The following is a 72089-nucleotide window of genomic DNA, read 5'->3' as shown; positions in this document are numbered from 1 at the left end:
ATACATAAGAATAGCGAAACATTCCAGAGAAACCCACCCTGAATGGTTTACCATGTCACTGTGTCCCACCTTGTCATTTACCAACTATTTCAGATTAACTATGTTCACTTCTTCTGGCTATAGCCCCACCTAGGTGGCTTGCATCTTTTATCTGTGGTCAGGAATGCCTTCCTGCCTTGGGCCTTTTCCACCCATAGGCGGGCCTACTGCCTGAGGCTTGATTCAGGGAATAATGTCCTCCACCCGGAATGTGCTCCTGGGAGGTGAAGGCCTGAAATCTTATTTTCAGTTCCTCGTTCTGGAATCTGCACTTTTCCTGCTCAGATCTAAGGCAAAAAAAAAATCTACACATATTTCATAAAATAGCCTTTATAATTTTTCACTCTACAAAGCCAGTGCTAGCTCCAAAATCAATAGATTCAAGAAACATAATTTCACATTATTTGTTCAACTAAGATGAACTCACTTTATCAAATTTTGAAAATCTTATCATTTATCTAACTCTTGATTCAAAGTACAATGAAGCTCCTCAAAGAACTAGAGCTGTGTTAAGTTCAGAAAAATCTATAATCTCATCTGGAAGTTTGTAGAAAATGTGATTGTCTATACAACAATAGCAACAAAGAGCTGAAGGGCCTCTACTTGTCTGGGCATGATGCTTTTGGGATTGGAAAGACACATGACATTTTCATATGAAATGCTCTATCCTGATGATAGACAGAAGACTGCCACAGGTCAACCACACACAAAGAAGAAAATGCAAATTTAGTGAGTCATTTTCAACTCTTCCTTGGAATGTCAAAAATATACTAGAGTGATAGCTCCCAGCTTTAGTTTAAATATGGAATAGATGCATATTTTGTAATTATGAAGTGAGACACTGGTCTCAGCTAAGGTATGCCAAGAGATTCCAGAGTAAAATAACATGGCGGTCATGAGAAAGTAAACAGTGTGAATGGAAAACTTTGAATCTAGTCTTTATTGATAGAAGAGGCAGATGGAAAGGCTAGCTTTTCAACTAAGAAGCTTGTGCACACCACTGCTGCTGAGCTGATAGTGAGGGGTATAGCGTCATAATCCCACTGGAGGCTCATACCAGTGCAGCTATTGAGCTATATGGTGGGGAGTTTTGGCCAAAATACAGAGGCTTAATCACAACACTATCCCAATCCATATCTTAAGAATCAAAAGGAGTATTATAAAATGCCTTAAAAGCATAGGAGTGGATCTCCCCATCTCTCTTCCACTCCTGTGCCTATGCACTTCCATTACAGAAAAGGTCTAGACCTGTGTGACAATTGAGTCTCTGTTCCCTTTTTGCTCACTGGCAATCAACAATGCAAGAAGCTAAGCAAATTCTCCTGGACCCATTACTTCCATGTAAGAGTCTCTTACATGGAAGGAGTTATACTTTGTCCAGACCATTCAGGGTGTATCTGAGAAAAAACAAATGACCTGGAAGAACGTTAGAAAGCATGTGAATCTTACTCCTCTGAGAGATTTGCCCAGATCAAAGAACTTGGAACTGTAACATCCAGGCTAGAATTGCTATAGAGAAGATGATGGTGCTGAGTCCTGCTTGTTCATGTGTAAGGAACAGTATGGCATGGTTTCCTGCACCAGGAATAGAGCCAGCAGGGTGTGGGCCTCCACAAATGTTGTTGATGGTTTCTATGGACATAAGGCTTGTTTCATATAATAATGTACATATTTTTATATTCCTTTTTTGAGGAATGTCCTCTTGGCCAAGATTAATGACTACAATAATCAGAGACAGCATGAGTCTAGGAGGCAAAGATATGTCTATGACTCAGCAAAATGGTAGAATGCTATGACCTTCAGAACAGCACTTAAGGCTGTGAGAAAGAATTCTGAGAACATGAGTTTGAAAATATATAATTTCTCAAATATACAAAACACAAGGATGCAAATATGAATTGTGTAAGGAGCTTCACACATCTAAAGGAACAGAGGCAGTTGTACTATGAACCAGCTTGTCAGAAAGATATTAAGAAAAAAAATAGAGAAATTTAGGGAGTGATGATTGGAAGGCAAGATCCCACCCAGCTAACTTTTTTTGTTTATGTTTACAAAGGCAGGTAGATTCCTGAGTTCAAAGTGAGCCTGGGACAGAGGGAGTTTAGGTCTAGGCCCAGGCATGGAAGGAATGTTAATTTCAGAATGGGGTCTCACCCAGCTATTTTATTGTCTGTGCTTGTGCTTGCTATCTCTTTCTAAGAATCACGGGGCTGGGGTCTGGTGAGGCTGATTCATGGGATAATCAAAAGGGAACCTGGGATAATGAATAAATTGATATGTAAATAAAAAACTGGGTTTTTGATCTGCAAGAGATAAGTTATCCAGGGAATTTTTATAATAGAAAGAGAAAGCTATCTCAAACAGAGCAGAATACAGAGAGTAGTCTGAAAAGCTGTCTGGAGCAAAACATAGACTGACAGCTTGTAGCCCATGATTTGACTTTGAGTGGTTTGTTTCACTGCTCCCAAACATTCCTTCTCTCAGAACCCTCCTCCAAGCTGAGGCTGGTCCTTGACATAATAGAAACCCTCCCTGGAGAAAAGAACATTTATACTATCAAACCTGCTAACTATGACAAGATCAGAAAGGACACATGATGAAGAAAAGACAATCCTTCCCTATTTCTCAATAAGCGAACTAAGGCTTTCAGCAAATTCAATAAATGATTCCTTATCCCCAAAAGAATGAACTCTTCCAGGTCAATATTTTCTTTTCGGTCAAGTCCAACATCTGTAGTAGTAGGTTCAGAGTTACAAATGGGACCTGAGACCTGAAAGGCTCAACAATTGGGTACTCTATTTTCAATGTTCAACAATTGAGATCTAAAGGAGGACAAATGGAACTCTCCACACAAAGGCTGAGAACAGAATCTAAACAATTGTCTTTGTAGGAACATGCAGGAAGTAGGAACATGCTGGCCCTGTGCTTGCATCCCAGGTTCAAAGGTTGTTAGCAACTGGGTATTTCTCTCTCACTACAGAAAGATCAACCATAAAGTGCTGTTGCCAAACTGAAAATGCTTTAAAAAGATAATGGACGAGGACTGTAGAGGTAACTCAGTGGTTTAGGGCACTGACTGCTCTTCCAGAGGTTCTGAGTTCAGTTCCAGCAACCACATGGTGGCTCACAACCATCTGTAATGGGATCTGATCTCCTCTTCTGGTGTGTCTGAAGAAAGTGGCAATATACTCACATATATTAAATAAATAAATAAATAAATAAATAAATAAATAAATCTTAAAAAAAATACAATGAACAGTCTTTTTTATCAGTTCCCTCCTGAATCACTTGAAGCTACTAAACATGATAGCAAGAAAGACACTCATTCTAACAGAGGAGGACAAGACACATGATGAGCTGGAGTGAGTATCAGAAACAAATGTGGTAAGGCACTCAGAAAAAAATATCTCCTATCTGTGGCCAAGGATGAGTAGAGATACTAGGGGCATAGAAAAAACCTCATCTATGGCAGTCAGAATGGGTAAACTGTGGGGTATTGGATGGCCACCCATTCAGCTGTGCCAGAACCCAGAGCTGAGGGAAGTATGAATGTTTCCCTATTGTGATGGCCCCATTGTAAGTATCAGGGCACTGGCACAGCAAAGTAGGTATTTGTGTGAAACCATGGCTAGACATCTGTATTAAGTACAAAAGATTTCAGGAAGCGGCTCACTCAGGTGATGTGTATTACCTTGTTCTAAAAAGTCAGTGAGGGGAAACAGCTATTACATTGGAGGACCAGTTTGATATGTATCACTGATGCTTAAGGAAGATTAGAAACCTGTGATTGGTACGTGGATCAACATCTCAGAGGACCATCCATTATTTGGAATGTTCTAGAATAAGATGTCATCAAACAAGCAGTGTTAAAAGTAGTGTCCTTATAAAGTATTATAAAGTATTTGCTCCCGATAGCAGTGGAAAATCATGTATGCATTGAGTAGGGATCTTATCTGGTATAGACTATGAAAACCCAAGAAGGGTGAAAATGACGATCAGGAGATTGCAGGTCCAAAGCAAAGAATCTCAGTGCAGTAGGGTGAAGAAGTGCCCATATGGTAACTGTCTAGATTGAGATTTTAAGCCCAAACAGGGTGTGGAAGGAGTCTACCTTGGAAGATAACCTGATATATGGTGGTGGTATTCAAATGGGATTTCAGGAATGTTGACAGAGCTTGTGGTACAGGCAATAGAAGTCTATCACACTAGAAAGGGTATCCTCATGAGGCCAGCTGTAGAATTCTACCCTTGTACTACTTCTGGAGCATACGGTGGAAGAGCCAAGACAGAGTAGTCAAGTTTTATTAGTGGGGCCATGCTTTGTTGTATGGTGTCAGGGACAAACCTGGATAAAGCAGCTATTCCTTAAGTGGCTCAAATCCACTTGGTTCAGAACATGAGAAAAGTGAGATGCACATCCTTTTGAATGATGAGTGTCCCATGAAAAGACATATTTGTTACAAAAAAACCAAAAAAACAAAAACAAAACAAAACAAAAAAACAACCCAGGCTCGGTTGAGTAAATAAATAGATTCAGAGAGAGGATATGGGATTAGTTGCTGTTGGCATGGTAACCGAGACACTGAGTTTAAGATTCACACTTTCAGGTTGAAGCAGAATGCAGCAACTTATATATAAGTCATAAGCATCTAGATAAGAATTGAAACAATGCAGGTTAGGGCCTGTGTTTGCAAATGTGCGATCCTGCTTTGTTCATGAAGAGAAACTTGGAAAAAGGACGATCTCAGTATCAGAGAACACAAGCAGCACCTAGATCTTAGCTTCTAATGACTACTTCCACAAAACGTAAACTGGTGATTCAGGAAAAGCATGGGGTTAGGATACAAAATCCTGATCAACTTGGTTAAGTGAGATAAAATATAGACCTGGGACTTTTGCTATACTGAGAGGGAGAATGTGTTTGAGCACCGAAAATGACTAAGAGGTCAAGTTGAATGGGTTGCCATTGAGAAACAGGGACAATTGAGCATTAAAATAAAGGCAGCAATAATGATCCAATGAATAGTCCATAAAGCTATAACTTATGTAAGTAGTAAGTGAGCAAAGAAAATAAACTGAGTGTTTATTGAGGAATGGAATACTTGCACAATTGCAAAGGAAACTTGCCCCCTAGCCCACTCCAGTCCCAAACAATTCTTATCAGTCATAAAGAGTCATTGGTGGAAAACCTGGCACGTGTCAGGTTAAGAAAGTTAACCTCACCAGTATAGACATGTACACCCAGGCCATGTGACAGGAAGAGAATACAATATCAATGTTTAGATTGTTTTGCAAACAAAACACAACTTGAATCAGGTCTTAACGAATGTACTCAAGGGACAGACTACAAAGTGACGTGCTTTACTTCTATAATCTTCAAATCTATAAAAGTTGTAGAGAACAAAGGCACGGGACAATCAAACTCTGATTCTGCATTCCACATAAAGAGGCAACTGGTCCAAATCCAGTTGGGTTGTAGTGAGGAGATAGATATAATGTGGATATCAGTTTTATCATCTTGACAGCACAGCTCCCTACACATGTAAGAAAATTAATGTTACTAGAAACAGAGCTTTCTGTAGCTTTGGGAGCGTCACTAACTTATTTTGTAGGAAATACGCACTTAAGCGGTCAGAAACTTGTTTTACGTGGTTTAGGAAAAAATTACTTTGCACGGTTTTGCAATTTTTATGTAACTTTGAGATGGTTTCAAAACAACAAAATTTAGATGGATTGAAAGTGACAAAAAGCCAGGGCAAAAACACATATTGTCATACTATATTTAACTAGAGTTCTAGAAAAGACTAGGCTATTCCATGGTAATAGAAAGCAGATTACTTGTTGCTTGGTGGGGACACTGCAGAGAGTTGCCTCAGAAGGGACAGAAGGAATCTTCCAGCCAGGCGAATATGTTCTGATGAGGTATGAATTTGAGGCCTAGCTACTTTACAGAATTGTATAGCTAAGAACAGGATAAAAACAACACATAGCATAATCATTGATTTTAATATAAATATTTTAATACTTTCGTTAGGTGCAAGCAGTTTAAACACTGATTAAATTAAGAGATTTCCAGACACACCAACTCTTTGGCACACTTGCAAAATAAAGGAAATCAGGAGCTGAGATAGGGATTAGTGGTTAGGAGTACGGGCTGCTCTTCCAGAGGACCTGTGTTCAATTCTCAGCACTGACATGGTGACTCACAGCTGCAACTCTACTTCTGGGGGATCGATGTCCTCTTCTGACCTCCACAGGCACAAGGCTCACACATGGTGAATTTTATATTGCATCCATGCAATATAAAAAGCCATAAATACTTAAAAATAAATAAATAATGAAGGCATAGGCTAAGGGAAAGATGTAAATGTGTGTCATGCATGTTACGAAGGTAGAGAGTGAAGTGGGCTGATTCTATGAGAGATAAAGAAGGACCACACAAAACAGAAAAGGAGTTAGTTCATCATGAATGCATGGCAGTTGTAAGATGTGTGCACCTGACATCATAATGTGAAAGTGTGCTGCAGGGTGAAAAACACGAGCCACGAAAGGCAACACAAACAAAGCCATAATTCTAGTTAGAAACCTTAACACCTTGTTCTCAGTAATTGACAGAAATAAAGGCAGTGACAGACTAAGAATAAGACATAAGAATACGGAAGAACTGAGCAAACAATCACCCAACTTGTCTTAGTTTCCACTTAGAGCAGCAGCCTAATGCCACTGGGGTGCAGAACACCCCAAGTTTATACACAACACTCACCAACCCTAATTCTGAGCCACAAAATAGATGTTCACAAATCTTAAAATATTCTGACATAGGTCTTAGATTATTTTAAGACTAAGTAGAAATCAGTAACAGAATGTTACAGAAGACCTTACTATGAATCACAAATAGAAGTTAGGGGAAACCTTAGCCATGTGTACTGTCCAGGGACTGGAGGCTGAGTGCTGTCACTATGTCATTTTCACCAAGTGATATCTAGTCATAAAGCCGTTCTGAACATTAGCCCAGGAGAGTTTTGGGGAAAGCAACTGATTCATTAAAAATTTTATTTGGAGTCTTGGAGGAACTACAGTTTGGCAAAGCAGAAAGCACTCCTTCCACTTTGTTTGGTGCATTCTGTTTCAAAGGTGTTGGTGCACTCCTGTGCCTTACAAACCGAAGCAACCACATTTATCTAAGGTTTCAGAGGGGAGAGACATGGATAAAAAGAACTCACAGGGAATGAACAAGAACACTGATGTTTATAGAGTGGGCAGATTTTCAGTGGAACAGGAGGGATTTCATGGAGTAAGTACATGGAAAAAATAATTGAGTCAGAAACATCTCATGCGCCGGGCGGTGGTGGCACATGCTTTTAATCCCAGCACTTGGGAGGCAGAGGCAGGTGGATTTCTGAGTTCGAGGCCAGCCTGGTCTACAGAGTGAGTTCCAGGACAGCCAGGACTACATAGAGAAACCCTGTCTTGAAAAACAAACAAACAAACAAAACAAACAAACAAACAAAACAAAAACAAAAAAGAGAAAGAAACAGCTCATGCTTATACTGGGCAACTAATCTTTAAATAGTCTGGAACAAAACACATGAGCCAATCAAAAATTCACTTCCTCTTCAAAGGGTGAGTTAGATCAAGATTTTCAGGCATGATATGGAGATAGCAGTGAGCAGGATTGAAATATGGACTTCAAAATACCTGGATTATGTGAGTGAATGCCTCACCTCCACATTCAGTCAAAGAAGAAAAAGAAAGAGGAGTATGGACATAAATGCTTTCATGACCAGACTGCAGCCGTTCTGTGGCACAGGTGTGCCAAACTAAACTAAAGACACCTAAACACTGAAACACTGAATGCTGACCAATAGAGTTCTAGAGCTTTTATCAAACAGAAAACCTCTAGATAGATTGGTCAAAGTTAAATCTTAGAAGAACCATTAAAAGGATTTTTTAAAATGCCGACAGAGGTTCTGGGCAGCTAAGGGTGAGGGACAAGCTGTGACTGCAAAGGCGCTGCAAAACACACGAGTAGTGTCAGAGCTTGAGGTGAAGAAGAGGAAATCTAGCACATGATGCCTGTCGGCTGCCATTTTGGTTCGTGATCATGCTCAGCTTAACAGATTGCTAAATTCACCTTCAGACACGATCAAGCAGTATCTTTCACTATTCATAGCTTTTAAAAAGAAAATTTCTAAATTAATATTTAATTCTAATATGCTAACATGAAGCATTTTCTTTTCCTAAAAAAAAAAAAAAAAATTTATGGTTTGGAATCTCAACACAAGGGTAGGTCTCTAAACCTACTCTTTATAGGTAAGTCTCTAGAATTACTACAACTTTTCTTATCTCAGAAAATTCTCAGATGACAAAGGACCAGGAGAGAAAAACGACACAACATTTACTGAGCCCAGTTGTCCCACATCACTCATTGGGTAAGTCCTGATGACTTTCTGTTGGATGGTTGTCAGTGTACCTGCTGCAAATAGGAATGTGCGTGCTTATGCAGTGTGGTTGGACAAATAAGAGATTGCTCTGCCCTGTGCTCAGCTTTCTTCACTGTCTTCCACAAGCACTTCCACTGCCGCCACCCAGGGGTGAGGTTTTGTTCCTTTGTATCATGGTCAGAATTCAGGGTTTCCTGTTTGCTTGTTTTTATTTGTGTTCTTCTGGTGTGGATTAGGTGGCTGTCCTTGTTTACTTTAACTTGGATTTTGCTAGTGTCCAGCTGTGGTTTGTCAACCTTTCATGTGTCACTTGCCCTCTGTGTGTTGTTTGTTTTCAACTAATATTTCTTTACCATGACAGGTATTGTGTTACACAGTTTATGTTGAAATTAACGTTCAAATGGATGTTACAATCACTTCAGATACAATAGAGCTTAATTGGGGAGAAAATAGTTTTGAATATGAGCTATAAAAAGTCTTGTTTCTATTAATAACACTTCAGTGTTTCAAATTAATGAAAAGAAGTGAAAATTTTTTTTCTAATATTTTTAAACTTTTTAAATTAATTCTTTGTGAGTTTCACATTATACACCCCAATCCCACTCATCTCCCCATCCCTTCATATTCACTCTCTGCCCTTACAATCTCCTCTTAAAACACACCACACACACACACACACACACACACACACACCACCACCACCACCACCACCACCACCACACCACACAACACAGCATAGAAAACACCTTGTTATGGAAGCTGTAGTGTGTCACAAGATGTTCCACAGTACACCCTTCTCTCCACACATCTTCACTTGCAAATACTCATTGCAGTGAGCCATTGGTCTGGTTCAAGGTCTCTGGCTTCTGTGACACCATCAATATTAGATCCTTATCTGGACTTTTCCTGGTTATCCTGTTGTTGCCCTGTGTCGTGAAGATCCTGCAGCTTTGAGTCAGTAGGACTGACCCTTTCACATATACCAATAGCTCATAGACGATGTAGATCTTGGGATGGGCCAAGTCAAAGCCCTGGATTTGGGCCTGGCTGATAACTGAACTGGTCAGCCTGCCAGCTCTCCCTTATCCCACCAGGGTGAGCCCTCCAGCACTGCTCCAACTCAGCCACCCAATGCTGCCATCAACAGGAGACAAAGTCATCTGTCTTGCTCTCATGCCCTAGGAGCTGGCTCACATGCACCCTTGTCTCCTGTGTCTCCTTGTCTACTGTGTTGCCTAGGCCGGACCAGGTGCAAGGCCCATGCTCCTAAATGCTGTCGGTGGTGAAAGACGCAGTCAGCTTTCCAGAATTTAGCAGCCAGTGAGGGGTGGGGCCAGTTCTGCACAGCCTCTGGACATCCACATGGTCCCTGCCCAGACCATGAGCATCCCTGTGGTCTCTAGTGGTAATATCAGCCACTGACATTGACCCAGACATGGCCCTCAGTGGCAGCATGGGTTGGGACTTCATCATGGTCTCAGGTGATGGGGTTCACTATTCACAACTGGCTCTTCTTCACCATTGCTTCTCCAGTTTCATCTGTCTTCAGAATCCTCAAACTGTTCCACATTTTCTACCATCCCATCTGTCTACTACATACTTTCACATCGTAGTGGCTCCTGCTATACAGGCAGGCTAAGCAGCTGGCAGGCCTCTGAGTAACTTCCTCTCTCCTGGTAGCTGGTGCCAACCAGGTCTCTAAATGTCTGTCCATGTGGCATGAGAGTGGGAAGGTCTATGAACGTCTTTCCCCTCCTGCACTGCATGGCATGGTGTCCCTAGCCACGTGGTAGCAGGCAGATCTCTGGATGTCTCTAGATGTCTTCCTCCACCAGCACTATGTTACATGGTGCCAGGTGGAGCTCTAGGTATCTACCAAACGTAATTTTTTTTTGATAACAAGCCAGTGATTTTTCTTTTGGGGGCAGTGACATAATAGGAAAAAAAAAAACTGTCTGGGCCAGGTTCTGAAATGTTTCTTTTGCTTTAGGTCTTGTCAAGATCCTGATGCCTGATCCTGATGATTGCAACCAAGTTATCAACAGGGAAAAGTGGTCAACTACAAGTGAGTCTTTCTGCTGAGGCAGGCAGCTGTAAAACCATGGCAAAGCTAGTGATGGCTATCCTCTTAAATAGTCCCCAACGCTACATTCCAGATGAGTTCACCTCTTACAGATTTTGACTTCTGAATGTACCTGGAAAGAGAAGATGACCCGATTTGCTTGTTTGGGGGTCTGCTTGTTGATCACATAGGATCTCAGACCCCTGCCTAACTGAATGATTAGCACACTGCCCCCAAAGGAGACACGATAGTCCTCTAGAGTATAAGTCTTGTCTGCAAAGTTTTCAAAGAACTCTGCCAGAGCTTCCAGTGTCTCCCCTGTGAGTCTTTCATAAGCTCTAGAGAACTTGTTGGTTTTCTTTGAGGCACGATCTTCCTAGGCAGCTCAGACTGGCCTTGGATTTATGATCCTTCTGCCTCAGTTCTCCAAGCAGCTATGATTACAGGTCTGTAATCCTTAATACTTTTGCTCCTTAATACTTTTCAGGCTGGATAGATGGTTCAGCAGTGAAGAACACCAATTATTCTTCTAAAGGACGTAGGTCTGGTTCCTAATACCATTTGTAACTCCAATTCCAGGGCATACAATTTCCCTTTCTGGCCTTACACTTGTACTGCCCAGATGGTACATACACATACTCTCATGCACATAAAAACAAATAAAACAAAATCTTTTAGAAAGAGTGTCTTTTACAGAATATATTTTAACATTTTTCGCACATTCCAACTTGTCTTGGTTTTCACAAGTCATACTTTTGCTCTCATACCCAAAATTCCCACTGTGGTCCTTGAATTTCATTCTTCAAATTTGTAAGACAAGAATTTGAAAACCACTAGAAGTTACTAGCTCAGAGGACTTGGATGTCTGTCACTTTTCCTGTATCCTAACCTCTTAAGCTAAGCTCACAAAGAAATTGAGAAAGGCTCCATTGATTTCAAAGACAACCCCACAATGGCCTATATCAAAAGGCACAGAGACTCAGTTATATAGAAAAATTTATTACTGGATATCTACTATGCACTTCGATCACTATAGGTAATAATAATAAGCTCTCTACTTGAAAATTACTCAGAGATTTCAAACACACACACACAGACACTATTCTTTGTTCAATGAAGGAGATTAGTGGATGCAGTTAAGTTAGTAGACTGTTCATCACACTTAATGAATTTAAATTGAGGTGTGTGAATTAGACCCTATAAATGTTGCTATTATAAATTATTCATCTAAAGTCAAGTACTTATAAGTTATCTTGAAATGTGATCTCTTGAAGTGCAATATCTGAAGTCCAAACCCTTGATGGATGGTCACCTTCTACCACAAAGGCCCAAGTGCTCCACAGATTTCTTTCACCTATCACAACACCTGTCACTATCACCCTGTGTTGTGAGCCTATCAGCTATAAAGTCAGGTACGTACAATTATTTAGAATACATGTTGGTACCTGACTGGAGAAGGAAGCATAAGCTTTGGAGCGAATCAGAACTGAATAGAAATTTTGGCTCCTTTGTGTTTTATCTGCATTACCCTTGACCAAGCTCATAATTTCTTCATATGTGCAAGCCCCTTCCCCTTTCTGTATCTCTCTCTGTCTAACATATATATATATATATGTACGTATACATACTCATATACATAAACACAAACTTTCCACAGACTTCATTCTCTCTCTCTCTCTCTCTCTCTCTCTCTCTCTCTCTCTCTCTCTCTCTCTCTCTGTCTGTCTTTCACACACACACACACACACACACACACACACACCTCTGTGGGTATTCTAAGAATTAAATGAAAATAAAAGAAGAAACACACACAGCCAAGAAATATTTCTACCAGCATACAATATCCTTAGCCATCAAGAAAATGCAAATGGGAAGTCCTTTAAAATCCCATCTCATGCCAGTTAGAAGGGTGATGAGACATACTGTGTAAGTCAGTGATGCCATCCATGAGCATATACCAAAAAGGCTTCATGTCTTGCCAAAAAGACACTTACACATCTGTGTTTATTTCTGCTCTATAGCAAGGAAATTGAACCAGTCTTGATGGCCGTCAACAAATGTTTGGACACATATGGCACCCATGCATGATGGAATTTATTTAGCTGTAAAGACTCATGGGATTATGATAGTAAAGGAAAGTGGGTGAATCTAGAGATTATTGTGTTAGGCAATGTGGTCCAGACTCAAAACTACAAGTCTTCCATATTCTCATTCATGTACCGATTGTAGTTGTGTGTGTGTGTGTGTGTGTGTGTGTGTGTGTGTGTGTGTGTGTGTGTGTGAATTGAGTATACAAGAGTGTATGCTATGAAACTAAAAAGTAGTCACAAGAATGGAAAAAGATGTGTTAAGCAAATATGGGAGGACAACAGGAGGCATAAGAAAATGGAAAGAAGGCTACCAGAGACAGATAGATATAAGAAAAAACAAAGGGCTGGGTCCAAAATAAAAGTATATAAAAATAAAATAACATAAAGCATGCTACTTAACGATACCTCAGGGATGCAGGGATGCCACAACGAAAATATCAGACCACATGGAAGAGGACCCACACCAGAGTCTCAGTGGGAGGTGCAGCTGTTGTCTTAGCAAGCTCACATGCCTACAGGACAGCTTCAGGCATTGGAGTAGCCTCTGACACTTGCTGGAAGAATTGGCAGAGCTATTTTTCCATGCTTTGTTTTAGCTTCCTTGTTTGAAAACCAACCAACCAAGAGACTGACATAAAAATAGTACTTTTCTGACAGAAAAGCAGAGTGTGTTGCTGAATTTGAGAACACAGGGTTGCTGAGAGTAAATGGTGCTGGGGCCCTTGGCCCCCATCTACAGGTGTGAAGAGTGCTCGGCACCATAGTGTTGGATGTACTACTGGAAGAAGGATGAGCTGGATAAAGAGGGAGAGTGATGGAGGGGAGAAAGATGGAAGGGAAGGCGCAAGTCCTCCAAGGGTGAGTAAGGAACTGTGAGGAGAAAGACAGAAAAAGAGAGGAGGTAGAGGCTGTGTAAAACAAAATAATTTATTTTACATTAAGTATATTGGTCTCCATAGACAATAGTAAAGCTTATTGTTGAATACGTGATGTGCCCAACTAAACATTTAAGGCAATTACTTCAGAATTTCAACGTGTGTGTGTGTGTGTGTGTGTGTGTGTGTGTGTGTGTGTGTGTGTGAATGCATGTATTTGTGTGTGATTTTGGTGTTGGGGAGTCCAACACAGGGCCCTGAAGATGCTAAGCCAGTGCTCACCTCCTTTACAAACTGTATTTTAGAAGAAAGTCACTTCTACACAGCCCGTCCTTAGGGAGTAGAGAGCACACTTGCCCCTGAGGCTGGAGTACTTACATGTAGCATTCATAATTCTTCTGTTTATGGTATTGGTTCTTTTATCTCCTCCCCCTTTTTTAACTTATGATGCAACCAACTTGAACAGAGGTATTTATTTAACATATCTTGTATTTTGGTTATAGCAATACCACCTTACTTTCTGGGTCAAGTGTTCCCCTGCTCAGTGGTTCCTTTCTGGCTTCTGTGTACATTTGACATGTCCATGTCACACCAGGCCATTGTATTTTGAAACACTGTCTTCGCTTCCATCCACACAGACTGCTTCTTCTTCTGGCTTTCTTTAAGACTTTCTCCCTTAGTTCTAGAGTTGGCTATTTCTCCAGGCAGCACCATTCTCTGTATTGGGGAAAATAGTACAAGATTTGCAAATCTTAACTCCTACAAACGTGCACCTACATACATTTCTCTATGCAAATGTCTTTCTTTACATTAAGTTGAGCAGTATTACTGATGATATCAACAGCCCTAACTCATTGTCCCAAGTGCACAGTAGTTTCCTTCTTTATCTGATGAGGTAAGTCCCTCTCAAGACCGGCTCCCAAAAGCTATGGTATATTTACTAGGATACATGCTCAAAGGTCTTAAAATTGCTAATTTCTGAACCCCTGAGATGGGTGTATGTTAATAACATGGCAGAGTTTATGGGGAGTATCTTTTGTCCCTAATGTTACAATCTGCCTTCATCTCCTTCATCAAGACATTTCCTCCACTTTCCTTGATCAGCAAGATTATTTCAGGCCATTCTGTTCTTAAAATTATAATCCAATTATATTAGCTTGTCATAATCTACCTACAGTTTTAGCATCTACCAAACTCTGAAACAATTCCTTAACCTGTGTGCACTGCATTGCTTTCTTTGGGGTTGTAGAGTTCTATTGATCTTGGCAAATGTATAGTGTCATGTACCCATGATGGCTATATCACAATAGACCCAAGATCTCCACATCACCAAAATATGATTGTTCTATGCATCCTTCGGACCCACGGGAACCCCTACATTGATAATGTTGCTTTAGCCTTGCATTCTGTCAATATGCTATACAACAGAGGCCACATGTCATTTAGCTTTCTGAAACTGCCATTCTTCATTTCAAAAGTAAACATTTAAACTTCATTCATGATGGTTTGTGGCTCCATACCACATTTCTCAGTATCACATGAAAGACGGTTGTATTGTTTGGACATGCTTGGGTTTCTTGATCCATTCACCCAAAGAACAACATGTTGCTTGTTTTCCCCTGTTGTAAATAATCACATGCACATGGTCTCTTTGCAGGTAAGTTCTCAGGTCAGTAGAGTTAATTCCCTGGGAGCACACAGATGAATCACATGCCTTGAATATGATCAGCTCTGTAAGACCACCAAGTTGTCTGCCAACGTGACTCCAGAGACAGCAGCTTCAGCAGAAATTACTAATGTCAGAGGTTTGAGTACTTTTTCTCATCCCAGTAAATGTTGACAAAGTTCACACCATTGTTTTAATTTGGAATTTCCTAATGACAAATGGAAAATCTGTGTTTTGCCATCTACAAGGCTTTCTTGTTGGGTTATCTGCTCTGTACTTTCCTGTGGTTTAGATCATCGTTTGTATTACTTGTGGTCTTAAGGACTCTTTTTATAGTACAAATGTCAGCCCCTTATAAGGTATGTATTTTATAAAAGTTTCTTTCTAAACCCTTTTTTTAACTCTTTCAACACTTCCTTTTATAGAATAGGTTTAATTTAGTTTGTAACAAAACCAAATTTATCCCCTCCCCTCCCTCAGTGTATATGTAGGTGCGTGTGTATGTTTCATTGATTATTCAGTGTTCAATATCCAGTATTCAATATAAAAGTCAACATAACCCACATTTTCTCCTGTATTTTCTTCTAGAATATTTTTTCTTTGTATTCTATAGTAAGGTTTATGATATATTAATGTTTTTTGGGGGGAAGGTTAGGTTTTTAGGACCTGTGTTTAGGTTTATTTTAAATTTTAATTTTTCTTGCATTCTTGCATATTATTCTTGCATATTTTTTTGTTTTTAGTATTATTTGGTTGAGGAAGTGACTTATTTTCCATTGAATTCCCTTGACTCCTTATTCAAGACAAGGTATTTTGTTTGTGTACTTCTGGGATTTCTGTTTGGTTGAAATGATCTGGGTTTTTTTTTTTTTTTTTCTCCAATACGGTGATGACTGTCATTTTACTTTTGAACATTGAACAGTGATTATTCCACTGACTTTTTCTCCATCAATTTTATATTGCTCTCTTTTCTCTTGCTTGAAATGTTATTGATTGTCACATGTTGTCAACATCTAAGGAATGCATTGATGTTCTCTGTCCAGATTTGGCAAGTATTTTGCTAGATCCATACCAAAATATTCCACCTCCTTAATCATTATGTGAATTCTACAATGTTTTTGTATCCTGGGGCCAGGGGGAGTTTTCAACAGCATGTCTGCTGATTGTTGGTTAGATCAAGCTGATTCCTAGTTAGGGCTCTTCTCAGATCCACCATGACTGATATGTTACCTACATGACTTGTGATCTCTTAAGAGGTCCTCAGTTCCTAAGGGGTCCTCAGTTCCTAAGGGGTCCTCAGTTTCTAAGGGGTCCTCAGTTCTTAAGGGGTCCTCAGTTCCTAAGGGGTCCTCAGTTACTAAGAGGTCCTCAGTTCCTATGGGGTCCTCAGTTCCTATGGGGTCCTCAGCTGCAAATGTTATATTTGTTTCAGGTGTGTTGCACCTGTTAGGTGCTTTATAATCTGTCAGGGATTTTGATTGTTTTTGCCTTCTCCTTGTGCTCTGATTCTTTGTGTTAGAGACTTACACATTTAAGAATCTTAAAAACTAGCTGTGGATTGTAATCCTTCTTCTGACCTCAAATCAATTAGAACCTTTGTATTTATGGTGAGCTTCTCTTTCCACACATGCAGTCTTCTCATCCCCTTCCTGACTCTTTTAACCTTTCATCTAGGCCATCCACACCATGATTGACATAATTGGAACAAGTGAAGGGCATCTTAAAACCCCTTGCCTTTTTTTTTTCTTTTTTTCTCTCTCTTCTACTTCGGTCTTCCATCCTTGGATCTGAGTAAGTTTATGCTTCCATCCAATCCACACACTTGCCATGGCAGTTATTCTACACCTTCCCTTGGATTCACAACATACATTTACAAATAATCTAAATTCACTTTCATAGATGGCACCAGAAGCTCCAGTGACAAAGATCGTTTTACCTGAGCATCCACAGTTCTTCACTGATGTTCACCACAAAACACTGGCTTTCAGATGAGTTGACCATGTGCCACAACACATGCTATATTCTCACTGTTAGCTTCGAGTAATAATTACTCAGATTAAGATGGAACTTGAAAATATCATCCTGAGTGAGGTAACCCAGTCACAAAAGACCACACATGCTATGTACTCACTGATAAGTGGATGTTAGTCTGAAAGTCCAGAATACCCAAGATTCAATTCACAGACCATATGAAGCTCAAGAAGAAGGAAGACCAATGTGTGGATGCTTCTGTCCTTCTTAGAAGGAGTAACAAAATACTCACAGGACGAAATGTGGAGACAAAGAGTGGAGCAGAGACTGAAGGAAAGGCCATCCAGAGACTGCCCCACCTGGGGATCCATCCCATATACAGTCACCAAACCAGGACACTATTGTGGATGCTGGGAAGTGGTTGCTGACAGGAGCCTGATATAGCTGTCTTTTAAGAGGCTCTGCCAGAGCCTGACAAATACAGAGGCAGTTGCTTGCAGCCAACCATTGGACTGAGCGCTAGGTTCACGATGGAGGAGTTGCAGAAGGAACTGAAGGAACTAAAGGGGTTTGCAGCCCCATGGGTGGAGCAAAAGAGTCAACTGGCCAGACTCTTCCAGAGCTCCTAGGGACTATATCACCAACCAACAAGTAAACATGGAGGGACCCATAGCTCCGGTAGCATATGTGGCAGAAGATGGCTTTGTTGGATGTCAGTGGGAGGAGCGGGTCTTGTGCCTGAAGGTGTTCAATGCCCAATGTAGTGGAATGCAGGGCAGGAAGACAGGAGTGGGTGGGTGGGTGCAGATGCACCTTCACAGAGGCAGGGAGAGGGAGGATGGGATAGGGTAGTTTCCGAAGGGGAGACCTGGAAAGGGGAAAATAATTGAAACGTAAATAAAGAAACTATTCAATTTTAAAAAGTTATTATTTGCTATAATAATAATAATAATAATAATAATAATAATAATAATAATATAACAGTTGTTGCTTGATAATTTTCTTATTTAATAATTTAATAACTATTATCTAATAATTAAAATTATTATTGTATTATTATGGGTTTTTTTTGACACAGGGTTTCTCTGTATAGCTCTGGCTGTCCTGGGACTCACTCTGTAGATCTGGTTGGCCTATAACACAAAGATCCACCAGTCTCTGCCCAGTGAATGCTGGAATTAAAGGCATTCACATTAAAGGTATGCCAACTATGGCAATTTCAAATTTCTTTGAATGTTGTTCCTGCTAATTTTTACCATCTTGTTAGATATTGGAAGGAGGTTCTTCACACTTCTACCCCTATTCCAGAAATAATATGTCTAAACCATGCATTCTACTTTTGCTAATTATCCTATATCTTCCCCTAGAGAAGTTACTTTATTTTAATGAAACAGTTAGTTTACTTTACCATTATATATTTAAAGTATTAAAATTTAGGACTGTCTTTTAGTATTTTTAACTGCATGGATTACCAGTTATTAACTAATTGTTCCTAACACTATATATGTTAATTACAAAAATAGAAATTTTTTCTAGTGATGTATGACTACATAATCCTTATAAATCCTTTCACTGAAAAATTGGGAAAACTATTCTTTAAATGTTTTTGTGGGTAATATACTGCTAACAAGATAATGAAGAACTATCAGGTCAAGACACAGATAAAAGCCAGATCCCAGAGAGGTGTCCATGTTCTTCATTTCCTCCAGAGATAACCACCATCCCTCAGAGGATGAGCATGCTTCTGAGGGCATCTCAGGCAGGACACCCAGTTCTGAAGTTCACAGTTGGCCATAGCAGGGTGTATGCTTTTCCTTGGTTGAAATTCTTAACCAGTGTCTTCTGTAGGAAGGAGCAAAATAATATTGTGAGGTCAATGACTTTGTACATCAGTGGCTGTCTTTGAGGATGATGTGGACACCAGTGGGTCTTCTATAGACAGATAAGCCAGTTGGAGGTACAGCAGTAGGCCAGTAGGGTCGAGGATTATTGTGAGTCCTCAGGAGTTTGTAGCCCTGACTTGCAGAAGGAAGATCAAGTCATATTTAGTGGCCAAATGATGACCAGCCATAAATAATGCAACCCTTTTTTGGTTACTTATGCTTCCTATATGTGATAAGTTATAATATATCCTGATACAAAGAGTGTATTGCCCAAGTACTTGCAGTAGTTTATCACTTTTAGAACCTTCTTGTCTTTCCAGTTGCCTAAGGTTCTTACTTACTTTCTTTTAACACAAAAAGGGATTGGTAGGCAATGGAGACGGGCACTACAAGGAAATTGAATCTTTTTGCTTGCTAGTCTTAAATATTCTTACATAGCCCATAGTAAGGATTGGGTCAGATTGAATTACTCATTAGATTTTATTCCCCTACTCACTGGTAGTAGAACTTCCAATGAAATGCCAAAGAATCCTAGTAAAAAGAAAAGAAGTTCATTGAGGAAGGATGTCTAAGGTATAGTGAAGTAAAAACTGCTGACTGTGCTACAAATTTATTCTAGATGATTTATTAACTTTCAATGACTGTCATGCATCACAGACTTGGATACTTTGTGTGATGGATCATTCCATTCTCTTCATCCAGACTGACATCATTATCTCATTCTATAAATGCAGAGTCTACATCATGATAAGAGGATTGGGATTGTCACTTCAAAGGGGCTCTACTCCCCAGCCTGAACTTGTACATTCTGAAGTCATACCTATGTCTCCTGACCTATGATGCCAATATGCCTGGTCAGCAGTGGGCCACTATATAGGCATATCTCCTAGATTTTGTCCCTCTAGCTCGTTTCTCAACACCAGGCCTTTGAGAGTCCTCAGGATCAGACACAGCATTTATTTCAGTGGACTGAGGACAGCTCTAGTTATGATTCTCTCTCTGTTCTACCCTCCTTATAGCCTGTGGCATCACCATAAACAGTCTCTGAGTGTTACCCTGTCCATGTTTTCCCCAGGAATACTTGACAACATGATGTCTTTGTGGAGGTCCTAGAAACAATGCCAGCTTCTGCTCCTGAGGTCATTGTTGTTATTTCCTTTCTTCTTCTAGTTTTAATTTCTCCCCCACGGTGCCCATTTTCCTGTGGTTATTCCCACCCCACATCCCCAATGCTCTCTAACTCAACCCAGCACACAGCTTTTCCCCAGGGTACAGCTGGCCACTCTGCAGAGCGATCTCTTGGGTTTGGTGTCTCGCTTCTTCCCAAATGCTCAACAGTGTGTCCAATTCACATTTACTCTCTACTCACAACTGCTTCATCATTTTTTCCATTTATACACCAGTAGGCTGGAGTACATATATCTTGGGGCACCTAGCATTGTAAATATTAAGGCCTTTGGCAATTCAGTATTTACACTTACTTGGAAACAGTCAGTAATCCTATTTATTCAATGGAACAGTAAGCCTGAGAATGGACAACCAACCACGCTCTTCATCCTATCATGTATATCAAAAAATACTGTGCTGACATAAAGGCCAAAGGATTACAGAATATTACTTTAGGTAGAAGTAGGTTTTTGCTTATGTTTTTGTCTAATAAATCAGAATAAGCTCTAATTTGATCATCAATAATATAATTGTTTTATTATCTACTTAGAGTAGTCCACACTTCCTATGACATTCCTATGATATATAAAACACATTTTTTCTCAAATAATTCTGTTACTATACAAAAGTTTTCATGACTTTCTTTTGTTATTTTTTAAATGAATTAATTTCTTTTATAAAAAATACATGCACATTAAAGACTCACATGTTTTTTCATATGGATTAACATAGTAAAGGAATGTGTGTGGGATGGTGAGGAACCATAATAACACCCTCAATTTCTTATCTAAGAACAGTGCTGGGAGCTATGCCTCCTTTGGTGGGGACAAGAAGGTCCAAACTAAAATACAATGTGTGTGTCGAGTACAGACTTCCTTCAATGTCTTTTTAAAATATCTACACTAGAGCTGTCATTTGTTGTTAGGAAGATATGAAGAGAATAACACTGCAGCAGATGATTAGGAGAATAGAAGTAGCAGCCACTAGATGGACAGAGGGAACCAAAGAGCAGAGTGTAAGCCAGAACATGGACCAGAAGATGGGGTTTTCATCTTCGCTATGACTTATGAAGTGAGAGGAATGCTCCCCTAGGCATCCCTGCTTCTCATCTCTGTACTCACCCTTACTGGTCTTTTTATCTTCCTCATGTCTCCTCTTCTTGCTCCTTGTCTTCTCCTCTTTCTCTCCTATCTTTCCTCCTTTCTCCATTTCCCTTTCTTTACTCTTTATATTGCTTATCCCAGGAATATATTACACAGCAGAGGCAAACTATGCAGCAGCAGGAGCTAACATTAACACCCTACCAGCCTTTCATCTTTTCCCACATTCTGTAAGCTCAGAAGCTGACCTGCTACTATGGCCAGCTGCAGGCATCTCCTGCCCTGACCAGGATTATTTTATGTTGACTAGGGGCCTTTTGGGGGCCACTGTAATGCTCCAGAGATTGCATAGAAATATCACGTTGATGCTCTGAGGAAGTACTGGTCTTATTTGATACTATAAGAGAAAGCAGAAAACCCTTTCTTCGATTGACACTGTATATAGCCTGGACTGCATGCTTTTGATGCTGTTTGTACTGCTTCTGTCCTGGACTGAGGAAGTTGTGATTGTCTCCTGTGTTCCCAGCTTACTAGTCCCTGGCTCTCAGCCTATTTGGAAAAGTAGCCTCAGACTGATGAGTAACTCACCATAAATCCACTTCACCAGGGGAGGAGTCTAAATGTCAAAACCTCATGTGATCGCTGTTGTTTGTTTTTAACTCTTTAAAACTTCAAGATAGTTATTCAACATGCATTTTTTTTTTCAAGGATTTCTGAACAATGACTTTAAAATACAGCAAATGGCCCATTCAATACCCACCAGTGGCCCAAGCCATTTCTGTCTGTCTTGTTGATCACTGAGATCACATATCCTGGGACACATGAGAACAACCTGAAGGTTTTATGTAGCTATACATGTATAAGATCAGTGAGCAGGTATTTCTTAATTTGACCTTTCAAGCAGACAAGAAATATCTGTAGGCTACTTACTGTTATTTAGTGGAAATATCTCCTCAGAAAGAGCATGAGAAAGCCAGGTTGCTCATGGTGCTTTAAAGCAAAGAAGACTTGGGCAATTGGCTGAAGCTCAGGTTTGCTAATTAATATTAAAGATGAGCCCAGTTTGGGGAAGCTGGGACTGCAGAGTGAGACCACCTATACCAATCAGAAAGGAAGGGTTTTGCTAAGCTACCCAGAGTTCCCTGATCCCCAGATTGAGCTGGAGTGTCTGGGTAACCTGTGTGCCCAGCTGTGTGCTCACTATGCAGAACTTTCCTGTCATGGATGGGGAGAAACATGGTGGGAAGGGCTATGATTAGGACTCATTTTCACCCTAATTAAAAGACAGAAAATATATTGACTTCCTGACCACACAGCATGACTTACAAACATAGTTCTTGGAGGTCAGTGCCCTATTTGCTTCATAATTGGGCACTAGGAGAGGAAAGCCATGGGGCTTGCTCTGAGAACAACTCTCTCCTGTTGGCCAAGTATCTATAGATAACTAGATACACAAGAAAAGGCTTCCAGTTTTCAGGAATGACAAGCAGAAAAGCATTTCTGTATAGCCTGAACTATTCAGTAATGAGCACATTCCAAGGTCCAGAATATGTAGACTTGTAAACCAATTCAGGCAGAATGTCACAGAAACATCACCTCTGAAAATACCTGTTAGTTTAGTCACACATATTCACACATATACAGAGTCTGGCACTGCATTAAGCATGAGGGGAAAAAAGCAGATTAGGGATATCTCTTAAATCTCTCCAAGATAAAGATGTCCTTAAAATATTTAAGTTTATACCTAGCCAAAGATAGGCAGCCCATGATGCCCTTAGGGACTGCCAGGAACTGATTTGCTCTTCATGGCCTAGACAAGAAGGATGAAAGTCCTCGTGCCCAGCTTTAACCAGATTATAAGAGAAAATCTCCATGTTGGAGAACACATTTTGCACTGGATGTCAAAGGAAAATGTACTGCCCTAGACTCCAAGCATTTAACACTATGTCAGTGGGCATGCAGGGTGTGCATGAATGCAGGTTGCCTGTGCTGCAATTACTACTACGACTAGGACTCATTCACTGCCCAGGCAAACTGATGGTACTGGTGTTTTATTTTGATTTTACATATATACATATATATATATATGTATATGTGTGTGTATATATATACATATATATATGTATATGTGTGTGTGTGTGTATGTGTGTGTGTATATATACATACATGTGTATATATGTATGAATATAACAATATGTACACATGTGAAAAATAAATATGTATATACATAATCACATGTTCATATATTAGTGTATATATTATGTAAAATATAGACATATATGTATATATTAATTCATTCATTTATGGAAATGAACCTTTAAACAGAATATTTTTTTAAAAAAGGAAAAAAGTTTTAGGACTCACACACAATAATGAGGGAGAGTGAGGGAGAGAGATCCATACATACACGGACAAACACATACATGGACAGTCACATGACCTCTCATGGGACATGGAGGGGATGTTGGATGGAAAGACAGTCAGAGAGCAGGCAGCATGCTAATACTGACACAGCAGTCAGGCAAGGTTGTCTGAATGCCAGCTGGCACTTGGGCCACTTACACAGAACTTCTCTAAAAATTGATGTAACAAGCCAGTAAGAAAGCTGCTGTGCCCACTGCTTTATTCCCATTCCTTCTGAGTTGGGGCTGTTCCTACGGGGACTAACATAGTGAGACCTGATCTTTTCTGTAAAGGACCCTAGAAGAATGAGTAATTGTCTGGGATCAGACAGCATCTGTTATATGATTCTCCACAAATGCAAAATAAACAACCCCCCAAAACATGTTGTAAATATAACAATAGTCCATACAAAGAAAGATTTCACACATGTAAATGCAACTAGATAACCATATTATGGAAGGCACATTTCTACCACTGAAGACAATATAGACATAATTTACCCTATTCTTCCTGCAGAGCAGAGCTAAAATGTCATGATCTCTCTCTCTCTCTCTCTCTCTCTCTCTCTCTCTCTCTCTCTCTCTCTCTCTCTCTCTGCCTCTGTCTCTCTGTCTCTCTCTCTACCTCCCTCCCTCTCTCCTCCCTCCCTCTCTCTGTCTCTGTTTTCATCCTGAAGATTTTAAAAAAATAATTATATGCTGCCTATAAGAAAGCCATATTAAGAATCAATAGTCAAATTAAAGATAAAAAGGGAAATTTATCCACCTAACTTCCATTTGGGAAGTGATCAAGGAAAATTAGTCGTGGGCTTCTGCAAGGGCTTCAGTTAGAAGTGGGCATCTAGGGTCATTTATCTACAGTGAACAGTGCATGGTAAACTGGAAAGAAGAACTATAAGGCAGCCACCCTTGGAGACACATCATCTAAGGGTGTCTCATAAAACTTTCCCCAAAGAATCAAAGAAGGAACATGGACAGTGTTCTATGGCTGTGAGGAAACACCATGACTATAAGGACTGTTATAACAACAAAGTATTTATTTGGGGCTTGATTACCATTTCAAAGGTCTTATCACAGCAGAAGCATGACAACATACACACAGACATGGTTCTGGAGAGGAGTAGCAAGGTTTACCTCCATATCTTCAGGCAGCAGGAAGACGGAGATGCTGGGCTTGGAATGGGCTTTCTGACACTGCGAGCTCACCACCATGACATGCTTACTACAACAGGACTATACCTCCTAGTCCTCTCAAATAGAGCAATTCCCAAGTATTCAATTCAATGAGTCTATGGAGGCCATTTTTATTAAAAGTACTACATTCACTTGCTACTGAAGGATTTGCCTTTTCAAAGTCTACATTAGTATCTTTTCACTATGACAACATATTTCTATACAAGAAAAAAATGAAGGGTTATTTTTCAGAAAGTGTTAGTGTTACCTGCAAATATTGTCTATTTAACTTTCGTTTTGGAATAAAATAAATACTTTTTCAAGGAAAAAAGAACGTAGCTTAAAGGAGCTTCTGATTACCTTTAGCTCCCATGCATGAATACTAGTTAAGAAACCTGGCAGAAACGTATACAGTCATTCAAATGAAGATGGAGGACTTTCTCTGACCTTACAAAGTCATTATACAACAGTAAAAGGTGCCATTTTCCAATAAGATGCAGGGTTCCCTAACATATACATACATGGTCTGAAAACAAAATCCTGAGAAGACCGAGAGAGAGAGAGAGAGAGAGAGAGAGAGAGAGAGAGAGAGAGAGAGAGAGCACAGTTTTGAAGCAGGGACTGCAAAGTTTCTGTCGTAAATATTAAAATAACCAGGCACCTGCATGGTAAATCAACAGACATGTCTTATCAGATTTTTTGCAAATCTGTGCATGAACATTTTAACTTCCACAAAACATTAACTCAAGCTGACCACAGTGAAGAGTGCAAAATGAAAAAGAAATCTTCTAGAATATACAGAGCTGAAAAATGAGTTTTGAATAAAATATAAAAATGCATGATCCATGAAAGAAAAAATAATAATTTAAACTTTATAAAAATCAAAAACAAAACAGCATGATGGTATGAACCTACAGTTCCAGCCCTCAGAAGGCAACGGTGAAATGATCTGGACTTCATAGTTAGCCTGGGTTGTACCCTGTGCCAGATGAATCAAAGGAGAAGTTCAAACAGGAAGTTTTAGTTGTCCTAATAAAGAGTTTAAATGTTATTTTTATAAGGCATAGACTGATAAAATTTACCAGATTTGGTTGATAAAAGATTGCATCTGAAATGCAAGAAGATTCTTTAAAACTCATAAAATAATAAAATAAGCAAGCAATTTAAACGTGAGCAAAGCTATCAAAAATAATACCACATCAGAATAAAAGATATACTGGAGGCAGGTAACCATACAGAAAGAGATGCAACAGCATTCATCATAAGAGAACTGCCAATCAAACATAAAAGCTTCTGTTACAAAATCATCAGAGCTGCTCCATGCAGACTCTGACAACACCAAATGATACCAAGATGCTAACCATGTTTTTCCTCTCAGCTGCCAGGCATGGAACCAGTCCAAGACTTTAGAACTTAGGTTGGTACGTTGTGAAAGACTTATCTAGAGTCGAAACATAGGAATTAGACACAGAGCTTCTATGTAATTGTTCAACTGCTCTAAATCATAGATTCTTTCAAAAACTTGAATTTGGGTTCACATCTCTAATAACTGGAAGCAACCAAGATTCAGTAAGTAAGAAAAACTATAAAAAATATGTATTTCACCCTCTATATGTCCAGAGGCTCATATAAACTATAAACTTTATCTATGCAATACAATATTATTGAATAACAAAAAATGAGTTGTCAAGCTATGAAATATGGGTTAATTTTAAGTGTATGCTACAAAATGAAAAAAGTTCTGAAAGGGCCCATGGTGTACAATTCCAAAGGCATGGCAGTCTAAAAAGCTGTGACTGAATCGCAGTGAGTGATCAGTGCTATCCTGAAGTTCATGGAGGTGTTGGGCGTGAGGAGTGAGACTGAGCACACGAAGTGCTGAGATGTTCAGATCATACTGTTCTGTACTGTATGCTGTAACTGCCAACATGGGAGAACTTGGCTCTCTGACACTAATCATCGGACTTTATGTTTCCTTCTAGAGAACTTGACTGGCCTTTCTTCATGGTTCTTAGAAAGCATCTTGCAATTCCTTGGAATCTACTGACTCTGTCATTCATGATTGGTTCTTCAGATGATCCCTGGGTTCCTTCTAATAAAGAGTCTCAGGGTAGGCCCCAGAGAGTTGCAGTGTGGGAGTCAGGCTACGTCCACAAGCTCAACAGGGGTAAGAAGGTTAGGGATCCTGGACACTTGGCTTCATTCCAAGTTGAGGAGATGGGAAGCTGGAGATGAGCCCAGTCTCCTGTTCAAATGTTAGAGTCAGTCATTTTTAGGAACTGATACCTTAAACCAAACCTCTACAACAAAAACACTATCCTGCCTGGCAGCTGGGAGGAAGAAGCAAGGTTAGTATTGCTGGTTGGTGACCCACGCCAATGTCCAGAGGGAGGCCAGTGCTAAGACAAGAGGCTTTACATTTAGAACCTATCGAATGCCACTCTGTCACTTCCGTTCACTGCTCCCAGTTTGATGCCTTTTTAATAAACCAGTAACTTAGCACTTTCCTAAGTTCTGAGTAATTCTAACAAGTCACTGAAGTTGTGAAGTTAGTGAACCCCATATCAGAAGTAAGATGGCCTGAATACTACAAGACCGGTGGCATTATATGGTCATTAAGATGGTCTGAATACACCAAGTTTGAAGACAGTATTTGAAGTGAGTGGAGTCGTGAAGTTTTTAAGTATATGCTACAAAATGAAACCTCCTGGTTGTGTGTTTCACTTGTGGATACTGACCTAACTACAGGTAGTTAGTAAATTACAATATAGTACTTAAAATGAAAGAGCCAAAATGATGCATTACCTACACAGTCTTCCTTCCAAAACCCACATCCTCCAGCTAACAAAAAGGCAAATAAAATAAGTTCCTACAGAAAAGATTCTATAAAATACCTGGTTCATTCTCTTCAGAATGACAAGGGCCACAAGAAACAAAGAAAGTCATAGCCACATGATCCCTGAGCCCTTCTGTTCTGTGTGTGTGTGTGTGTGTGTGTGTGTGTGTGTGTGTGTGTGTTCCAAAACTGGAGAGAGCTATTCAATGTATGTGTATCAAAAACTAGAAGCAGCAGCTTAAAGGGACCAATGTGTGCAAATTGGGATATTTTGCATAATAAAAATAAAGTGACTGTAAACAATTAAAACAATATATTTGGATAGGTAAGCATCCATGAATCTGTAATAACAAAAAATAAAGTGGGGGTCCCAGTGATTAGCCCTAAGAATCACTAGAAAACCCAACAACAGCATAAGTGGATCATGCATGTCTCTAATTTTTTTTCTGGTGTAAATTGTACTTCAGACAGCAAAGGGGTCTTTCTTATAGATGATTCCATCAAAACAGGATTTGCATCCCCAAAAAATGTAACTTGGTCAATTGATAATCTTAGTGTTAGAAATGGAACTGTCAGGCTTCAGGAAATAGAAACAAGTTATCACAACAGGCCCTGGAGGAAGACATTCTGAAAGGTCAGAATGGGGAGCCTCTCTCTGAGCCACTGATGGGAATTTCCCAACCCTTTATTACAAAGGAGAGTCAGAGGAAGTAAATCAAGTGTTCTGAAGACTCGGGAAAATATGAACTCAGTAGCACTGTGGTGATATAGTAACATTTAAGAGATATGGTCATTATTAGTTGGCTAAAGGTATTTCATAAATGTATATTCAGCTACAAGTAGGTAGAAGTGAATCCTCAGTTATAAAGTAGGTGGCCAATTTATTTAAAATATGATAAATTAATGATGTGTATTTCAAAAGTGTTGAGTATATGAAGATTCTTAATACAATGAGCACACTGACTAAAATTACCTATCATTAAGAACTTTTAAATATGTACAAACACATATGTGTATGTATACATATATGCACCAAGATGGTTAATATTGTCAACTTGATGAAATCTAGAATCATCATGGAACCAAATCTCTTGGCTTGTCTCCAAGAAATTGTTTAGCCTGGGATAATTGAGGTGTGAAGACCCGCCCTAAAAAGAGTCAGTGCAGGATGGAATGAAAAAGATCCAAGAGCCAGTACTCATCTCTCCTCTTCCTGTCTGGGAACACAATGTGAGTAGCTGTTTCCTACTTCTGCAGCCACGGCTTTACTGCTATGATGGGTGGTCCTTTTAAACTCTCAAAGCTGTTAGTAAGAAGCTCTTCTTATACAATAAGCCCTTCCTTCTACAAGTTGGTTTTGCCAAGCATTTTGTCACAGTGATTAGTAGCTAATACATGTCATAACCCCCGCTTCCCACTCTATCACTGCTCCTTCCTGCTCCTATAACTCGTTATCCTTCTAGACAGTTCCATATCCACATTCAGATCATATGTATATTCGTGATTTTATGTTTCTATTTAGAATCTTGGGCCTTGAAAGGTTATTTAGTGATAAAGAGCACTGCAGTGGTTTCCAGGTCCATTTCATGAGTTTCTTAGCAACCATTGTAATTCCAGCTCTAGGGGATTCAAAGTCCTCTTTTGGTCCCTGTGGACACTGCACACAAATATGGATACATTGACATAGATGCACATGTGCACCTAAATTAAAATAGAAACCAAAACTTAAAATATAGGAAGCATAAAGAGAGAAGAATATACATTTGTCTTTCAGATTTCTCTTAACTCACTATGATTATTCTCAGTTGTAGCCCCTTTCCTGCAAACACTATAACAGTTTTTCTCTCTATGGCTGAGAAAAATTCCATTGCATATACAACATATATAGTTCAAATACTTAGTTGTGGGATTGGCTTTAAAATAGTCAAATTTAGCTAATATTTTAACAATATGTTTTGGGTACTTGTTTGTTTCATTTGTCTGGTAAGCCATTATGTGCTCTGGCTTTGTCCTCATCTGGTGAATAGAATTGCTCTCAGAACTGAGTAGCTAGATTTGTCTTAAATATTTAAAACATAATGCTTTGTATCAGCTTTAAATATGTGCATGCGAGATAGCTAAACGTGATTGGTCCCTTCTGCCACTTTTATGGTAAAAGTACATTATAAATTACAAGATATTAATACCTAACCATCTCTATAAAAATGTTTTTGCCCATAAACAAAGCCAAAGTAAACACAGAAGAGTGTCTAGGAGTTCCGTTTCTATTGTTAAGGCTGATGTTCTTGAAAGATGCTGTCTTTGTGCTGCTATAATGAAACAACCAAGGCAGGTAACTTTGTCAAGAGAAGAGGTTTGAGCTTGGAAGATAGCCCAGTGGGTACAAGGGTTACAGAGCTAGTATGAGAACCAAGTTCATTCCTAACAACCACATTAAAAAGTTCATCGTGGTTGTGTAATTCCAGCACTGGGAAGAGAATACAAGAGGATTCAGTGGTTTCACTGGATTGTCAGTCTAGCTGATCCATTAGATCTAGGTGCAATGAGATACCCTGTTTCAAACAATGAGGGGAGAGAGTACAAATGTTCCTCAGCATCAACAACTGGCCTACACATATCTGCATACATCTGCATACAACACACACACATACACATGCACACAAATGTACATACCTCCACATGTATTTATCTCACAGTTCTGAACAGGAATCCATGGTGGATATCATCAGAGGTGGTAGGGCACAGGAAAGGGAAATCTCAAACAATGAGGCAGGGTGTGGTGGTTGACATGCTTGCCCTTCAATAATAACCTCTCATGAGAACACAGTGTCCCATTAGAATTGCCATAACCCCTTCTGAGGACACCGTTCCCCATGAAGTTTCATCTTTTAAAGCATCATCACTGTAACCCCAGAGCACTGGAAAACAAAATTCCAGTGTTGAGCATTTGTTGCACAAACCATACCTAGACCATACCAGCATCCCAGATAGGCTTCATTTGACTCACATCATGCAGTACAATAGAGCTGTGTCACTGTCATATTATCACAGCTATTCCATTTCTTCTTTGACCTTGAATCTTCAGCAGAACTAAAAGCAAACTGTCTCCAATAAGTATGTGATTGCCTGTGAAACCACACCATCCACCATCTTATGGAAGAAATAACTAGATCATGAAAAGAACCCAGGAACCCCAAATGGGTCTTTTTCAATCACAACTTCAAAATCTACAGCAGGTGCTCACTGACTAAGGGAATCTACATCTCAAGGCATCAATCCAAAATAGTGAGTCCTCTATTCATGCCTTTTCCCTCTAAATACCTTAAAACTCTACCAGGGAACAAACTCAAAAACCTGTCCAAAGAGAGATATCAGTTAAAATTACCTTACGCCATGCATTTTCATGTGACTTTTTACAACAGTGGGTGGAACAGGAGGAAAAACCCTGGAGGATATCGGGTCTTTTCAGGGCAGTGTCTATGGACTGACTGTTAGGGTACCATTTCTGTCTCAGTGTATATCAAGAATGAGCTCTTCTCAAACTAACCTTACTCCTACAACCCTATCCCCTTCATTGGATATTATTCACCTGAAAAGCATTGAATCTACGGAGTAACCTGAGCCTCAACTGAAACTAATAAAAATTGTGTGGCTATTCTAGAACCACTCTTAACTCAAGTGACCCCTCCCAATGTACATATACAAAAACATTGGGCATGGGGAACTCAGATAAGAGGAAAAAATTGCATGACAGTGGCCTTACTTGGCTCTTACACCCTGACTAGAAAGAATGCTGGGTCCTGCCAAAGGAACACCAAGTTCTAAGATGTTTCCATGTACCAGGCCTTGTTCTAAGAATTGTTGAATTAACCTATACAAGACCAAAGACAGGACAAGCTCTTCCATCATGTAAATAGTAAAAGCTGGTGCAGGTGGTGAGATTCATACTCCAATATGCAGGCCCCACATTGCTTTGAGTACAACGGAGACACTTCAGAGTAGGCCAGAAGTCTGTCTGAGATTCTTGACATAAATATCATTGGGACAAGAACTCCTTGTGGCTCAGATGTTCAGTTAAGCCTCAAGTCAGATAGTATCTGCAACTGATGATTCAATCCCTTGGCTAAACACCACTAGCTTGCCTGGGAATGGAGATGTAAAATGTGGTCAATCACATAAACAACTTAGACATGCACATTTGTATAGAGCCCTTGTGGGAAACAGTTCACACAAGAACAGTCTACTGTATAGAAATAGATTCCCTTCTCTATTAACCATCACCAACACTCAGCTCCAGGTCTCCTGTGGGCATGCTTATATGAATATCCAGTAAAGATTGACAGTGACTCGGCAATTGGAAGTTCCATTACAACCAGAGTATGCCATCTTCATGATTTGTTTATTGGAGTCTGATGTAAGTCATACTGACAATCATATCCCAAACCATCATGACCATGCAAATGTGAGTGCACTTACTCATGCATAGAGAGATAGATAGATAGATAGACAGACAGACAGATAGATAATAGATAGATAGATGGATAGATGATAGATAGACAGACAGACAGATATAGAGTGACAGAGGCAGTGGCAGAAGCACAAACAGGTTTCCAGTTGAGTTTTAGTGCCTTTACTGTCCTCCTTGTAGCCTTTGGGAGTCCGGCAAGTGGCACAGGCATTGCCCATGTTCTCCTGGTTCTTCATGTGGAATCATTCACCTGGTCTGAGCTTGGCCTTGTCTTTATCCCACCTCCACTCATAAAGTAGGATTGCCAGACAAAATACAAAACATTATACTTGAAGTCTGAATGAAGAATGAAAACATAATTATCTATTTCCCAAATATTGCATGGGACTAACCTCACCTGGAAGAGAAGGCGTATCTCTGATTTGTCCCCCACCTGTGGGCATCAAAGGAGATACAGGTGTTCACCATTGTGAACACCTAAAGCTTTTCTGGGCCCACTTGGAGCCTTCCAGATTACTAGCCACGTTGTAGAAATTAAAAACAAATGTGCCCTCAAATATGATACTGCTTGCTTGTAATTACAACGGTGCTTAAAGACTCTTTATTGAGCCTCAAATTGAATTTAGTGAACAATTGCCCCCAAAATGTGGGGTTTCCCACGCTACATGTCACAAGAAAATCTTAATTCAAGATGAGTCCCTCAGGCCCATTGCCATGACTACAACATCCTGCAATTAGATGACATAGTTGTTGCTGTATTTATCTTAAGGAACTTTGTAACCTCTTGGAAGGAAATTGTAAACTTCCTTTTTATTCAGTCTTACTTGGGACAAGCAAAAACTTCAAAGTCTGGTTATTATTAAAGAGAAAGTAGCTTTCCTAGCTGAGAGCTGCAACTCTACCTCACAGTGCTCCTGTGTAGAGAGTGTCCATTGTCACCAACCTTAACCCTTGACATTTCATGCTTTCAGGACGAGAGCACTGATGCTTGTTAATTGCATCATACTCCATAATGCCATTGATAAGAATGAGGTTAAACTGTTTTAATTTTGCCAAAATAGTTCGAGGCCAGCCTGGTCTACAGAGTGAGTTCCAGGGCAGCCAGGGATACACAGAGAAACCCTATCTCGAAAAAGCAAAAAAAAAAAAAAAAAAAATTGCCAAAAGGACTTCATTCTTTCTTACTCCTCATTTTTACTCTTGTTGTTTTCTAGTTTCTGTTCTATTTTCAATTTCATGAACTGACCAGCTGATGAAGAAACATTGGTCTTAGTGGTTTAATTAACATTGTAATTCCATCAACCAGACACTAATAATACTGTTTTTACACTAAGCGATTTTTCTGTGTTCGAACATGTGGTTAACATGTTTAGTGGCAATTATGCACTCAGTATTGTGTTCAAGTTCTTGGGTAAAGTGCATTCATATATAAACTCTCTGAGGTAGAAACTATACTTAGGCCAATTTTATAGCTGGGGAAATGAAGGCAAAGTACTTTTAGATCCTTATAGCATTGCAAGTATCTGTTTTTGTGTTGAAAATATAATTGCAAGTATCTGTTTTTGTGTTGAAAATATAAATGCCAAAATGTTAGCCAACTAGTTTTTTTCTAGACTGTTTCTTAATTACACCAATGCTAGATTCCTAACACAAATGCTTCGACTGAACTGAGTTGTATCAAACATGAAAAGCATCCAGCTGCTAACACACAGAAATGCATGAACATCTCCAACTTCTGCTCAGCGCTTCACTGCCCTGTCACACAGGCTCACACTGCATTTTTAAAATGAGTTTTAGAAACTAATGTTCTTCTGCAGTATTAAAAAAAAATCTACATTAGAAGAAGATCTTTGTTCAAAGGGTGCTTTCCATCAACAACAGATAAACCAGTTTTGATGTTTTGAGATTTTGGAGGGTTTTTTTTTTTTTTTTCTGAAGACAATAATCCTTCATGGCAAGTAATCCCAAACAGATGCATAGACAAACTCTGTCTACTCATGGTCCATGGCCTAGGAACACAAACAAACAGAGCAGGCATGATTGCCTGTCCATGCTGTATGGCCCATACTGGGGTGATAAGGAGGAGCTTGGTGAGAGGGGAACCAATGGCTATGAGCTAAATGCTATATTTAGGCTCCTGTGTGGGGTACCTGGGCTGAGAGGAGTTAAAGGCTGCATGTGTCACTGGAAGGACCTTCTGTACTCTCTAGGGGGGTTAGCTACTGAGGCATAGGTGTCTTCTGCATTACCAGGCATCTTCCACCATACCCAGGGCTTTAAGCAGAAGTTTTCAATGACACGGACACAGCTTTATCAATGTTTGGTTTGATTTCAGAACTCAAATTGCATTTTGTGCACATCCGACAGACACATGGCTAGAGATATGGCACAATCCAGAGTTGAGGCAGTAACACAAGCCATCTGTCTCCTTTACTGGGGTGAGAACGTAAATGCCTCAGAAAAACAGGGGAAGGGAAGCTGTCACTCTGCTCATCTTCAGAAGTAAAAAGTGACCCCCAAAGGACAAATGGCCATTTTCCCCATTGTTCTTCCTTTTACCATACAAACCTATGTTCCATCCAAGAAAACACAATCTTCACACTTGTGTCTTGAAGACATAGACCAGGGGCTTCTGTACATATGCAGATAATGTCAAGATCCAAGGGCATTTAGATTACCAAGGTAGATTCTGGTTTCAAAGCTAAAAACACACTACCATTGTGTCTTAGTCAAGATTACTATTGCTGTGATGAAACATCATGAACAAACGCAACTTAGGGAGGAAAGAGTTCGTTTGGTGTATACTTCCATATCGTAGATTATGATCAAAGGAAGTCAGGACAGGAACTCAAACAGGCCAGGAACCTGGAGGCAGGAGCTGATGCAGAGGCTATGGAGGAATGCTGCTTACTGGCTTGCTTCTCATGGCTTGCTCAGCCATGGGGAACCACCAGCCCAGGCATGGTACCCCTACAATGGGCTGGGCCCTCCCCCATCAGTCTCCAAATAAGAAAATACCTAACAAGCTTGTCTTCCTACAGCCAATCTTATGAAGACCTTTACTCAATTGAAGCTCCCTCCTCTCAGATGACTTTAGCTTGTGTCAAGGACACATGTGTTTTATGAGATTGCCTTTCTAAGCTAGACTGAAAGATAATTACTGGTAGTAAAATCTGGGCTGTATTTCCCCTTTCTGTCCTTCTTTTCTTCTCCTGTGCTGGCAACCTCTCACAGAGGCTATGTAATTCATGAAACTGCAGGTCCCATTGGTCCACTTCAGGTTTCGTTTAGGTTACCAGTGGACCATTTCCCTACTGTAGGAATGACCTCTACATGACTCCAGGTGATAATTCAGTTTTCAAGTAACTATCTTGGTGGGCTGTAATCTCTTCCATTTTAAGTTACTACCATTGTACAATTCAAATGCACCACTTCAACCATGTTTAAGAGCATACTGTGTCTGTGCATGCATAATGACATCACTCTCATCTCTCATGTCTTTTTCTCTCATCCAAAACTGAAACCCAGTACCCACAAAACAAGAAACCCATCATTGTGCTTACTACTTTAGTCAATATACGCAGAGTCCAGGTACTCCATGTAAGTGGAGTTACACAGTCTACACATCTGTCTGTGACTGGCTGGTTTTGCTTGGCATAATGTTTTTAAGTTCACCCACGCTGCAGCACATAGCAGCATTTGTTTCCAGTTAACTGCTGGATAATATTCTGCTGTGTGTCAGGCCCACATCTTATCTGTTCACCTTCCCATGGATAACTTGGGCTACTTTGGGATATTGCAAGTGATGTTGACAAAATTATGAGTATAATAGCTCTTTGAGACCCTTCTTTTGATTTATTGTGGTATACTCTGACATGAAGTTTCTGTGGAACTTGGTCATTCCAGTTCTACTGTTTAAGAAATAACAATACTGTTTTCCACAGTGGCTACAATTTTAGACATTCCCATAGGCAGAGTGTAAATGTTCTGGTTTCCTCCCATCTTTTTCATCACTTGCCATTCTTTTTCTGGTTTTATTTCCATAGCATTCAGCTCAGTGGGTATGAAGCCACATATTATTTCACTTTCCAGTTGCTTTTCCCTAAGACTGTGATGTGCAGTATGTCTTCTTCATATCTGGCCATGTATGTTTTTGACAAATGTGTTGTCAAGCTCAAAATTTGTGCCCCTTGGTTTATTAGTGGTGCTGAATTAGGGAAGCTGTTCGTATATTCTGGATTTTAATCCTATGTTGGGTATGTCACTTGAAAGTGTCTCCCCCATTCATTCTGTTGAAACTATAATTCAGCACATTGAAGTTTTTAGCCTGAGTGAAATCTAATTCACCTATTTCTTTTCTCTTGCTGCATGTACTTCTGGTATCAGTAGAAAAATATCTAATAGAGAACATAATTTTCAAAGAATGTCACAATGCTTTCTTTATGTTGCCTTCTAAGAGATTGGAAGTTCCAGGTGTTTTTTTTTTTTTTTTTTTTAATTTTTTGAGACAGGGTTTCTCTGTATAGCCCTGGCTGTCCTGCAACTCACTCTGTAGACCAGGCTGGCTTCAAACTCAGGCCTGTCTCTGCCTCCCAAGTGCTGGGATTAAAGGCGTGAGCCACCACTGCCCGGTGGAAGTTTAACGTCTTATGTTTAGGTATTTGATTCATTCTGAAGTGATTTCTATATATAATATAAGGATCTAGTTTCCCTTCTTTCCTCCTGGATCTCCAGTTTTCTAAGCATCAAATATAAATGTGTTTGTAAGATGTTCGCCAAAGTATTTAACTGTGACCACAGACGGTTACTTAACTCTTTGTATTTCTTTGTATTTCTTCTGCTTGTCCTCTGAAATGTATCCCACCCTTCCATTGAAATTGCCAACCCAGCTCACCAGTCTGCCTTATAGATGGTCACTGCTGTGACTAACTCAAGAGAGCAGGATTGAAGTGTGATGTGAGCTTTTAGAAGGCTGATTATAGACTGCACTCTGGTGAGAGTAAATCCTGCCATTTACTTTCCTGTTGCCTTTAGCCATGTCCATGTTGATCAGAGGAACAGGAGACCCTGTGGGTAGAAAAGCTACCTGGAGTCACAGTGAGAAATGGACCACATATCTGAGGATGATGTGACCCTGTAATATTCGTATGATGCATGTAAGCTTGAGACACACTTCTGGTTGATAGACATGAATTTCTTTGCATTTTAGCCACTCTCAGACTCCCTCTTCCTGCTGTGCAACTGACCCTACCAATTTGAAAGGTTCTATTTATTCATTCTTTATAATGCACAAGTTGAAAATATGCAGTTGTATGAACTTAGACCCAAGCATGCCTCAGTAAAACTGCCACTTGGCCAGTTCCCAGATTCACATGGCCTTGAAGATTCCTTGCTCTTATTTAATGTCCTTCCTTACTTCCATCAAGAACCACAGGCGACCACCAGTCTCCAGTTTCTCCATCACAGTAGGTTGTTTTGACCTCTACAGAATTGTGCGCAGTGAAATCACTCAGTGTGTGTGTGTGTGTGTGTGTGTGTGTGTGTGTGTGTGTGTGTTCACATCTGCCTGCCCTTCTTCACATGATTCTACTTTTGTCTCTGTCATGGGAACCAAGGTTTGTCCCTCTCCAAGGCTGAGTTGTTCATTTAGTCACTAAATTTCAGTGAATGTATGACAACTAACTCATTCATTTCTTCTTGGTTTTTCTTTTCTTTCATTTGGTTTTGTGAGACTGGAGCCCAGGCTGGCCTAGACCATGATCCCCCTTCCATTGGCTTCTGAGCACTAAGTACAGCTGGGTGTCACCACACCCAGCTCCATTTGCAGGTCACAGATTACCTAAATCCCAGAATAGCTATGGGGGGGGGTGGTCCCAACTCACTTGTAGATGAAAGCATCATACTACAGTGTCACAAAAAGTTGTTCATTTTTAAACCAATAACTAACCTATGGATAATAATACGGTTATGATCTCCCTTAGTGTGTTACAGCTGTCCTGAACAGAGCAGAGAACACAGTAAGCCATCCCCAGAAGAGAAGATGTTGAGAGAGGCTCACTATTCTTGCTATCTATTCCACAGCTTGAATATTATAAAGTAAAATTCACAGTAATTAGTATAATGAAAATAAGTCAAAGTGTATTATTTGATGAGCAGAGCAAAGATATATGTTTCCCATATAGATTATAGGATAATAACAAAAGGTGTGTTTATAATAAAATAGCGACAGATACTTATGGCAGCTATAGCTCTCATTTCTACAAGTCTGCAGCTGGTACTGGGAACTGCCTTTTTAAAACAAATATTCCTTTAGAATTCTGTGTGCCTTCAGGGAGTTCTGCCAGAAGATGACTTAGATCTTTATTCATGAAGGGTCTGGCCATCCATGGTCCTGTCTGAATGGAGTTGTAATTTTTACTTACCTTAATCTGGGAGTAAGATAATACTAAAAGCCTCTCAAAGAGATCACCTGGATGCCCAGACATGCTCTTCTTTGGCTTCATTGTGAAGTGGCAGACCCATTTCTCTTTGGTGGCCTGAATTAGTCACCCCAGCCAGGACTATAATAACTTCCTTGGGTATAAGGACTCCAAATTGGCTGAATGGCAGCTTTAACATGTGATTCAAAAGAATAAGTTGCATCTCCTGGTGAGAGAATTCTTCTTTGGGGAACTAAAATTTGTATGTTATTATAGCTTTGGGTCACAAAAACAGGCTAGCCAAAGTTTATTAAGATAAACTAGAGGTAATGATGGGCAGGGCCCTCTTATTCCCAACCTCTGATTCCTGAACTCTTGCATCTTGGCTGCAGGAGAAACAGTATCATATATTGGATGCTAAAACAGAATATATACTCTAGTAGAAAATAATAACCACCTCTACAAAGTATTGCTACCTGTTGCCTCAGAATGGTAATGAGCATGATAATATTGTGAATTCAAAAGTTAGCTATACATTGCTACATTGTTCATTGCTGTGAAGTGAGCTCCTTGTTCAGAAAGTAGTAACAAAATATCTGTAAGATCACCTGGTAGATTTGGGAAGCACATTACACTCCTAGTACATTTGTAATTTAAGAACAAAACACAGTCTCCTTCATAATGGAGTATGATCAACCTGCTATCAGTTGGCTGGCTAATCACCCTAGAGAATGAAGCTATTCTGAGGCTTAGTATTCACTTCTGCTTCTCATAGACTGGGTACCCAGTCTTGGCTGTAGTCACATTGGTCTCAATGACTGAAAGTCCACTTGCTTAGTCCATGTTTAACTCTCATTTCTGCCACTATAACTATTTTGTTCATAAGCCCATTGGATGGTGCCAAAGATGGTTGGGAAGTAAACTGACTCCTCTGGAGAATGAGCCATTTTATCAACTTGATGATTAAAAGTCTTCTTTTTCCATGAAGAAATGCAGTAATCATATAACAGGAATTGGGACAGGATTCAGCATTAGAAAAAAAATAAACCTGATGGATACAAATCTTAACCTATATTTAGAAAATAAAATTAATTAATTCCAATTTTTTTCAAGAAGTGAGAAATAAGCTTTAAGCATCTTCATGCCACAGAAGAGTTCTGAGCTGCTAGGTGGAAGCTTTGCTTCCCCTGGTCTCTGCCATTGTTTTTCTGGTCCTTCTTGGCGAGAGGTTCACCAATCCTAACTGGAGTTTCCTTCTGCCAAATGAAGAGATTGGGCTTTGGGTGCCTGATGCTTATTTCATCTCAAATACAATATACATCTACTCTCCATAAACTTGTAAATACTTTTTTAAAAATTATAACTTTCTATTATGAATATAAACTAAACAACATAAATGTTTTCCAGGAAAGCCTCATAAGTCTACAGGTTATTACACACTACAGAATATAAACCCTCTTCAAATTCCAAAACAAATAAGTGGGTTTACATTTCTCCCTTTTCCCTAGGACACGGGGAAAAGTCATAAGTATAGGAAAATATGGAAAATATTTTTAAAAAAATATGTTGTAATTTCCTTTTTACTTAAGAACAATAACAAAAAGATAAATAAAATTCCCAAATGAAACTGGTCTCCATGCTGCTCTCCAAAGCTATGGTAAAAAGCTGTGTTTTATAAACTTCACCCCACCTCCGTGTCTAGAAGCCCTAGCACCTCGCACCTCTTTGGTTCCCTCTACGGCATTTGGTATTGACATGTTCTTCTTCCTTGGATATCTCAGGAAACTCAGCCCTGTCCTGAACTACCAAAAACATGGATGCAGAGTTGAATATGAGATCTTTCCAAAGAACAATGTCAACAAATAGTTCATCTCTTCTTTAAGAAAAGCCAATTTCTATTTCTAGGACAATTGTGCTTTCTGAGAACAGTGCCTACAAGCTGTCAGGCTTACAACACACATTCCTATGAGGGCCTGGGGTTCTTACCTCCCCACCTATTCAACAAGTTCCCACTAAAGAGCTCCTGGACCTCTGGCCTTTTGACCCTCTGTGATATGCTATGAATTCAAATTCATGAAGTTCATAATTTCTTTCTTTGGAGAGGTTCTTGGCTTCTTGAATAACCCAACCTTTAAATAAATCACAATATAATCTCATAAAGATGAGTATCATTTGCTTCCCCAGTTTGTTAGCAGTTTAGGAGCTAGGGGGCCATAACTGAAATAGGGAAAAGTCTAGTTTCTGGTTTCAGCTGCTGTGACTCTAGAAGATCAAGTGTCTAGGTCCTGGGTTTACTAGCTGTCAGGAATTATGAATGGGTCTCCCAGATGTCCTGTTAACCTGTCCCTACTGCATTGTGCTGATCCTAAGTGTCCTGGACAACTCTGTGGTTTGCTCTGACATAGCCACATTCTACTACAACAGCACAAGACCATGGCATGTCAGACTGGCTTACCATAATCTCTTGTACAAATACATACAGGCATTTTGACACAAGCCAAACACTGGAAAGTCCATTATTTTTCTACTGAGATTCTCTGGGAATATATTGAATTATAATGAGGACATGACTGTTAGCAATTCCTCTAGGCTCCTCCCAACAGTTACCAATCAACAACATGCATAGCCACCTTCCAGGTACAAGGCTGGCTGCATATAAGAAGGACTGTTATTTGTCTCTCCATCTCTCCGTCTCTCCGTCTCTTCCCTCCCCCTCCCCCTCCCCCTCCTGCATGTGTCCCTGGCTGGCCTCTTCTCCTTTTACTCTCTTCCTCTCTTTTTCTGTTCTTTTCTGTCTCCCTTCTTTCTCTGATTCTACCCCTTTCCCAGATCCCTTTCCCTTCTCACCAATCAATTTTTTCACATTAGATCAATCCCTGGCTGATTTCTCAGGGAGAGTACCTTAGCAGGGCCCACTGAGGTGCTCCCTCCCACCATACTACACTACCATGCTTCATAAAACTCAAAAAAGACTGTTCCCAGGTATTGTTGAGAAAGAGGTTTTATTATAGATGTGAGGGAGAGAACATCTAGAGACATCTGGAAGGGTCCAGACTGTACATGGCCAGTGTAATAAACTTGGCCATGAGAGGAGAGGATGAAAGACTGAAAGAGAAGAGATAGAGGGCAAAGAAGACCATGAGGGCAAAGAGAACCAAGAGAAGAACTGAGAGCATGTAGCCAAAATGGCTGAATTATATTGAAATCAGAGAAGCTAGAAGAAGGGGAGTGAAGCTCCAGGATGGAAAAGTTTAGGGTAGGTAGGAACTAACTTCCTAAATCCCTGAGGAAAAGCTGGCTTTTGTCTAAATGCAGTCTTTAGGAAAAGGAATTTCTAGAACCCAACAGATCTAATCCTGGATCTAGAAGAATCATAGGTTATCCAAGATGACCTGGATCCTTGTTGCAGATGTGTCACCTAGGCCTCCACATTGAGTAGTGTCTTTTCTATTGTCATAACTTAATAACTGAGAGTAGTTATAGTATAACAATATATGATAATTATAATGAGCTATTATGCTATAACACACTAACTGAGACTATAAATACCAGAAGTTCATTTGGTTATAATTCTGAAGACTAGGAAGGCCATGCTGTTTATATCTGCTTGGCATTTCATGAGGGCTTGTCCCTATATCATAATATGTCAGAGGGCATCACAAGACAAGACTGGACAAATGTACTGACTTTGACCTCTGTTCTTTTTACACTGATACCAATAAAGGGATCTTGGTTTCACAGCCCTATCTAATTCCAATAACCTTCCAAGGACTCATCTTCAACTATTGTGAATATGTAAATTTGGGGATTCAGTCCACAACACTTTGAGGACACACATTCAAGGTACAGTAGCAGATAAGTTACTAAAGCTACTCTGACAGGCTTTTTTTCTTTAATAATAAAAACAACACATTCAGTTTCAGAGGAATTGAGAATTGGCTTAAGTGGCTAACAAAGACATTGATAACATATATACTTCAGTAGACTAAGGTCACATATTGGACACTGTCTCTGATCCTAGCAGGTCTGAAAACAGACCTCTTCTCTAGGATTACATACGCTGAGCTTTTACTTTTCATGCAAGACATTGCTTCATCCATTTGACTATATAAATAATTTGACAAAAATCTGTGCTATTCCAACTCTTTAGAACCTTTGCAATGATCTTTATTTATGCATCTTTTCAAAACCAATTCATATGAAAAATTCTCAGGTAGCTTTGGCACCTCATTGAGCCAGAATGAGTCAAAGAGTTTGGCTGTTACTCCTCTCCATCAGTCTCTGGATAGATGCTTCTCAAGTGTCCTTCATGCATGGCCTTCCTCATTTCCCTCAGTAGGTAAGTGACTGTCATGTACAGCCAGTTACTAACCTCTATATGTGTTTCTATATATATTGCTAGTAAAACAGCCTCAGTTCTATGTTAGTAAGAATATTCCAGTTTGGACTCTACACCCCAAACTTTACACCAAGGACTATTTAATCATGGCACTGACATTTAATATGAGATCTACATTGTGGATAAATTTGAAGTGTACAACATAGTGTGATAAAGTGTGAACATAATTGTGGTGTGAATAAACAGTATTCTTATCCATTTGTTCAGGGTCAGGCTTTGGGAATATCTTCATATACTCACTGTTTTTAATAATGCTGCCGTGAATACACTTATATAAATATCAAGATCCTGACTTCAAGTGTTCTGAACAAATTCCCAGAAGTGTTATTACTGGTTCACAGAACCATATGCTATGTTTTGTTCAATTTCCATGTTACTTTCTTTATCAGCTGGATCATTTCATAGCCTCAGTCATGACCAACTCTCAGAACAGAGTCTAGTTCAATTTCTTCATAATAATTTTTCCTTCATGAAAATTACACTAACAGGTCTAAGATGATATAATTTTGCCTTTGATTTGTGTTGCCTTGGAACAGATTCAGTGCAGTCCCTTGATGACATTTTTCATATAAACAGAAAAAGATAGTAAAGTATGAGACCATGAATAGTTAAAACTATTGTATATTTTTAAAAAACAAGCTTGGGGAGGGAAATTTTACTTCTTTATCACAAAATATCTTATAAAGCCACATGTTTAAAACAGTGTGATGCTAAGGTAACTATCTCCTCCCCTATCTCTCTCTCTTTTTTTTTTCTCTCTCTCCCCCATTCCTTTCTTTCTCCTCTTCTCTCTCCTCTCTTCTTCCTCTCTTATTCGCTCCTCTCTCCTCTCTATTCTTTCTCTTTATGTCATTTCTCTCCTCTCTTCTCCCTACACACTCAATAGAACAGAATAAAGAGTCCAGAAGTACAAGTTTGTACAACAGACTGGTTCATCTTTGACAAGTGCAGCAACACTATAGTAAAGTCTTTTCAATGAAAGGTTCTTAAATGCTTAATATCCCCATATAAAATAATTGAGCTAGACACATATCCAATAACAAACACAAAAAAAATCAAACCAAAATGGATTAAGTAATTAAACACAAGACCTTAGGCTATAGTACTTTTATCCAGACACATGAAGGAGGTCATTATGACTTTGATCTACAGTCAGTGGTACCCTTGTGGGTATGACAGCCAAAGTGCAGAAAGTCAATGTGAAAACAGGTGGCATCACATTGCATTCAAATGTGTGTGCTTTGGAGAAAAGATTTGGAAACCACATAGCATAGCATGTGACTTACAGCAACATCCCTCTATTATAAATCGTGTAGCTTTGTAATATATTTTGAGATTAAGAAGTGGGATCTCCCCAGCTTTGCTCTTTTCTATCAGTGGTTCTCAGGCCTTCCTAATGTCAACACCCTTTAATAGAGTTCTTCATGTTGTGGTGACCCCCAACCCTGATTTCATTGCTACTTCAAAATTATCATTTTGCTTCTATTGTAAATAAAAACTCTTTGGAAGTCCAACAATTAATACAGTAAGAACAAATGAGCAAATAAGTCAATCAAAACCAGTCAGAGGCCTTGATAATTACCTCTCCACAGAGATAATGAGATGCACAAGTCCAGGAGGAGGTACTGAATCCTGCATCCTTTACATCTGACCTGTGCAAATGGTTCCTGAGCCTCTGTTTTCTAAAACACATTTCCATCCCTATCTGGCCTCTACTTCCTTTCAGACCTGCCTCGGGCATTTTCAACTGCTGTTAGAACACAATCCTTTGGGATAATGCTGGTGAAATGCATCTGCAAAGCCACCCTACATCGACATTTCTCCAAAGTCCAATCCTGGCATCATTTGCATAAAGTTGTAATCTTCTTTGTAGTTTTGGAGGGAGGTGGAGAAAGTAAGAATATATAATCAGAACTTTCTCCTTCAGAAAAAGAGTGAGGACAACTTCTTTGTTTGGCTATTCTTCCCAAAAGAAGTATCACTGCAAAGACTAAAACATGGTAACCTGTATCTCATGATGAAGGTAAGAATTGGCCCCACCCCATACTAGCAAACATGAAGGCAATCAGGAGAGATTCACTATATGCTACAGGCACACCCCAAAGGCAGTTGATTCTTCTCCCAGAAAGTCATCCTCTGTGAAGAATGCTTTCCATGCCAGGAACCCTAATAAGCTCATTCTCCTTCCTTACCAGCCAGGCAACCATATCCTTCACATTGAGGGTGCTATCTTCCATACAGTGGGCTGACATCTGCCCCTTCTCCTAGCTCTTTATCATTGGTCCCCTCATTGACCCTCTCCTTGGAGCACTGAGCATCCCTTTTAGATGTACTACTCTCTTCTCAGACAGAAGGCACATCTTATTCTTCATAAAGATGTTTAGACCTTTTAAAGAGCCCTTGTCACTGAACCCCACACAGACTGCCTCCTCCTTTCTGTGTACAGACTCCCCTTTGTACCATCTCTCCTTGTCTTGAAATCTCACCTTTATAGTGTTCCCCTTTCTTCAACTGCCTCAGCTTTCCCTCCTGTACCTCTCCATTTCCTGTCAGCTATTTGCCTGATTTTGAGATCCCTTCCCTGTTCCCATGTTTGCCCACACACTCATCTCTTTCCAGCCCCAAAGGTCACTAACCTTCTTCATCTTTTCAATTTTCTTCTGATTTAAGTTGTCAAATGGATGTGAGGTGGTACCCTGAAGTTTGACAGAGACTATGCCTTTGAGCCCCTCATCTAAGCATCAAAACCACAAGCTGGTGACTGCTCTCAGGTTTCATTCTGAAGTGAAGGCCTTTCCCAGAACTTGTTATCCCCCATGGTAGAGGCAACCGGCCTAGTACACCACAGAAAGCCAGGACACTTCTTTCTCCAGTGTGGTTCCTCACAGCCCACTAGAGGACATGGTTGCTTTTGGGGGAGCTCTCATTCCCCACCTCTACCCTCTGGATCTTCTCATCCAAATGTCACTTCTCTTTACCTCGTCCCCTCCCTATGCACACCACCTCCTCTCTGTTTGCTGTATTTCCTTCTTTGGTTCACACATGAATGAAAATATGAGCATTTTATCCTCACTGTTCTCATTCTCAACCCCAGCACAAAGTCAGTGTTATAGGTCTTTGTGGGGACCAACCTGTGTGATATTTAACAGCATCCTGTTTTCTATTCAGTGGCTGCCTGGACCTTCCCCTTGATGATACCCACTCTTTGCAACAACCACAAAGTCTCCTTTCATGATTCTCATCCCCATGGCTTGAAACGCATTCTCCTAAAGCAACATGGGAGGCCAAAACATCTCTGAGTTTCACCAGATATGACACTAGGCTTCTCCTTACTATTTCTTTAGAACAGCTCTAAGTTTAAAGACCTGGCCTGGATCCCAGTGGTCTGAAGCCATTTTCTGCTTGTGACCAGCAGCAGGTAGAGCCTCATACAATATTGCCCAGCAGCCTTGCTCAGGTGTCAATATATACACTGTGAATTGTTTTCATCCCCTCTATTCTGATTTGCCCAAGAAGCAATCAGTAGAGCACTGTGGTATCACTGAGGGTACCACAAAGATTAGGAAAAAGGAAGGTTAATGCGGGGAGGGTTATGGGATTTCCAGGTGTATTAGTCACCTTTGAATACATGACAAAAGCAACTTCAAAGAAGAAAGGTTTACTTGGCCTTGAGCTTGGGGGTGGGGGGTGTGGAAACTTCAGTTCATCATAATTGAAAAAACTTGGCCATGTTCACAGACATGACAGAAATGTGACTGAGCTCTTCACATAGTAAAAGAACAGGAAGCAAGATCAGAGGCCAGAAACAGGGTGGTCCTATGTCAAAAGCATGCACTAGTAACCCATTTCTACCAGCCATGTCCCATATCTCGAAAGACTCTATGCCTTCAAAATGGTGCCACAAGCTGGTGACCAACTCTAAACATGCCCATGAAAAGCAATACAGATTCAAGCCATAGCAATAAGAACACGGGGTGAGTCAAGGAGCTAGGACAGGAGGCATGTAATCTCAGAACATGGCCACAGCAGGTAGAGAGCATGAAACAGGATGGGAAGAGATTGGTCTGAGGACAGACAAGTGTGATCACACTTATTTTATAGGGAAAGGGTCAAAGAAGATTTGGAGAAGGAAGATGGCTGAGGCAGACATGCAGGGAGAATTGGGTTCATGCACCCTCATGACTGTGATAGTTGGATCTGGGAAGAGTGGGTATAGAAGATGGAGGTGTGGGGAGCCAACAGAAGGCGGCTATCATACTTGCAGCCATCTTGAGCCATATACCCTGAAAAGAGACTTGTTTTCAACAGCCTACAACAGCTGAGCACACTCTGGTAACATCTTGTTTTATATACCCAGGATTTTCCCTTGGGTGTGTTGACTTAAAGGTGTGACTTAAAGGTGTGACTTAAGAAGTGAGACTTATAAAAGGCGAGAGGCAGACAGAAGAGGGGACTGGAAACTTGGAACTTGGAGGCACTAGGGACTGAGAACTAGGGACTAGGAACTCGAGACTTGGGACTTGAACTAGGAATGAGGGACTTGGAAAGAGAGAAGAAGAGAGACTTGAGAATAAACGGGACTGAATCACATTCTGTCTGGTCTCCATTCTTCGCATCCACCCTCACTCTCTCTCTTGCTGAACCCTGACCCGCGGACCAGGGCAGCAGTATGAGCCGGGACAATTTAGCCCCCAAAGCTTGAGGCAGTGCGGGCTCTAACAATTTTGGCCCCCAAGCTTTTGGCAGTGCAGGTTCCAACATTTGGCAGAGCAGTCCTCAATAGGGAGGGAGCTGGAAAGATGACTTAGCAGTAAAGAACTGTTACTGCTCTCCCAGGGGACCTAAGTACTGTTCACAGCATCCATAACACGTATTTCAAAATTACCAATGACTCTAGTTCCAGGAAATCTATTAAACCTTCTTAAAATGGGCTTCTGAATGCATGAGGTGCACATAAACTCACATAGGCACATATACATAAATAAAAATAAACAAATATTTTTAAAAAATATCTCTATTTATCTCCCCCACCCTTGTGTGGTGTGGTGGTGTGTGTGTGTGTGTGTGTGTGTGTGTGTGTGTGTGTGTGTGTTTAGGATCTAAGAGGATTGATCATCATGTCTTGATGTTGATTTTTCTATGGGTGGTCAGCTATCTTTGCTGTGATAACAGATGAAGATGGACTCAAAGCCACAGCTCACAAATGACAGTTGTGACATCTTTGGGAGAACGAGAGACCACAAGAGAGTAGGATTCTGAGGACCTTATATAAGAATTCCAAGGTGGTTCAGAAGCTGTAGTGACTGTTCCACTCCAAAAATACCCAACCTAGGGACCCTCAGATGGCTCCATCAGGCCCATTTTTTCATACTGTCTCCTGCTACAGAATCAGTTCAGAGAAAAACAAGTCATTGTATGTTCCTTCTAAATTCACAGAAGTGACAGAAAAGGTTCCGGAGCAAAGGCAGTCCATGTTTGATTCTGTTTTGTTCTTGTATCCACTGGAATTATGAAGTGTTGATTGCTGTTGGACCTATTTCAGCAGAAGGGTTTACAAAGGAAAGATAGAATTTTTTTATATACCTAATTTTATTCTTTGACACTGTGAGCAAGCATACAGCAACAGAGAAGGTAACTGGCTGGGAGATGATTATAGAGAAGCCCAAACCCATCGTTTCTCCCCAGAGCTCATCACATCTCTTTGTAAATAACCTAAGCTCTCTAAAACCTCAGGGACCCCAAATACACAGCAGCAAAAATCCTGAGTCTTATGAGTTGCATATAATACATGTGGAACAGTGGACCATGCTACCAGACAGAAGAACTGGTAAGGTAGTAGCAAAAGTTCAGAACCCCAAAATCTTAATTGAGAATGGCAGGCGTTCATTAGATCCTGACCAAATTCCTGTCCTGGATCACCTGACCACAACAGGCCACTAAGAGGACCATAACAACTGGTGACCTAGCATAGTAACCCAGAGTTTTCCATGCTAATGAAGTACTTAGTCCTTGAGGGTTTAGCCAATAAGCTTCCCTTCCTAGGTATCCCATCCTGCAAAAGGTATTTAATCTCTTGTTCACTCTGAGTAAGTCATATGCATCTTTTTCAGCCAGGAATAAAGTTTGGAAAAGCAAGGACTGTTTCTCTCATCAAGGATCACCATCGGGGAAGGCCTTCATCATACAGAACTGTGCCTAAGTCTCCCACAGAAGGCCTCTCCGCACTGCTAGCACTCACCCTGAGCTAAGTGAGTTCTCCCTGTCTGGAACTCATCTCAGCCCCTTCCCCCCTTCCACTTAGCTCTTTGCTGTTCCCAATGACTTCTGGGTGCCCAGAAGTTTGAGAGCCACAACCTCCATCCCAGCCCTGCCGTTTCTCACCCAGAGAAATATGGACTGGGGCCCCTATCTTAGGCTGTATTTCATATCTCCTGAGCAGTGTGTAGGTGTCCACAAGTCCGCCACGCCAACAGGGAGAAAGGAATGTAATCTAGTGCCCATGCATTTTGCCTCCCCAAGTAGCGACTCAGCGGTGATTGACACCCAGCAGCGAAGCAAGGGCAGAACCAAACGCTCCCTCAATTCCTTAATCACCACACAAGCATATTCATATGTGTCCAGTCACTTCTCAATACCCGCGGAAGACCTGAAACCCCAAATTCCACAACTACAAAGTCAGCAAATTCAGATTGACCCTCACTTCCTCAGCCCACATGTATTCATGGACACACACATTTACATCCATTCTTCTCTGGCAGGAGACAATATCAGGACACGGTCATCCCCAATGTCTTTCAAACACAGTCAGAAGCTCAATTCCCACCCCACCCCCTGTTGTCCTTCCCACTTCAACTTGCTATTGCCCTCCATATTTGCAGTTCTAGAGTATGGATGTAGAGTTTCACACATGCTAGGCAAGCATTTCATCCCTCAACTGCATCTTCAGCCCTTTGTAAATACTGCTTCATGTGACCTTGTACTTGACTCATGGATGTCAACTCTCCCACATCCACACTTATCCTGCAGTGCGCTTATATTCTCATTGAAGGTCGCTCTCCCTCACACACCATTATCTCCCTAGATAGCCTGCCTAGCAATAGCATAAACTCAGGCTCCCTTACCTGTTATATCTAGCTTCCATTTGAAGCCTCCTGCCTTTCACCTTGAACCCACACTGCCTATGTGTCCCACAAACCTATACTCGATCACCTCTTTTCTTTCCCATACATCTCCTTACCATATGTTCCATGCTTGGGTACCACTCATACATAGACCCTTTCCACACAGACACCTATACAGAGAGCTTCTCAGTACAACTTGTCATGTTCCCTCTCCTTAAATCCATCTCTCCCACATATGCTCCCCATCCCAGCCCATATCCAATCACATTTCTATTAAATCTCAAAGTCCAGAGTCCACATAATAAATTAAGTAAAGACAAATCTACAGTAGGTATATAAATATTGTATCTGAACCCCTGGAAACATTTTCCTATCATACCACTAATTACACTGAACATTCAGGATATCATACTCTTAAATGTAAGAATCCTGGGTACTAGGCTGTCAGGGGACATCAGGGTCTAAAAACTGGCTAGAGCTGTGTTTCCTCAGCTTCCTTTGTGTCTGGTATGTCTCAGACTTCCAGATGTATAAATAAAACTCTGACTATCCATAGGCACAGACAAGAGAAGTCTCAATGAAAACTCCCTATTACTAATAAAAAGATCAATAAAGGGTCTGCCCAGAAAGCTTGAAAAGTTTTGAGAAATAAACATTTGATTTAAACATATACTACATAGACCATAGCACTGTCCCTAACATGGCCTGCAAAGGCCAGTGTAAATCCAGAACCTCCAGCCTCAGGGGTCTGATAGGGAGCTGCGACAAAGAAGACAACTAGAATACTGGAACTTTCATCCATGAAAGCAGGTAGACAGACCCTACATCCCCATCGTGTCAGTAAAAGTCACATGCAAAAACTTGACTCTACCCCATCCAGAAGTAAAAAAGGGGCCCTGTGCTTACTAAGGTGCCCTGGGAAGTAGGCACCTTCCAGGGATCAGCAGTCACAAGGTTTCCTCACTCTCTATGTGAGTTGAAGCCACTTGGAAAAAGAAGCAGGTCCCTCTACCTTTTCAATCAGAATAGTACTAGGAGAAGCTCAGTGAGGAACCAGCACTTGCTTTCACACATTATCAAGGGAAAGCCCCTTCCAGGCTGTATCCATCTGAGGCCCAGTGGGAGCCTCAACTTCCATCCCTACCTGCAAGAGCAAAGTGATAGTCCCACTTTTCCACAGTGCTTATAGTAAGTCCTAATAAAACAGAAAATCTATTATGTTTTGTCTCATAATTTATACACAGATCACTTAAGTTCAGTGGAAAATAATGCATCAACTCAAAAATCAACACGAGCACCAATCCACAAATAGTGAAGCCTCTGAAGTGACTCAGACCTTACAACCATGGAAACATGGCTAGCCTTTAGCTACTCCAGTATCACCTACACACATGCTAGAAACAAACAATAGGAAGACTCAAGAAAGGAGTGGGAAGCAGACAACTGAAACAGAGGGAATTTTCAGAACTGAAAAACATAGTTACCTACATAGTTACATAGTAGGCATCAACAGGAAAGAAATATTGAATGAAGGAAAGTATGACATTGAAGACAGAAAAGTTGAAGTAACCCATTATAGATAGCAGACAGGATGAAGGCTGAAAAATAAAAAATAAACAGAGGGAGCAGCAGGTACATGACACTGTACAAAAGGTAGGGGCAGACAGATCTCATTAGTCTCACAAAATAGGCAGGAAGTGATCACAAATATAAATGCAGGTAAGCAAAACTACAAATTCCTATCAGTGCACTAAGTGATGATCTACATAAGTGGTTCTCAACCTGTGAGTCACAATTTCTTTCACAAGAGTCTCCCAAGACTAAAATACAAATACTTATATTACAACTCATAACAATAGCAAAATTATGCTTACAAAGTAACAATGAAAATAGTTTGATAGTTGGTGGTCACCACAGCAGGAAGAACTGTATGACAGGGTCACAGCATCAGGGAGGAATGTTGAGCACCACCAGTCTAAATAATCTTGGAGAATTCCCTGCAGAGAAACCAACCCACAGGTCCTCTGACGATGTATACAGTTGTTCTAGTTGCATTTTTTTTCCTTTGTTAGAAGTCAGTTGCCTGTGGTTCTGTGGGCCTATTCTGTTTCAGAGCTCCCTAGTCTTCTACCATGAGCTATTTGGCTACATTTTTCACAGATGCAACATTGTGTTGACGACTGTAGCTTTGCAGTAGGCTGGAGTAGTCCTCTCATTTTCTTCTTTGCTGTCAGTATCATGTTGGCCATACCAGGTTCTAGTTCCATAGTTTAGTTTTATAACTTGTATTTTATAGATGGGCAAATGGAACTGGGCTTTAGAGAAATGATCTGATTTTGTCAGAGTTCTCCATCTGGTGAGTAACAGGCATTTAAACTATTTTCAGAGATTAAATCTATCTTAATTTAAAACAAAAATGTTCTATGGAAACTCAAGTCTTAAGATTACCCGGAGACGCATGTCAACAACTCTCTGAAAGCATCATTGGTTTCCCCAGTATCTGAATGCTCTCACAGGCAAGTGACTTCTCGACCTTATTTGTAGGAACACAGAATGTTCTTAAGCTTCAAGCCTGAGGATTCCTGCAAAGTTTCATAACTCTCAACCAAAATGTACTGTTTTGTTTTTATATATTTCTACTCGTACTGTCCCTGGGGAATGCCTAGAAACAAGAGAACAGACCACCCCAAATATTAGAGTTCTGCAAATAAAACCTCTAAAAATCTGAGAAACAGCATGTACCAAAACTTCACTAAAATAAAGGAGACACAAATTAGAAAAACAATGAATGGGGCCTGTTAATTGGAATTGAAACTAGCTCATAATTCTGCACATTTTGCTTATAAATTTTTAGCCACTTCAGACAAACCAATATCCTAAGACAAGGGCCATTTCAAGGCAGAAGCAAAAACATAAACATATCCCAAATTTTGGAATAAATACTGTTCTCGGTTGATGACAATGACCTGCACTTACTTGCTTCTCAACCAAAAACTAGAGCAGTCCATAAACTGAAAAGTGACATTACTTCAATCACTCACCTCTACTGAGTTTATCTTATTTGTCTTTGTGGTCTGCCTTGAGAAAACAGGATGGATTAGGCATAGCCCCTGCCCTTGGGATAGATTCAGACACACAAATAAATCATGGTAAATATGAGACAGGCCACCACGGAAGTACAGCTCATGAAATAACAAAATGCCACATGAGGATAATGGATCAAGGAAGTCTTTTCTGAAAGGGTAATGCCACTGGGCCCTGATTTCTCTAGTTTTGCTCAGCTGCAGATACAAAGGACTTAACCCTTAGGCCTAATGCATACGAGTCATCAGGGTAAAGAATATTGCTTCTTAGGAATCCTATTTCTACAACAGAGACTACTTTGGAATTAGCAGGTGCCTTCAACCTATAGAGCATATGAACCCTTAAAACAGTGTGCACTCTCTCTATACCCAGCTCCAGATCCCAAACTAGCCTGTCCATTATATTCCTCTTGGACTTGAGCTCCAAATTCAAGCCATATCTGGATGTTCCAGATGGACCTGTCAGCTTCTCTGAATCCATCTTCCATCCATCCACACCCAACTCTGTAGCCCTCAGTTACAATCTCACTCCAGACTGTCACTCACATGCAGTCCCATTGTAGGAGCTCTCCTATGGGATCCCGGGTACTGAACAGATTATAAGTCACAGGAACTTGGGCTTCAGAGCATTGATTCTCTGCTCATATGAGTGGGGCTGTTTTTCTGTAGAGCATGGCCAACTGTGACAATACTTTCTTCAGTCATGTTAATTCTATGCCCTCCTGATTCTAACTTAAACATCATTTACAACTGTTACCAGCCTGGGCTTCTGACCTAACTGGGTGATAGTTATACCTGCACTGTGGGGCACATGGACTGTGCCACCAGAGAAACCAGCATGGAATTGACTAGGTGAAACATGTCAGACTTGGACATCTCAAAAGTTGAGATTTAAAATCTCATCCTAAGACCAGTAGGAATGAAACTAACTCTCTCCCTGTTGCCATGCCTGTATCTACAGAGGATGTAAACCCCACAGGTCATGCAACCCAGCATCTGGAATTCTTCCCCATGCTAATGAGGCATCTCAGTAGCCTTAGCTTTTAGCTAACGGTCTTTGCCCACTCTGGATATTTTCACCTCCTTCTCAAAAAATATATAGCTCTTACATATGCATATACACCCACCCTGAATAAAGGTATATGCAAAAGCTAAGATTTTCTCAGAGAGATGTTTCATTGAAAATTGCTGGGAAAGGCCTTAGCCTAAAAGAGCTGTAACATTAAGATCCTAAAAGGCCTTCTTTCTCTTTTCACACCCCAGAGGCATTTGCTCCCAGCCTGACCAGGATCCTGTCTTTTTCAGACTCTACTTGACTCCCTCCTGGTCTGGCATACAGCACTCTGAACCATGGACCCCACCCATTCTGGACTTTGCCCATCCTTTCTGGGCCAGTGTACCATCTACCATCAGTGACTGGATACCCCGAGAGGAAAGGCAGAACCTGGAACCACAATGCACGGGACTTGAAGTGAAGGTCACTAATTGTGGACTGATATTTGGCCTTGAGAATTTGGTTGGTGATACAGCCAAAGGTAACTTGCTTCTGTTTGTAAAGAAATGAGGGTGAGTGGATTTTTTGTGTTTGTTTGTTTGTTTGTCTTTTCAGTTGACTCTCAGCTGACCACAGGCTGCATGCATTCTTCTGTACACATACTTCTCTGGTCAGACTGTTGAACACATCTTTGCCTCAGTAGATCCCTCTTCTAACTCCTCTGATCCCTGCAGTTGACTAGACTCTATGTGAGACTAGAGCTCTGTGGGCATAGGGTTCTGACTGTACTTAGTAAGCCTTTAGCATAACAATGAGTTAGATCTCTACCTATCTGTCAATGAACCCTCAAGCTCAGTGACCATCTTGGCCTATGCTTGGTGTATTTGCTCTGCACTTTAAAGGATGAACAAAAGAGCCTGGAAACAGGATCCTCCTGTTTGATGCATTTCTTTGATGTGGTCTTCCAAATCATAAGGCCACAGGAACTGATTGTTTCCCAGCCCTAAAGAAGTCAGATGTGGGTCTCTCTCACTGGGTTAAATCAGAGTTTCCTTGGGCTATCATTCTTTCTGGAGAGTCTAGTAAGAATTTACATCTTTTCCCCTTCCAGATTCTGGAGACCACCCACAAGTTCTGGTTTGTAGTTCTTTCCTCTGTCCCTGAGGCCAACAACAACAACAACTCTCTGGTCTTGCTTTTCAGTTGCTTCTCCTTGGATCACAGCTGCTCTGAGGCTTCTCTACTCTGTGAGGTTCTTCCTATTTGACAAGACTCAGTGGACAATTCAAGTGCATCTTCAGCTCTCAAAATCCTGCATATTAACAGTATGTACAATATCCTCCCTCCACCCCACCCCTTAATTCTTATGGAATCCAACACCATTTTAGAGAATATGATATTTGGCTGTAATATGACCAGGTCCAAACTTGATATCCTTTCCTATATATATATATTTTGGTTATAACTTTTAACTAAGGGTTACCTCAGGTTTCACAAATCTAATTAGTTATATAAAATTGTAAGTTTTCATTTGCAGATACTAGCTATCATCTTTATTCCTAAAGTTCTTTGTTAATCTTGAAATATACTAACTGCTTCCCCACTTATCTTGAACACATTAAAGCTAATAGGAGGTTTGGAAGCTTTAACTTCCCACTAAGGTCTATGCTCAACTTTCTGCATATTCCTGATTGGGGATTCTCTGGAAAGAGCAGCATGATTTGCTTTGTCACGTCTAGCCATAACTTAAGAGTGGGCTCAAGTACAAGTAACCTCAGGTCATGAGCATTTACAGCTGAGATGTCCCACAGGCAGGGAAATAGACAGGAATCACTGGAATGTGTAGGCCGCTGACTTGACCCTCTCATTTCCAGGTTCATGTGTCCTTAGTTTATCATATGTTTCTGTGTCTCAGACACAGAAGCACATTGCTTAGTCTCCTCTAAGGTGTGTTGAACAAATTCCATTCTAGTCTGTTAAGGACAGTCATGATCATTCTAACCGGAAATTGGCCAACTTCCCTGTGTTGCTATCCCCTCATATTCATGATGGTATCTTACATGAAGAAGCTGTGCATCTGGCACAGACCCTACAACTGTGACTCCATCATGGACTTGGGTATACAACCCATTATGAGTTCTTAGGCAACTTGCTTAATTTTTATGACTACGATTGCCTCCTCTATAATATTCAATCTATACCTATGACTCCATTAGTACCTAGAAATTCAATAGAAATTAATGCACCCACAGGCAATGGCCACCCAGTAAATAACAAATAAAATGCCTATTTTAAAGATATTCTACACACTCGATATCATAGAAGCTTCAGACAAAAGAACAGAGAAAAGGAAAAGTTATGTGCTTTCACATTAAGTATTATTGGTAATGTTTTTTTCCATGTTATAACTGACTGGAATCCTCCCCCTCTCTCTAACCCTCTCTCTAAAACACACACACACACACACACACACACACACACACACACACAGACTTCCAGCTGATGCTAGGCATATGCAGAGCCAGTAGTCTTTCCAGTTGAAATTAATGAAATATTTGGCCCTTCATTTTTATTTGTTAAAAATTTGAAGACATTGTAATGCTTTATAAAGATAAAACAATTGATGATAACAGATATTGAATTATATGGCTAAATCAGCAAACTAAAGACAAAAATATAAAGTTGGGGAATATGAGGATTCAGAAAATATTTACATATGTAGATGCCATCTTTAGATTAAAAAAAAAAACTACTCATGAAAAGTCCACGGTTAATTTGTTGTTCCACTTGAGCCAGTCATTACTTTCTCACAGTAGTAAAATGAATAATCTTCAAAGAAGTAATTTCAGGCAGGAATCAAAATTTTAGGTTAGAACAAGGAAGTAATTTCAGACAGGAATCTAAATTTTAGGCTAGAACAAGGAAGTAGGCTTCAGACATGAAAATGACTTTGGGCTAGGACAGGGAAGTAGGCTCAGAAACTTTGGTCATCCTGATAAGCCTTTAGAAACAGTGATCATGGGATTGTTCACATAATTGGGTTTAATGTCATGCTTGTTCTTTGACTATTTGTGTTTACTGTCTTGATTGTTCCTTGACTATTTGCATCTATTGTATTGCTAGACCCTCAACCTAGAACTGGCCTTAATATATGTGTGTAATTAAAATGGTATAAAAACAAAAAGGAGGAGGGGGGATGGAATAGGAGGTTCTAGGGAGGCGAAATGGAAAAAGGGGATGATATCTGAAATGTAAATAAATAAAATATCCAATAAAAATGTCTTAACTTGAAAAAAAGAATGTTTTATAAATTAATCACCATTCTTCTGCAATGGCACTTAGTGTAAATAAAGTGACTACATGACAGTTTTTTTTCATGATTTGTCTTTTTTCACTGTGCACTTATGTGATTTCTTCACTTTAATTTTTGCATGTGGTTGTCTTTTCTTCACATGAATATAAATACAGCACAACTTACACATCTAACAATCTAAAGTGAAGTTTAAATTGCTATCAGCTTAAATTCTTCTGAACAGTGCTCTGAGCTCACTTGCATGTGCCTCTTGTTCACATTTCTACACATTTTTACCCACTTTTAGTAGTTAATACCTAAAAGAGAAATACTGGGACTGGGATACATGTTTTACTCTACTTTCTGTTGCTATGATAAACACCATGACAAAAACCAACTTGGAACACAAAGGACTTATTTCATCTTACATTTCCAAGTGCCAATCCATCACCCAGAAAAGCAAAGGCAGGAACTCAGAACAGAAAACATGGAGGGATGCTATTCACTGGCTTACTCACAGGCTCATACCCAGTTAGCTTTCTCGTACAGTACAAACCAACCCATCAGGAGTTGTGATATCCTCACAGACATGGCTACAGTCAAATCTGATGTAAGTAATTCCTCAGTTGAGGTTGTTTCTTCATAGGAATAGAATTATGTCTTCTTTTCACTTATTGTAATGATTTTAAGGTTCTGAAGGATGAATACATATGGAAACTTCATTCTTCTCCTTGCTTATGAATAGTAAGTATTTCATAGACCTCATTTTGCTTATCTATTTAGGAACTGAGCTTGTTAAGTTTTTGCAGACTTGACCTTAGCTAGAGTTAGCTGAGATAAGACCTCAACTGGAAAAATGCATCCATCATGACCTTTAGGCAAGTATGTGAGGGCATTTTCTTGATCAATGATTGATTTGAAAGGGACTGGGCCACTGGCCACAGTATCATCCATGGGCACACCATGCTGGGTTGTATAAGAAAAACAGGCTGATCAAGTTTGGAAAGCAAGCTTTTCTCCATAGCCACAATTTCAGTTCCTACCTCCAAGTTCTTGCATTCAGTTCCTGGCCTGAATTCCCTCAGTGATGGACTGTGTAACCTGGAAGTTTAAGCCAAATTAGCCCTTTGAAAGGCCAAAGTTGCTTTTGGCTATAATAGTTTATCACAGCAGCAAAAAAACATTAAAGTTGTCACCTTTTAAATTGCTTCTAAGGTCACATTTTTAGAGATCTTTCATTTTCCAAATGGTTGAAACATTTATAACCTACATCTGGTGTTCCATGACTCAGATTTCCCACCAGCATGCTGTGTGGTGACTCTACCTGTACTGTATAGCTAGCTGTCTAAGGGGTAGCTGTCCATCCCTTGCCTTGTTAAGAAACTATTCAAAGGTATTTTGCAGTATTATTATTGTTTATTATTGTTATTGTTTATTATTGTTATTTATTATTGTTGTTGTTGTTATATGTGTGTGTGTCTGAATACATGTATGTGAACCATATCTGTGCCTGGTTCCTGTGGGGACTGGTTTATTAAGAAACTAGTTGACCAGGACAGCCAGGACTATATAGAGAAACCCTGTCTCAAAAACAAAAACAAAAAACAAAAACAAAAACAAAAAAAAGAAAGAAAGGAAGGAAGGAAGAAAGAAACTAGTTGAATACCTGAAGTCTGGACATTCTGAAAGCCACACAGCATTAAAGACTGAAGACCACACAGTAGATGATATAGGAGCAGCAGACAACAATCCCTCTTCTTCAGCAACCTCCCTCCCCTTCTCTTAAGGCCTTTACTGGACTTGAAGCAGCCCACCTACATCATGAAGGGTAGCATGCTTCACTTGTGCTTACACTTTAAATATTAGTTTTCTCTAAGGATATCTGCACAGAGGTCTGTTGAATGATGTTTGGCCAGACACCTGGGTTTCATGAGTGATGCACACTGACATATAAAACTAACTGTCACAGGTCTCAGCCCTCTTACTGCACCAGTTTTGACAAGTGTTTGGTAGTAGTTTGGTCTTTTCGAGCAACTTCACTCTGTCAATTCCTCTTGTGTGTTTGTTTCCTATCTTAATAATTTTTATACTCGGGTGCTTTTAGGTTTTTTTTTTTTCGGGGGGGGGGTCTTCTTTTTATTGAGCTTCATATCATTTGCCTGATTTCTCAATAACAGGTCCTTAGAACACAGGTCCTTAAGTCTTTCTTCTTGCAATGTATGCATCATTGTTGCACATGTGCTCCTATGACACTTAGGTACATTCTACGGATTTTAAAGTATCTTTTTTTTTTCAGTTGTATTTTATTCAACATGCTTTTATCACTGAGATTCCTTTTCTTCTCTGGCTTCCAGGTTTCTTTAAAGTTGTAGTAAAGATCATACTGGCATTCCTCATAATTTCCTTTCAGGTTGATGTTGGGCACTTTGTGTGTCTCTCCCAACATTTCAAATTCACATGGCTGGCCTATAGACTCAAGTTAATTCCTGGAAGCCCGGGAGAGAAAGGCCTCTGTGTGCTGACCCAACTACCCAGGCATGAGTAAAACTAACAAGCTAAGAATGTGTTGGCTAATGCACAGGAAACTTTCATTCTGAAACAAGAAGCCACTGGGAAGAACATTGGCTTTTGTTGGGGGCCAAGGAACTCCCCAACTGGCTGTGACTAGATCTACTAGTCTTAAAAACACCCATACTGTTTGTCTTTAAAAAATGACATGTGAATCATGACTCCCTCAGAGTTAGCCAGAGTGAATATTTCACCTACAGAGGAAACAGAATGAATGGCTTGTAGTACTTGCCTGATTTTTTTTAAGACACACAATGCTTAGCACAGAAAATATTTTAAAAATTGTGACCTAAACTAATATGATATAATCAGCGACCCCTTAAAGCAATACATGATATTGCTATTCTTAGTCATCTACCAGAACTTGATAATAAGATCTTATGGCTAAAGACAAAACACTTCAGCCACTTGGAGAAATCAAACTGGTACTGTTCTAGAAGCCTCCCTTATTGGCTAGCTCGCATAGTGCCAGAAAGTAAAAGGTAGTCTGGCAGAGACTTATGAACTTTGGGAGCTACAGTATGACCTGCCTGACAAGATGTGCCCATTGTGGCAATAATGGTACAGATGTTTTGGGGATAACTAACAGCTATCTAATTATATTGACAATACACTTAATGGAAGATAACTTATGCCCATTATTATAAACCTGACCGAGTACTCATGGCTGGAGAGGTCACAAACCCAAGAGAAGAACCCACTACTATTATTTTGCTAAATTGATATATTTAACTGCTGTCTAAATTACTTATCATTAGACCCATAGATTAGATTAGTAATCCTTTAGTCCTCTTCAAAGAACCTTTATTTATTCATTCATTCATTCATTCATTCATTCATTGGAAGTAGACAAAAGTTAAACCACAATTGTTCAAACACAGAGCATAAGCAACTGTGGAATGCTTATCCTCAAATAAGACATCTATGTCATATTTCCTACCCTGAGTTCAGGAAACATCATGGAAGTAGGGGTGGGAAGATTGGGAGAGCCAGATGAGTGGGAAGACTATTGTGAATTAGTGACCAGGAAGTTTCACCTTTTAACTATCAACAGCTATGGCAGCCTGCACTAGATCAAACTAGTCAGCATTCCATCATGAATGGAAAAAGAGTCACAAGGCATCCCTACTAGTTGAGGACCTATAAGCTACAGCTTCTGGGTAAGCGTTTTCTTCAGGGATGTGGCCTTTTGTAAGTTTCTCCTCCCCCAGTGGACAACCCTGTACCCATACACATATGGGCAGCACTAATCAGACTCAGTGAGTTATATACTTAGAAGAGGAGACTGAAGCCATGGCATAGAGAGGGACAAGTGACAGGGGACCCAGGAGGAGCTGGAGGGGGTGAAGAGTATATCAAAATGGAAAAGCCATTATGATCAAAATATATTATGTCTATATATAAAGTTATCCAAAAGTAACTGTTAGAAAGCACTGGAATGTGTTTTAGTGTTGATAGGATATAAGACACTTGCTCAGAGATTACTCACATAGAAAGATATTTTCCAAAAAAAGATTCATAATGAAACATTACTTTCAGCCTTAAGAAAGAAAAGTATGTATATACAGGGTAGATGAGTGTAGGCCATTTTGTTAACTGAAATAGCCCCAGCACAATGAAACAAACATCATGGCATCTATCTCATGTAAGACATCTAAAATGTCAACTTAACAGGGAGGTGGTGCAAATGGCTACCAGAAGCTACAATAAAAGTCAAGGATTGCAGTGATATTGGGAGATATTCATCAAAGAATCCATTTTTTTCTGTTAAATAAAAATCATTTGGTTCAAGAGACAACACAGAATGGTGACTACAGTTAGTAGCAGGGTATTATATTTTTGAAAATTATGGAAGATAAGAATTCAAGTTGATTTCATCACACAAAAGAAGTATCTTAGGTAAGGCCTATGCTAATGAACTCAGGTCACCATACAGAATCTTACACAGTACAAGACGTTATGATACACAATGTATACACTTCTTGCCATCAACAAAATAAAAGGCCTTTTTCTACATTAAAATGATTCATTTGCACAATACTCTGATATCTTTCCCCTAGTTATTGTGTTTTTGTAGCAGTCTAGTCATTGGGCAACTTTTTTTAATTCCTAGGCATTTGAGAGTAATTTAAACAAGGCAGTAGAGATATTTCCTTTAATTAAAACAAAGTGTTGTGATGTGTTTATTTGAAAGCATAACTATCATTTTCTTTTTTGACTAATGATATTTCATTGCAAGTTACAAGCTAGCATTTTCATAGTACATATGGAGTCCTGGTGTGTGTTGGACACTTCCTACTCAAGCAAACCAAATTTTAAAAAAAGTGTTTTTCAGGGCTGAGAAAGGCTGTCCCTGCCACCACACCTGAAGGCTAAAGGTTGCAAGGCTACACTGCTCTGTTACTTTCTCCACATTTAAAAAGAATTGTTAAGATTGTTTGGAGTGTGTGTGTGTGTGTGTGTGTGTGTGTGTGTGTGTGTGTGTGTGTAAACATGTTTATGGGTGCCAGAAGAGTCCAGAAGAGGGTGTCAGATCACCTTAAACTAGAATTACAGGCAGGCATGAGCACCTCCCTGTGAGTGCTAAGAACCTAACCAGGTTCTCTGAAAGAGCAGTACAGGCTCTTAGCCTCTGAGACATCTCTCCAGCCCCAAGTCATTTTCTCTGTACTATGTACAATATTTTTACTTTAAGATTCTTGCTCTCAAAGAATATTAGACACTAAAAGTATAGATTTTACAATATTTATGCTTTAAACATCCAGTATTACATAAGCTAAATATGTAAAAATGTCTATTACAAAACAGACATATTTGCATCTTTGGTAGCAAATAAACTGCTATCAATGTTTGTATTATTTAAAAATATCTGATAATATTTAAATACAACATTGAAATGGCTAAGACATGGGAACCCCATTTGATGAAAAAACAGAGATTTCAACTCAGCAAGAAATACTAAATTATAAGAAACTGTTTACTATTATGAGTAATGGTGTTTCCAATTGATAAACTTTAACTTTATAATCTGTAAACCTTGAAAAGTCTAAATATACAAACACTGATGATCATTCATGACCATATTTAAATACCAAAAGAGATCTTAGATTAATGCATAGTTATACATTTGGTAGCCTTTCAATACACCAATCATATTTTCAAAGACACAAACAATAAAAATTAAAATCCTCCTTTCCAGGATTCCCTGGATGGCTTCTGCTTCAACAGCTTAATGCTCGGAAATCTTTCTTAAAAGTGCAATACAGAGAAGACAAGACTTAAGTCAACACCCAGACTAAAGAAAAGAAGAGAAGAGAACAGAAGAGAAGAGAACAGAAGAGAAAAGAAAAGACAAGAAAAGAAACCTAGCATGTATTCTACAGTGAAGTTTAGGGTCCAGTGTGTTTCTAAAGCCATTTCCACTGTCTTGGTCTTTGCATTCCTTGTGACTAGAGAATAGAAGTGCTGTGTCCACAGCTCAAAAGCCTATGTGTATCCACACAAGAACAGAAAGACAAACTGATAAATATATGTATTAAGATAGCAGCACAGTATGCTTTATAAGACTTTATTCCCTGATCATGAACATGTTATACCATGTCTTGTTTCGTTTTGAATAAAATCCTCATGTAGGAAGCAAGCCAGAGGCCCAGGATGACATCTAAAGACAGAAAGCTTACACCACAGCCCATGGCTCCAAAGAGAGGGAAGAACCATTTCCCTTTGAACCTGTCCAATTTCTTCAATCAAATGACTTAACTGAAGTTTGCTTTTCTCACATTGCTTCTGCAGAAATCCACAAACTTTATAATGCAAGCCAGGAAATTGTTTCAAACACAGATTGTTCTGGTAGGAACCAATAAATGTTCATGTCCTAGGTTTGATGCAACAGAAGCAGAGCCTTAAAGTCTGAGAAAAGACAGCCTTGTTTTACAAGGGTGTGTGAAGGACACCACCTTAACTTTATTTACAGTGCTACATGTGCTGAAGGTATTATAACTAGAACTGTATGTCTAGCCTTATTTCCAGGCTACTAACCTAAAATAAAAAGCCTATTTTCTTGCAGGCCACATTGAGAAGCTCGTTGTCAATGGAGTGGAGAGTGCAGTTTATCTTGGCTATGCCGCTGCATCAAAATGACTGTTTTCTGTTTTCTCTGCTCCTAAAGCCCTGTTTTATTTTCAAGAGTGACTTTGGATGGATTTCCCTGCTGTGGTTCTTCTCACTGTGGGTTATTCAGAGTTTAAGTTCACAAGGTTGACCATCCCCACCAGGCAGAACATTGCAGCCAGCAGCCCTGCGAGGGAAAGCAGGTGTCCAGTGCTCAATGAAATAAAGCCCCCACCCCATGCCCACACCCCTGGAATTGGATCCTAGTGAGACAGAGTAAGGACATACAGAAGGCTAAAGACCACTCATTCATCAGGTGTTCTGGGAACATGTGGCTGAAAGAATGGAACATCCTATCTGGTGTTACATGAGCTGCACTGAGTCACTGGTAAACTGTGTGTTCTGCTCCAGGCAGACACTCTCTCCAAGCTGCTTGCTCACGGCGGGTCATCTTCAGGAGTCAGCTCACCATTTGGAATTCTTTTCCACTGCTTGTCAAGTAGCCTGACCACTACGGAAATCAGAATGGAAGCTCTTCAAAAAATAAAATAAAATCTAAAAATAGGGCTGCCATCGGATACAGCTCTGACTTTTCTGGGTACTTACCCTGGGGAATCTGAGTCAGTGTGTCCATATTGCAGAGATACTTAGCATCAGTGATTTTCACGGCACTCCTCGCCACAGTGAAATAACCTAGTTGTCCAAATACAGAGGAATGGATGAAGAAAATGCAATGCATGGGTGCAGGCTTGAAAGTAAGAATTAATGTATGTCATTTTTAGAAAAGGAGCATGCAACTGCTGGCAATCACATTTAAATGAACAAAGTGAGGCCAGAAAGACCAAGACTGTCTTTTTCTCTCACTATGATTTCTACGTTTTGTATAATTACATAAGATTGTATCTATACTAAAAAGGGAGAAGAAGTTCTGAGGAGATGGAAGGTAACTAATGAGATTGGGAGAGGGATTAGAAAGGGGGTACACTGGAGTACAAGCAGATGCACTAGGGTATGTGCAAAGAGCCTTGTACTCGTGTATGGAAATGTACTAGTGAAACATATTATTATATACAAAGAATATATGTCAATAGCAAAGAAATTAAATTTTAGGTTAGTAAGTTTATCTTTCTATGGTGCTGTATTGTCTGTAAAATGTGATATTACCTATTCTTTTTGTAACAATACAATATAAATTAAGTCAAGAATGTGAGGACAAGCTGCTGACAGACTTTTCCAACTCTGGCCTTTGATATCCCAGCTGTGCCTACAGAAGCAGGGGCTCCTTGTGTGGCCCTTCCTCCCTCACTGCCTGGCTGTGCACTTCACATCCCATGCTTCTTGGTGGAAGGAAGAGGCATCTCATGAGCAATAAGAGCAGACAGCTCTGTTGCTTCCCAAGCACTTCAGTTGACCAGTGATCTGGGCCCAGCAGGCCACTATGTACAAAAGGGGATGAGTGGATGCCAGAGGGCAGGAGCTGGGAGTTCAGAGGCAGATACTGTTCCAGTGGCTGCAGTGGTTATCATATTGCTCTTTTCAGATCAGACTTGAGCTGGGAGGACCTCCCTGCATCCTTCTGGCTATTGTGTAAGCTTCTTGGCATGATAACTCAAATACATTTGCCTGTTCACTGTGTATAAAAATCACACTCTAGAACATATTTTACATAATTAATTTTTATTGAAAGATAAATTCTATGACATAAAATTCTTTTTTTACACTTATATGTTCATTTGGTGTTTGCCTGCACATACTAGGCCCACATGTAAAAGACATGTTACGAGAGCCAGTTCTCACCTTCCACCACATGGGTTCCAGCACAGAAACTCAGACCCTACTTGTCCACCCATTTCTAAGTTTGTTAGTACATCATTTTCTTGCTATTGGTGCTGTTTTGTTTCCCAGCCTGAGCTAATTCTTCAAGGTTTTGAATGCTTTCTCATGTGTAGACATTGCAGTCTCTGTACATTTAGTTTAGTCACGTCATAACTGGATATCAATTTTCTAAATAGTTCAAAACAATTTATCTCCCAGATAGCCAACACATCCTATATCACATCTGCAGCCCTCAGAGGCACTGGAGCATAACCCTTAGCTTGAGCACACACTTCATGAAAGGCCTTGGACTGAGCAGGAAGTGAGAACCTTACACTATTCTTTTAGACATAGGCTCTTTCTATATTGCCCAGGCTGGCTTCAAACTCCTGTGCTCGAATGATCAGCCTGTAATACTCTCCAGTGTAGCAGGGACAGCAAATGTCTGTCACTGCCCTAGTTGGTCCCAGTCTACAGTTTTGTTCTTCAGCATGTACACTTTCCTACAATGCATGAGACTTCCACAAAGCCACATAAACAGAGTTAGGCTTGGCAGAGTCTCTGGGAACCTCTCACTCCTCAGGCTTTTACCACAGCTGTCAAAGTGACATGATAGGAAACAATTGCCAGTGGATGTTTTCCACCAATGTCCAGGAAAGACAATGTTTTCAGGCCATGAATTCTGTCAAGCCAAATCAAGATAAGCCCTGTCCAGGGTGTTCCGAGGCATAGCTACCCAAGTCAGAAACTGACCTTTGCCCTCAGAGGAGGCTTTGGGAAGCATGAGGCTATGATGTTCTTACAGTGGGTGCTAGGTTACTCAATTTTAAAACCACTGTGGTGACAAAGCTGGCTGTTTTCACTTTTTGAATAGAGCTTAGAAACAGATGAGGAAGCAGACCAAGTTATTATCATGCAACAAGCAAGGGTTGGGGGGGGGCAGTGCAAGTAATCTAGTGCTTGTCTAGCACCCCAAGGACCTGGGTTTAACCCTCAGTACTGCTGGAGTTGAGCTGTAACAATATCCTCTGTCATTGCTGAAGTTCAATATTCTCAACTCCTTAGATTTTATTTTGTAAAACATCTTAATCCTCTGTCCCAAAAACTGTTTGATTTTTTTTTCTTTCCTTTTTCTTCTTTCTGTCTTCTTTTTGTCATTATTCTTGTTACATTCATGTCAGAGTGAGGTTTTGAGGTTCTTTCTCAGAGATTTTAGAAGACCTGGCATAGTGTTCTTTACTCTGTAGTCTTTAGAAATACAAATTTTGCCTGAAGTGCCTCAGATTGATACAAACACTCACTAAATGACTTAACCTTTTTTTTTTTTTTTTTGAGAAAAAAGTTTGACAACATACCAAACTCCACAAATTCATCTAAAAACTTTAAGAAAACTTTTATGTCTATTATAATCAGATGTTATTAAAGAGAATTTTGGCCCTGGGCATAGTAGTGCATTCCCTGTGGTGGGGGTGGGATGTGCAAAGGCAGACAGATCTCTGAGTTCCAGGACAGTCTGTTCTATAGAGACAGTTCTAGAATAGCCAGGGTTATGCAGAGAAATCCTATCTTGAAAAAAAAACAAAAAAGAAGGAGAAAGAGGTGGAGGATGGGGATGAAGATGAGGAAAATGAGGGAGAGGAGAAAAGGAAAAATTAGGATTTGATTTTGTTTCATAAATATGAACTCTGTACCAATTACTGTATTTATACACATACACGCATGCAAATACATATTCATATATCAAAATAAGACTAGAAGCCCTATCAAATTATAGCTTGGGGCTTATAGCTCCTTAGTAGACTACTTCCATAGCATGTGTGAGGCCCAGAGTCTGATACCCAGTACTATAAAAACAAGAAAGAAATGATATAATGAAAAATGAAAGAATATTATTGTCAGTGATTAGACCAACTCCTCCATGCTAAGGAACTGTGAATTAGACACAAACATTGTTTTAACATTTAGAGAATTTGCTATCGTTCTTATATTGGGTAAATTGTAAATTTATTGTATTTGAAATTATAAAATGGTTTAATAAATATTGTGGTTGACTACCTTTACTTTCATTTGTGTATTTTATGTATGCTACAATATTTCACTGTGTTTCAGGAGCTCAGCAGTTTCTGAGCATCTGTGCTTAGTGTATTAAAATAGCTTCTGCATCTACTACATACAGATAAAGTGCTAAGTAGAAGAGAAGCTATGTTTCTCAATTTATTTTAAATTTTATGTTAAATGTTTGACAGGTTCCTGAAAGATGTACCTTGGGAAAATTAAAGGAGTCAGAGAGGACAGGTCAGTCAGTGAAAGCCCTTTTGTAGCACGTAAGCATAGTGTAAGCCCACAAAGGTTGTAGATCCAGAGACAAAGAATGGGGACAACTAACAGAAGTTAGCATAGGGTATGGGTGATACTGTCAGTGACACAGGAGGAAAGGAATTGTTGCAGAGGGGAATCTGGCAGGCCGAAGGGTAAAGAATGACTTCCATGTGGAGGTAAAGGCAGAACATAGACCAGTGTTGGCGCCATAGATTCTGGGTGCATGATAAGCAAAGCTTTCTGTAGCCTTCCCTAGTAAGGAACAGAGGCGGTGACACTGGACTAGATGAAGCCTGGTGACTACCTTTTTCAGGACATTGTAGATACAACATTCTTCAATAGTCCAGTTGAAACTCATCCCCCAGTGTGATGGTGTTAGGAGGTGAATCCATAAGAATCCCTGAGCTCACTGTGAGGAGGCAGAGCCCTACGAATGATATAGTGCCCTGGAACAAGAGACAGAAAGCTGCATTCTTCCCTCTAGCCCATGATGACAATGAGAGTGTATCATCCTGAGCCAAGACACCATTCCCCTAAATCTACAGGCACCTTGATCTTTAACTCCTCAACCTCCAGGACTGCACAAACGTATGTGTTATTTATGAGTCACCTAGTCTGAATGGACTGAGCGACTCATTTCCCCAAAAGCAAGTTTTTAATCAACCAAAGAGCTTGGTTACAGTGTGAAAGGTTAAAATATTGGGAAACCATGATGGGATTATTTGAGAGCCATGTGGTAGATATCTCTGAAGGTGCTCACCTCTAGGCCATGCGTTAGACTGCAACAAGACTGCCATACATTAGTCACAAGCTCACTTGGGTGACAGTCACAATTTGGGATTACGTTATTCTTTCTATACCACTATGTTTTCACCCTTCCAATTGTCTTTTTTAGCATATCTTGCTTCTACATGTAGCTTTTCATTTCCACATTTATTTGGCTATCATTCTCTTGAAGCCTTAGCACATTTTCTTAGTTCTCACAATCTCAACAGCTTTCCCATAAATCCCTGATCATGGCCATTTATTTTTAATTTCAAACTTCTTGGTGATTCAGTTGAAAGTTTATTAGTTTATTTAATAAGCAGCTCTGTTTTAGCTCTTGCTTGCTATGAGGTGCCCACATAGCAATAACTTTACATAAAGGTCTGTCTAGTGGGTTAATGGAAAATAAATGATGGTCTTATTACAGACATATCTAAGATCAGAGTGAGTCCAAGCAGACATCCGTTGCACTTTCTGCCATACATCTGGAGAGAGATCTCGGCAATGAGTAACATTTCAAAAAGGTTATCCTTAGTTAAAAATAAATACAAACTGAAGCAAAATCAGAGTGTCTTTTGTAGTTACTAAATGAATAAATACAGACCTGTTAAGAATGCAGTAAAATGGCTGAACTTATGAACTCCTGAAAGAACAAACCTGAAGACTGTGGAGAGCTTCCATCTGTGGTTAACTCTGCATTCATGGTAACTGCACATTCCAATCCTTGCGCTTCATGCCAGTGGATACACAGAACACAGCAACCTGCTCCATAAATTAGCTTATGCAATGGTAATTCAACACAGCAGTCATCAGTCGACTCTAAAGATTATCCAGCAGCATTCTTAGTGTTAGCAAAACAATATGGATCAGTCCATCAGGTTTTGAAAATCTGATGCAATACAAAAAATAATTGAGTACTATACAAATATAAAATTATCAAGATAAATCAAACATCTTTTTATCAAACTCAAAACAAATAACCTTATTAAGCTAAGTCTACTTTAAACTGGTAATCAACAATGCACCTCACTGATTGGCTCTTTTCCCTCTGTGTTTGTTGGGTCTTTTTTTTTTTTTTTGACTGAGTCTCACCATGTATCTCACCCTCAAACTTGTAACAATCCTCTTGCTCCGCCTCCCAAATTCTAGAGCTAAAAATGCAAGCTACTATTTCCAGCAATTTTACAGATTTTCAATAACAAAAATTACAAAGCATTTTTTACTTCAACAGCTGGTATCTGTGCTACAGAGTTTCCCTTATCTACTTGGCTTCTCACCATGGGGAAAGTGGAGTTTTTCTATGCTTGAGAATGGTTATGGGATGTAATGAATCATTTGGGTGTGGGACTAGCCTATGTAAACACTGAAAGACAAAAATGTGCTATCTCTGGACCAGGTGTTCTTTAAGATGAAAACCAGTTATATGGAAATGTATAATCTACTATAGATGATTATCCAGGAGAAACAAGTTAGTGTCCTCTAATCAACTCAAGTCTGGCACCATTTACCTAAAGGTAATGGAATGAAATTCTGTCTCTTATTCATTCCACTGATGATGGAGGAGGGCCTTCAGTAAACCAGTCTCCAGAAAAATGGGCTTATTTCTCAATGTTGCACAGAGTTCTTGCATTATGTCCTATACTATACAAAGAGACCGACACATTGTACTTGGGATCAGCTGTATAAGGTATATTTCTTGGGCTTTTATCTTATGTACTTCCAATTATTCTTTATTGTTCCATATGCATAGACCCTTGTCTTTATACCTTTGTAATCATGTTCATTCTTGAAATGTATAATTAACAGATGCTAGCATCCCTGAAAGCTCTAGTGTAGTAAGAGTGTCTTTGGCATACTAATACAATGGCATGTTGGTGTTCCTTGTAGATCACAGCCTTTGGACACCAGATGGGGTTCCATAGGAGATGTGGGGTGTCAGGGAAACACTTGGCCACAGTAAAAATGGTGTGATTACAAAATGGCAAAATCCACTCAAACTCAAATGAATAATGAATCTAAGGTGTTTCTCCCAGCCCTCATCAGTGTTGCATGGGACAACTTCATAGTAGCCTTGCTTCCAAACACAGATCGTGTCTCCTAGCAATGAAGAATAAACACTGCTTGAAACATCCTGGCAAGGAATCAAGACTATTGCACTATGAACCATAGAGTCTATGTCGTATTTTTTCATATAGGAATATAGTGGCTTAGTTATACAGAACACTTACAGCTTTTTCCTAGCATCAATCCTCAGAATATAATCAAATCTTTAGATTAGACTGTACTAGAACATTTGATATTACTAATTGTTTCACTTGCTGACTTGAGTTTCATCTTTAAAAAAAATTGTGGAATGCATTTTAGGTTGATAGTAGGACAAAATTCTTAATATTATCTGAAAGAGCCCTCAGACTTTTGCCAATTTATATAGTTATAATAAGTGGTAGCCTCAGCTCTAGTAATCAGTAAAAGCATTGGGTCTACATGCCTATTTTATTTTTCTTTTAAATTTTTATTGGTTATTTTATTTATTTACATTTTCAAATGTTACCCCTTTTTGGTGTCCCCTCCACAAATTCCCTATCCCATCCCCCCTGCTTCTATGAGGGTGCTTCTCCACCCACCCATCCCCTCTCACCTCACTGCCCTAGCATTCCCCTATGCTGGAGCATCGAGCCTTCACAAGACCAAGGGTCTCTCCTCCCATTGATGTCAGATGCATGCCTATTTTTATATGCTTTTATATGCTCAAGGGCTTATAAAATTTGGGAGGGGGTAAAAGGGGCTTTTGAGTAGTAAAAAGCAAAACAAAACAAAACAAAACAAGATGTTTTGTCCTAAATAACATGAGCTAGATTTCTGATTAGGTGCCTACCCTAAGCAGTAAGGCTTGAATAAAAAATTGAGATTTTTTAATCCTACTCCAACAAGACAGCAATGACTAAAGAACTGGCTCATCAATCATGCCTGTGTAATGGATTCTTTATAGAAAATCCAATAAGACAGGGTTCCCATGAGCTTCGGAAAC

This window comes from Arvicanthis niloticus, chromosome 7, assembly GCF_011762505.2.
Source record: "Arvicanthis niloticus isolate mArvNil1 chromosome 7, mArvNil1.pat.X, whole genome shotgun sequence".
NCBI classification, from domain to species: Eukaryota; Metazoa; Chordata; class Mammalia; order Rodentia; family Muridae; genus Arvicanthis; species Arvicanthis niloticus.
Note: the sequence above shows the minus strand (reverse complement) of the source record.